The 69,937-nt window shown below is 52.3% G+C and overlaps 2 protein-coding genes across 5 annotated transcripts in view; one reads left to right on the top strand and one right to left on the bottom strand.

Moving 5' to 3' along the window:
- Positions 1-26,955, top strand: part of NECAB2 (N-terminal EF-hand calcium binding protein 2) — a 33,882-nt gene extending 6,927 nt beyond the window's left edge. For 2 of the 4 annotated variants that reach the window (XM_032156320.2, XM_058440272.1), the window contains exons 3-13: positions 2,352-2,460; positions 4,720-4,745; positions 4,911-5,008; positions 14,629-14,765; positions 18,374-18,492; positions 18,684-18,763; positions 21,337-21,390; positions 22,325-22,437; positions 24,821-24,898; positions 25,917-26,008; positions 26,427-26,955. In XM_032156320.2, the coding sequence (XP_032012211.1) occupies positions 2,352-2,460; positions 4,720-4,745; positions 4,911-5,008; positions 14,629-14,765; positions 18,374-18,492; positions 18,684-18,763; positions 21,337-21,390; positions 22,325-22,437; positions 24,821-24,898; positions 25,917-26,008; positions 26,427-26,455 (935 nt within the window). In that variant the 3' untranslated portion in view covers positions 26,456-26,955. The remainder of the gene's footprint in view (positions 1-2,351; positions 2,461-4,719; positions 4,746-4,910; positions 5,009-14,628; positions 14,766-18,373; positions 18,493-18,683; positions 18,764-21,336; positions 21,391-22,324; positions 22,438-24,820; positions 24,899-25,916; positions 26,009-26,426) is intronic. The other 2 variants (XM_032156325.2, XM_058440273.1) reach the window with 1 other exon arrangement.
- A 6,647-nt stretch (positions 26,956-33,602) lies between these two features.
- SLC38A8 (solute carrier family 38 member 8) lies at positions 33,603-66,719 on the bottom strand. Its single transcript, XM_032156319.3, has 11 exons — positions 66,475-66,719; positions 65,953-66,143; positions 60,623-60,821; positions 57,240-57,381; positions 55,908-56,009; positions 53,504-53,561; positions 46,752-46,866; positions 40,988-41,135; positions 40,367-40,575; positions 36,954-37,005; positions 33,603-33,813 (listed from the first exon to the last, which is right to left on the bottom strand). The coding sequence occupies exons 2-11, from the start codon at positions 66,139-66,141 to the stop codon at positions 33,720-33,722; spliced, it is 1,308 nt and encodes a 435-aa protein (XP_032012210.1). The 5' UTR covers positions 66,142-66,143; positions 66,475-66,719; the 3' UTR covers positions 33,603-33,719.
- Positions 66,720-69,937: the final 3,218 nt, after the last annotated feature.

Genomic DNA, 69,937 nt, shown 5'->3' with positions numbered 1-69,937 from the left:
TCCCTGTGAGGGGGCCCAAGGTACCTGGACAGGCACGTGGGGAGATGAGGCAGCCAGAGGGAGGCTGGGATTGGGGCTCACAACCCCTGTCATGCCCATGGTGACTGCCCCTCACCCAAAGTGGGGGTGCCTGAGCCAGCACCCACCCCCTGCTGGGTAGGTGGTGATCTCGCCACAAGATCCTACCCCTGGATTAGGTTGAGAGCCTGGACTTGGCAGCCAGATGGCCTGGGTTCAAGCTTTAGCTGTAGGACCTAGGCAAGTACCCTAAGGGCTCCGTGCCTCAGTTTACCCCTCTCTAAAGTGGAAGTGATAGTACTGCCTGTGAGTGTTAGGAAGACTAAAGGAGTGAGCACGTGGAAAGAACTCCGCGTGTGGCGTGACTCCATGCTCGGATTCCAGGTTTGATCTTCAGTCTTGCTGAGGACACTCGGAAGGCGTCCTCTGTCATGGAACACAGAAAGCCACAACTTCGATTTCACTTATCTCGTGGCTGACTTTGTGGACTGTTCGTTGTTAGGTTTTGGGTCTTTGGTTTGTGCACGTGTGGTTGGATTGGGGTTTTTTTGGCCTTTCCTTTGAAAGTCAGAAATTCTTCCCACTGTAACCTTGAAATCTGAGCTGCGATGTTGGGGGCATCTTGGGATATTGGCCCTAGCCCCCCATGCACACGTGTTCATATTCTTTACCAGCCTCGATACTTTATGCTCTATGGGGTTAAAGAGAAAAGTGGTGGCATGAAACCGTGTCAAGATCTGAGGACCCCCCTCTGCTGAGCTTACGCTCTCACCCTGTGTTGAGCTCCAGCAGAGCTGCTGGGAACACAGACAGAAGCACTGGAGCCTTTAAAGTTTAAGAATGACTCATTCTCAACCCAAGTACGTCTGCCGTGTCAGGTTAGGCAGGTCGTGCGCTGCACGAGGGCACCCACCCGAGGAAGTGGAGGGTTTCAAATGCAGGCTGCAATCCATTTTCAACACATGTGCGCTGACACTAGTCTCATCCTCTCAGCAGAGAAAGGAGTGTCTTTTTCTAATCCACAGGAAGGTGCCCTGTGGACTCTCAGGGCCCTTGTCCCAAGCACCCAGCTTTGAATGCAAATCCTCTGGAAGTAGTGCCAGGGGGTTATGCAGAGAGGCTGGTGGCCAGGAACTGTCACGGGCTCCCTCTTCTCACTGACCTCCATGCCCCTCACATAGTTTCTCTTAAGGAGGAACAGATCCTTGAGGAGTGGCGGGGGCGAGTGGCTGCAGGGCAGGTGGGGGATGAGCTTGCTGGCATTTGCCCAGCAGGTCTGTTCAGGTGGAAGGAGCTGAGGGTGGAAGCTTAGGGACCGCCTCCCAGAGTCCCTGATGTTCTTCTCAAGCCACCTCCCCTGGTGGCCCAATCTGATCCAAACCCACAAGACCTTCCTGGTGGGGCCAAAAGTGTCCCCAGAGCAACTGCAAGTGAAGGGAAAAGGTGAGGCGATGGGTGGGACAGGTGACATGTCAACTGTGGAGGCCCTTCTGTGGAGATCCACCTCAGAAGCACAGCCTCTGGCCAGAGCGTTGGCACCTCCAGGCCTGGCACCTCCTTCCCACATGGCTTGGCATCTAGATGGCTGCATCTGTGGCCTGGGAGAGGAGGTAACAGTGAGAATCTCATGCCAGCCATTGGCAGGCATCTCATGCTGCCTCATGGAAGGACCTGAAGTTTGCCACATGGATGGGGTGGAGAAGAAAGGGTTGTTCTGTATTCTAAGAACAGTGCTGAGGGAGTCAGGGCTTAGGGGCTGGGACTGGGGTTGGGAATGTGGGGAGACCACTTGGCGTTTGGAAGCTATAGAGTGGTGGCTCATCCAGCTGCTGGGCTTTGGATCCACTTCATGCCGATGGTGTGACATGGGACACGTTGCCCACACTGGGTTATCTTAAATAGCACCTGCCTCCAGCTGGCCGTGTAAATTGAATGAGAGAAAATTCACTGGCAGGGGGGCAGATACTCTATATTTTTTGAATACATGGAAAATGTGGAGTGCACAGTGAGCCCAAGAAAGCTAGCTATTGCATTACTGTTGTTCTGAGGATTATCTGTAAGCAGGCATTGGCCTGGGAATTAGCTGGATGAGGCAGTGATTCTCTGTGTACTGGAGTTGACTGGTTAGTGTGGGAATTAGCTGGGTGGGTAGGGATTATCTAAAATGGAATTTGTCTTTTAGTTTGGGGATTAGCTGGGAGGATGGGGATTATCTGAGCTGGAGTTGCTCCGTCACTCAGGGCATTGCCTGGATTTGGGGGCCATGCATGCACTGGCCCCACCAGCCTTATCTCTGCAGACACCAGCTCCTTTCCCTGCTTCCTTCCTTGCAGATGATGGGAAGCTGTCCTTGGAGGAATTCCAGCTCTTCTTTGCAGATGGCGTCCTCAATGAAAAAGAACTGGAGGATCTCTTTCACACGATTGATTCTGACAACACCAAGTGAGCCTCAGTCCTGGTTGGCAGAGCGGGGGCATGTGTGGGCCATGGTGGAGGCATCTTTTCATCTAGTCTCCAATCCTAGTCCCCTGTAAGGGGCAGGAGAACTGAAAATCCCCACATTTGCTAAGCCAAAAGTCAGCTCTTCACTGTCTGGGGTGATTGGGGCATGTGCAGATTCATATTGTGTTGGCTACTATCGAAAGTGTCTCTTCGGAGTGCACATGGCCAACTAAGGAGAGACTCCCGGTTCTGCACAGTGGACATGGGATTATGAAAATGGGAAGGTGGCAATGGCTTCATCCTTCTCCCATCTTCAGCCAGCAGCCAGTTCTCACCCCAGCCCCAATGCCTGTGCATCCTCCTAGTCCCAACATTAACTGTGAGGTTGAACCTCACCCTAACACTGACTCCTGTGTTAAACCAAACACGAATCCTAACTCAACACTACATCTACCATTATACCTTATTAAACCTTTTCTCCAGCCCAGTCATAACACTAACCTGCATCTGAGGATCAGCCAAAAAGTCTGGCTCCACCCATCTCTAAATCAAGTGGAAAATGCAGATTCTACTCAGACTTACCCTTGATCCTTCCCAGCTTCACCTCCAATCTTGGCCTTTTCTTGGGATTCCCCAGACAGGATGAGGTCTGATCCCTCTCCTCAACCCCACCTTCAGGAGGGGTCAGAGCCCCTCCTGGTCCCCTTTCTCAGGCCTACTCCTGTGATGAGGAACCAAGTGTCTGGAGTGCTGCTTAGGGCACATTTGGTAAGTTGAGGTTCTGAGACGGGCTGGAGATGGTCTGGACAAGGAGCTACCACCAAACCAGTGTGAAGGGGTAGAGTCCAATGGTGGCTTGGACCAGAGGCTGGGGCTGAGAGTGTCCTGGGAGGCGCTGGCTGGGGACGGGGTATGTTAAGTGGAGCAGGCACCATCCTGTGGGAAAGGCCACTTTAGAGAAATGGCTTCAGGCTGCAGACTGCAGAATGGAGAACTCTCTCTGGGGCCAGATAGATTTCTGCGCTGTTACTGCAGCTTCCTGGGGTGCTTTGAAGGCAGGTGCCCATTGATTTAGACCTTCTCTTTCAGGGCCTTTGGTGTTAGGGCCAGCGGGGTAGAGGAGGGGGCGGAGGCGGAGGGAGGAGGAGGCACTGGTTTGAGAGTGGAGCTGTGAGAGCACGTGTGGGTGGGTGGGGGTGCAGGGAGGACTCGAGGTTATGGAAGGTCAAAGCCCTATAAAGACCCTTAGGTTTAATCTCCCCAACATTCCCTAAGGTCTGAGCTGCGAACGTTGGCTCCTTGGGATGCTAAATAGACTTTTGTGCCCAAAACAGTGTACAAACAATCAAAAAGATCTGTGAAACATGAATTAAAGCAGAATGACAGGGTCGCTTTCTGCAGGACTTGCCAGAACTCAGAATATGAGATGGAGGTTGGAGGCACCTCCTGACAGAGCATGCAAAGCCTCCGAGTGCAGATTCACTGGGCCACAGAAGCCTTCTGTCCAGATGTGCCTTGCTGAGCCTGGGCTCAGCTGGGCACAATGAGGGACCTAGGCCCGGAAAGGGCCACCACCGTCCTGGCTCCCTTGCACATTGACTTGGCAGTAGCTCCTTATCCAGACCATCTCTAGCCAGTCCCAGAGGGCCCCAGCTTATTAAATCTGCCCCTAAGCTGCAGAACCACCATAGTTCCCAGCACTGCACCCCGATCTTGGGGCCAGTGTATGTTCCTTCACTGCAGTAGGGGATAGGCTCATGCTCAGCCCGCTACCCCAAGAAAGGACAGGACCCTTCTCCAGGCTGCAGGAATGGGGATGTGGGACCCAGGGGCTGGGACCAGAACAAGAAGGGGTCTGCCACACCCCCAAGAACTCCTGGACCCGGCAGGTAGGGTCACCTGGGGGTGGGTCAGTGGGTCAGGTGAGAGGTTTGTTGACAGCCCGTCACAGCAATGGGTCTCCTCCTTCTGTCCTTTTACCCCTTTCCTGGCCCCTGGCTTGGCCCTCCCCTTGGTGTCATTTATTCATGATGGGGTCAGCGAACTCAGAGAAAACAGAAGAAGGGTGGGTGGTGTGGGGGGTCAGACAGACATGGGCCTTCAGGGGCAGGGGTGTCACCTACCTGCTGCACCCTCTTCTGTAAGGCGGGGCTTGTGGGGCCAGCACACAGGCTGCAAAGAGCAGGCAGGATGTGTGTTTCGCAGGCTGTGCAGGGTCAGGCCTGCTAACCCCCTCTCTGTCTCTGTCTGTCTCTGCAGCCATGTGGACACCAAGGAGCTGTGTGGTAGGTGCCTGGCTATGCTGGGACCAAGATGGGGATGCCGGGATGGGGCTGGATGAGAAGGGCCTGAGGCAGGGGAGGCTGGGGTTAGCGGAGGTGGGAGATGCAGGAGTGCTGAGTGGGAGGGGCAGGACCTGTGACTCCTGACCTTTGCCTTTCCTTCCCCAGATTACTTTGTGGACCACATGGGTGACTATGAGGACGTCCTGGCCTCCCTGGAGACCTTGAATCACTCTGTCCTGAAGGCCATGGGCTATACCAAGAAGGTCAGTGGGTGTAGGTGGCCCCCTGGGGTCCAGGGCTCCAGTGCTGCTTCAGTTCCGCCATTGCCTAAGGATGCCTGGATTTTTGAAGACAGGCGCCAGGGAGGCCTATTTCAGGGGTGGGCTTTGCCTGGGCCTCTTTCAAGCAGCTGCGATAAACTGGGAAGGGGATGGAATGGCTTGGTGAATGGCTCTGGTTGGGAGCAGGAGGCATTTTCCTGGAGTCAGGTCTGCTCCTGGGCTGGGGTCTTAGAAAGGGTGACCGCAATCACCCTGTACCCTTAGGGGTACCCAGACAGGTGTCGTACCCTCCAGGGCGGGCTTACAAGACTGGAAGCGGGGGCGGGGTGGGGCGGGGGGTGGTGGTTCATGCATCTGAACCCAGCCCCATATCAGGTTGTCAATGCTCAGCACCTGGTTTAATCCTCACGGCAACCCTATGGGTGGTTGCTATCACCTCCAGTATCTCACAGCTATGGAAACAGAGGCTCACAAAGGTGAACTCAACAGAGTCACAGCCAGACAGCCATAGCTGCTGGCTGGGATGAGTGGGGAAACTGAGTCAGGGACCTGGCAAGAGGCATGGGAGTGCAGCATGAGACTCCAGGCACACCCAGGAGGCAACTGGAGAGTCAGTCAACCAGGAGCAGAGAGCAGCCATTGGGCACACCGGTCCAGGCCCACGGTGAGGGGTCTGGGAGTGTACAAGGGTGAGGGACACACAGGTGCTTGAGGCAGCAGCCAGCAGCACCCTGAGCTGTGGGAGCCCAGAAAAGCCCAGTCCTGTCTGCCGGTTGAGGCCGGGGAACTTAGCTGATAAAGCCAGCCAAACCTGACTGAAGGATCTGAGCTGGTCATTTCCCTTTCTGTGCCTGTTTCTCCATCTGTGAAATGGAGACATCCACCTTATGCATTATGAAGTCCTTCAGAGATTGAGCGAAGTAAGGCCTCTGAGCTATTGAGCGTGCAGGACCAAGCATGGAGCAAAGACATCTGCTGCTTTGTATCAGTACGCTCCTACTGTATGCTCAGCCACATGTTAAAGCCCATTCTGTGCAATTTCCCTATGCTTCTCAGTTAGTGACCGCCATGTATTAGAGAGTCTCTGTTTTGCCATATATCTAAAAATAGTTGGGCCTCATTCTGGACCTCCACGATTCCACATTTCCATTTCTGTCCCAGTATCATGCTGTTTTGAGTCTTGCTGTTTTAGAGTATATTTTAATACCTTGTAAGACCTGCTCCCTTCAAGTATTAATCTTTGTAGAATATCGTTTGATATCCCAAAGTATCAAGGTACAGGCGGTGGATTGGAAGGTAGCGTGGAAAGATCCCAGGCTTCCGAGTCACCCAGACAACGGTGGCAACCCCACCTCTGCTCCAAACAGGTTGTGTGAGGTCACCATATGCTCACAGGTGACCCTGGGAAATGGAAACCGCCTCCTTGAGCCTTGGTTTTCTCACCTTAGAAGGGGCCCATGTCCTCGCCCTGCTGTGAGGCATTCATAACATCCATGGTTTCGTCTTGGTCTTTAGTCAGACTTTTCAGGAACATAACAGAGTTCTCCATCAGTGTCTACTGATACCAGTTAGACTGGTTTTAAAGATCTTGCTGTTGGAAGTCATATGGGTATGATGTCAGGGGTGGTCTTTGGTGGTTTTTTTGGCAGTCGTGGTGATGATAGGTTGTTGCATCCGTGATTGGCATTTCTTTTTTTTCTTTTCTTTTTCCTTTTTTTTTTTTTTTTTTTTTTGCTTTTTTTTTTTTTTTTTTTTTGAGACAGAGTCTCACTCTGTTGTCCAGGCTGGAGTGCAGTGATACAATGTTGGCTCACTGCAACCTCTGCCTCCTGGGTTTGAGTGATTCTCCTGCCTCCCGAGTAGCTGGGACTACAGGCGCCCGCCACCACTCCTGGGTAATTTTTCTATTTTTAGTAGAGACGAGGTTTCACCGTGTTGGCCAGGCTGGTCTCAAACTCCTGACCTCAGGTGATCCGCCTGCCTCGGCCTCCAAAGTGCTGGGATTACAGGTGTGATGTGATTGGCATTTCTTTTGCTTGCCTATTTCCTAACTGGTTTTTGTTTGTAGAAATGCAGCTTGTCGGTGGTTGTTTTAATGCTTTTCTCGTATGTGCTGTTTGCTTTTGTCAAGCCATAGCATCAGTTATTAAGAGTGCCTTTGTCTCCGCATTCTAACACGTGCCCCTCTCACTTCCCTGTGTATCCTGTGGCATTTCCTTCATGTTCTAAAACATTGTGGTGGGGCACGCCCAGGCATGCTTGTTTGGCTCCTGATTTTCGAGTGCATCTCTAGTACTTCTCTGCTGATTATCATATTAATACCAGCTCTTATTTTAGAATCCTCGTCAGCAGGTTGGAGAAATATTTTTGCATTCTCTTTGTTCCATTTTGTCTTAGGAGGGTGGTAGTGAATTTTTTCAAATGCCTTTTGGTATTTTTAAATGATCATATGATTTTTTTTCCCCTAAGCTATTGATGGGGTGGATGCTATTTTTAGATTGCCTCAAACTGAACAATCCTTCGCTCCCTGTGATAAACCGTAATTGGTGTATTATTCTTTTATCACATTACTGAGTCCTTGTCATGAGCCAAGAATTTTGTCTCTGTCTCTATTGGGAATGGAGATCGGATGATAGCTTGGGAATGATTTTGTGAGGTGGTTTTGAATGTGTTCTGTGTATGAATCAGCTTCTCTAACATAGAATCATTTTTCTACAGAAAAATAGAATTTATCCATAACTCTTGGGTCTCGGTGTTAAACAGGGGAGGGGATTATTTTCATAGTTATTTTAAGGTCATCCCTACTTTTAGTCAACTTTTTCACTTGTCCATTGTGAAAAATAATTTTCTTTTTTTTTTTTTTTTTTTTTTTTTTTTTTTTTTTTTTTGTCGCCCAGGCTGGAGTGCAGTGGCACAATCCCGGCTCACTGCAAGCTCCGCCTCCTGGCTTGAGGCCATTCTCCTGCCTCAGCCTCCTGAGGAGCTGGGACTACAGGTGCCCGTCATCATGACTGGCTAATTTTTTGTATTTTTAGTAGAGACGGGGTTTCACCGTGTTGTCAGGATGGTCTCCATCTCCTGACCTCGTGATCCGCCCGCCTCGGCCTCCCAAAGTGCTGGGATTACAGGAATGAGCCACCGCGCCCGGCCGAATATTTTTAAAGAAAACTGCCCTGGGCATAGTCATTTTTACAATCAGTCATACATGGAATGTTTTATGATTATTTTTAAAAATCTAAAACATTGTTTGACACAAGCAGGCACTGAATGCAGATTAAGTTCAATAAAAGATCTGCTGCCACTCACGGTGGCTCACGCCTGTAATTCCAGCGCTTTGGGAGGCCGAGGCAGGAGGATCGCTTGAGCCCAGAAGTTCAAGACCACCCTGGGCAACATAGTGGGACCCCGTTTCTACCAAAAACAAAACAAAACAAAATTAGCCGAGCATGGTGGGATGTGCCTGTAGTTCCCACCTCCTTGGAAGGCTGAGGTGGGAGGATCTCTGGAGCCTTGGAGGTGGAGGCTGCAATGAGGCACAGCATGCCGCTGCACCCCAGCTTGGGCGACAAGAGAAACCCTGTCTCTCAAAAATAAAAAAATAAAATGTGCTGCTATAGCTCACATCTTAAGTTTCTCCTATTTTTCTACATTTTAAAACCTTCTATTTGACAGTTTTGCCTGTTTTAACTAGCTGTTTCAAATAAGAAGCTCCTGGCACATTTATTTAAATTTCATGACATGTTTTCTCATTTATTTATAGCTCCTATCATTATTATTTCCTCCCTCTTGTAACTTTAGGTTTGTTGTTTTTGCTGTTCTTTTTCATATGTGAAATGGAATGGTTACTTTGTTTGATAATGTTGAAATTTTTTAAATTTACTTTTGATAGGGGCTGGGTGCAGTGGGTCATGCCTGTTATCCCAGCACTTTGGGAGGCCAGGGCGGGCAGATCACCTGAGGTCAGGAGTTCAAGACCAGCATGGCCAACAGGGTGAAACCCTGTCTGTACTAAAAATACAAAAATTAGCCCGGCGTGGTGGCAGGTGCCTGTAATCCCAGCTACTTGGGAGGCTGAGGCAGGAGAATCACTTGAACCTGGGAGGTGGAGGTTGCAGTGAGTGGAGACTGCGCCATTGCACTCCAGCCTGGACAACAGGAGCAAATCTCTGTCTCAAAAAAAAAAAAATTACTGCCAGGTGTGGTGGTTCACGCCTGTAATCCCAGCACTTTGGGAGGCCGAGGCAGGTGGATCACGAAGTCAGGAGTTCAAGACCAGCCTGGCCAACATGGTGAAACCCCGTCTCTGCTAAAAATACAAAAATTAGCTGGGTGTGGTGGCAGGTGCGTGTAATGCCAGCTACTTGGGAGACTGAGGCAGGAGAATCACTTGAACCCGGTAGGTGGAGGTTGCAATGAGCCAAGACTGCCCCACTGCACTCCAGCCTGGGCAACAAGAGTGAGTCTCCATCTCAGAGAAAAAAAAAAAATTACTGTTGATGTTCCCATAGCAATCACAGATGTTAATGTGTAGTATTTTCATCCTCTCTGTTCTTTGAGCAGCCTGTTATGTTGTCATTTATTTTTCAGTTCATTGTATTAAGATAAAACTGAATGACCAGAAAGGTTGCTACTCTATTTTTTAATGTACTGAGATTTTTCCATTATATTTGTGTTTGTTTTTATAACTACCTCATGAATGCTTAAGATGATGTGGATTGTGCTTGCAGAATTATCAGATTTGAAAACAGCTATCCTTTCTTTGTTATGAAATATGTGCTGCTAAGAGGCACTTTTTTAAAGGTAAAATTATGTCTCTTCTGCAAGTATTAAAATGCACACATCAAATTTTTTTTTTTTTTTTTTGGGCGGGGGGATACAGAGCTTCTCTCTCGTTGCCCAGGCTGGAGTGCAATGGCATGATCTCAGCTTAGTGCAGCCTCTGCTTCCCAGGTTAAAGTGATTCTTCAGCATCAGCCTCCCGAGTAGCTGGGATTACAGTCATGCACCACCACGCCCGGCTAATTTTTGTGTTTTTAGTAGAGACGGGTTTTCACCCTGTTGGCCAGGCTGGTCTTGAACTCCTGACCTCAGGTGTTCCACCCGCCTCGGTCTCCCAAAGTGCTGGGCTTACAGGCGTAAGCCACTGCGCCCAGCCCAAAGATTTTCTTTAACTCAATATGAGAATCAGTAAGATGTTGGAACTGGCTCAAAGGAGAATTGAAAGAACTTGTGCATTTTTACATAGGTAAATAGCAATTCTGAAATCAACTGGTGAATAAATGCATGAATGGTCACTATCCCAGGGCAACAACTAATTGCCCTGTGGAGAGTGCCAGACAAAATTCCTGTGCATTTCTGTGGAAGAGATAAAGACGGGGTCTTGTTGTGTTGCCAAGGCTGGAGTACAGTGGCACAGTCATTACTCACTGCAGCCTCAACCTCCCAGACCCAAGCGATCTTCCCACCTCAGCCTTCCAAGTAGCTGGGAACACAGGTGGGTGCCACTACCCTCCGGCTAATTTTTTTTTTTTTTTTTTTTTGGTAGAGACAGGGTTTCCCTATGTTGCTTAGACTGGTCGCAAACTCCTGGGCTCACGCAATCGTCTCCCACCTTGGCCTGTTTAAGTGCTGGAATTACAGGCATAAGCCACCGTGCCCAGCCAGAAGAGAACTCTGAATTATTATAAATGGTCCACATCCACAGAGTTTTAAAAGTTGCCCCAGGGAGGGTAGGAGTGGGGTTAGGGTTGAAACATTACCTCATAGGTACAGTGTTCAATATGTGGGTGATGGGTACACTAGAAACTCAACCCCCCCCATGACATACCCGTGTAACAAACCGGCACAAGTACCCTCTGAATCTGAAATAAAAATAATAAAACATATAAAACCCAACTTTCTGTCGTCTGCTTCCCTCCTTTAACAAGTTCTCAGATCCATCTTTCAAATAAATCAATGTTGGAAAACAAAACAAAGTAGCTCATGAATAAGGAAAGACTTAGAGAAACTAGAAAAAATAGTAAACTTAGAAAAACAAGAAACCCAAGAGTCGTTTGTGCCCAGTTCAAACACGTTGACTATTCTTTCTAACAGTGCCCTTTGCGTCCTTATTTATTATTATCTAATGTATCTGTTCTGTGGGACCGTGGTTAGCTAATTTCTCGTACTAAATTGTGTTTTGTTATTAAATCTTTGTGTTTCTAATGGTTTTCCTTTCTATATTTTTAGCCATGTTGTTTGATGCATATAGACTTTGGTTACAGTATTTTTGTTATATAATGGTACGTACTTGATATGCAAGATTTAGGGAGTAAAGTATAAATAAAATTCAAATCACTTCTAATTCCCACTATCCCTGACCACTGGTAACATTTTAGATTATTACCTTTAGCCTTTTTTATGTGTATTTCTTAAATTTATAATCTGTCTACAAAAATCTATTTCCTGCTCTTTTTACCTAATATTTTAACATGTTCCCTATGTTATTAAAACACTTCAAAAGCATCATTCGAAATATTTTAATGTACTTATTTTTCCTCTTTTGTTAGGTATATTAGATTATTTCCAAGTGTTTGCATTATGAGTAATATGTAATACCTTGTGGCGAACATAGTTGTCCCTATTTTGCACTATTTCTTGAGGATACTTTATCAGAGTTGGGGAATTACTGAGTTAAAGAATCTGAGCAGTGTATGGCCCTTGATATATAGCAAAATGGCTATATAAGATGGCTGTAAGCATCGAAGTCCCCGTAGCTATATCACTGTGTCAGTACATAAAGATTTAATAATGGCACGTCTTTGTTATAACTTCATGCCTTTTATCATTATATTCGTACCTTTCTTGGGCAGTACTGTCTCATTTAAATTCTAACTTGATAGTGACACTGCACCTTATCCTATTCATTCAATCACAGTTGGTTACTGAATCTTTACACAGGCTTTTCTTGATAAGTCCTTTGTGCCATTTTGGTTTAGGTGCACTTCTGATGGACCTTGTTTAATCAGATCTAGGACTGTGTCTTTTTTTTTTTTTTTCCCAGACAGAGTCTCACTGTCGCCCAGGCTGGGCTGCAGTGGCGTGATCTCGGCTCACTGCAGGCTCCACCCACCGGGGTTCCCTCTGTTCTCCTGCCTCAGCCTCCCGAGTAGCTGGGACTACAGGCGCCCGCCACCTCACCCGGCTAATTTTTTTGTATTTTTAGTAGAGATGGGGTTTCACCGTGTTAGCCAGGATGGTCTCGATCTCCTGACCTCGTGATCCGCCTGCCTTGGCCTCCCGAAGTGCTGGGATTACAGGCGTGAGCCACTGCACCTGGCCGGACTGTGTCTTCATATAAGGGAATTCGGGCTGCCTTTTTTATTATGATTGCTTTATTCGGTCTGACTGTTGTGTTTTATTCCTCCCTTTTTTTATGCTTTCTTCATCTCTTTTACATTTTACCTTTTGGTGGTCTACCCTGTTTCTATCATGGATTATGATTTGGAATGTAGAATTCCTCGTTTTCACTTTAGTAGTTACTTTAAAAACATACATTATTATTAAGATTCTTAATCCTATTTTTATACTTAGCTAATAAACACTTTCTCTTCCCTTTGGGAATAAAAACAATTTGTAAGATTTTAGGCTTTTTTTTCCCTATGCTTTATTGACTGAATGCAGTATATTGAAATTAAACCATTAGTGGTTCATGTTTTTATTTCCTAATTTCTGTAACCTGAATGTTTAATTTGAGTGATCGCTGTTATTTCTTTTCACAACTTCCTCATATGAAGAACTCTCTCTAATTCAAGCCCAGATGACTTAGGACAAATTCTTAAGCATTGTTTGCAGACAAGGTGCTCATTTGGTAAAATTGCAGAAATTCGCAGGTTTCTGGAGATCTCCCAGTTGTTCTGCAAATGAGTAACTTGTCCCCTGGATGCAGAATTTCTCCACCTGAGCCTTTCCCTGTGGAGTCTGTGGAGCTGGTCTCTTGTCTGAGGCAAGCTCAGTCTCCCCACCATTATGTAATATACTCATGTAACAAATAGGCACGTGTATCCCCGTGTCAAATCTGGGATTGTATCTTTAGGTGTGGGAATTGTCGTGGAAGAGAAATCAGGAAAAGCTTCATTTTTTACTCCCTGGAAAATAACTTGTCGTCTTTGGAATTCAGCTAACCAGTAACACTTCCTGATCCCTGACCACATCTTCAGTCAGTGGTCCGGGTGCTTTTAACACACTTCAGCCCATTTTTCTGCTCATCACTTCTAGCAGCCTTTTTGTGTTTAAATATTTTAGCAAGTTATGTCTTCATGTCCATTTTTGGCCATTTGCGTGTCTGGAGTCTGTTGATCACTGGATCGTGTGTGGTTTTGGTCATTGCCATTTATCCGGCTGCAGGAACCTGCCAGGCTATGAGAACCTGACATCCTTTTGGCCATGTACTCTGTCAGGGTCTGTCCCCAGCAGGCTCTGGTCTGGCCGTCGGCTCGGGGTGGATCGCCCACCTCCACCATGCCTTAGCTGTCTTCTCGTGTGCCCCTCCTCCTCCTCTGTTTCTCAGTCTGTCAGCTGTGCTTCCCATTGTGCAATTATTGCTAATTAATTCCCAGTCAGAGTGATGGATGGTGTAATTGCTTTCTTTGAGAGCCCTGTTTTTTCCTTGCCTTGCCAGGGACTGGGCAGAATTCCAAGGTGCCTGGGGCAGGTGGCTCGGGAAGGCGCAGGGCAGGGTTTGGGAGACCCAGGACCCCCCAGCACAGCATCATTTTCATCACCTCGTCCCTGAGCGACGTGGATAAGCCTTCTCCCTTCTGCTGTAAAGTCTTTGCAGCCCAAAGCATCTCCACTGTATCCAAAAGCCTTGAGAAATGTCGTTGCAGAATCTCAGGACAGAGGTGGAAATTCTGTTCCACACCACAGAGCAAAACTTGGAGAAAACTCTCTTTTCCGTCTTTTCCCCGGAGCTCCGCTGAGACTCCTCTCTGATTCCCCCCAGGCTCCTCTCTGGCCGCCTCCTTTTCATTACTAAGTCCCGGGCACTTTCCTCCTTTGAGCTGCTTTTGATTCCGTTTTGTCGTTTTCCTTAGTAGCAGCCTGGAGATCCAGGAGCCCTAGGAATCCTCCTTGGAGGAGGAAGGAGGGAGGGAAGGTCGTGGATTCTTCTTGCCTGATCATTATCCTTGTCACAGCAACAACAAAACCACCAGTCACTATCACTGCCACCATCACCGTCATCCATATTGTAGCACCTACTGTTGATTGAGTCTTTGCTGTGTGGCAGGAGGCCCTGTGCAGAGCATTTTATACACATGTTGCCGTTTAATCTTTACTACAACCTTGTAAGATAGATACTTCAGTGACCCCATGATACTCAGGGAGGTCACAGAGCTAGTAAGTGGTGAAGCCAGGGTTCAAATTTGGTCTCTAAACCTCTAGCCTCTGCATTGGAAACGCTACAGCCTCTAAGAGTGGACCCCAGGAGGCCGTGGGGTCCTCCCTTCCCTTTGCAAAGCAAATTCACCAGCACCAGCTTTCCCCCGACTCCTGTGCTAGACCCCACCTCCAGTTTCCCTCCCACCCCTTTCCCCTCAGTGCCTCTTCTCTTCCCTCCACAGGTATATGAGGGCGGGAGCAATGTGGACCAGTTTGTGACCCGCTTCCTCCTGAAGGAGACGGCCAATCAGATCCAGTCGCTGCTGAGCTCAGTGGAGAGTGCGGTGGAGGCCATCGAGGAACAGACCAGCCAGCTCCGGTGAGTCTCTGAGACAAGTGCAGGGTCCCACGGGGGTATGCCGTGCATGCGCACGTGCCCACCTGCTGCTCGGTGGGGGTGTCTGTATACCTAAGAGCTGGGTGACCTTGGGCAGGTTGCCACAGCTCTCTGTGCCTTTGGTGCTCCATTATGTAATATAGGCACAATTATATACCTAAAACCTCAGCCACTGCAAGGATTGAATGAGATAGTAAATGCTCAGGAGAATGCCTGGTGTACATATTTATTAATACAGTGAAGACACCATTTCCCAGACTCTAATTTGTTTTGTCGCATCCACATACTACTTATTGTTTATGCAGAACTATTTTGGCCCACGTTTTATTTTTATTTTTGTTTATTTTAGACAATAAGTTTCGCTCTGTCTCCCAGGAGTGCAGTGGCGTGATCTTGGCTCACTACAACCTCTCCCTCCCTGGGTTCAAGCAATTCTCATGCCTCAGCCTCCTGAGTAGCTGGGACTGCAGGTGTGTAACACCATGCCTGGCTGATTTTTGTATTTTTAGTAGAGACGGGGTTTTGTCATGTTGGCCAGGCTGGTCTTGAACTCCTGGCCTCACGTGATCCACCTGCCTTAGCCTCCCAAAGTGCTGGGATTACAGGTGTGAGCCACCGCAGCTAGCCTATTTTCTCTTTCTCTCTCTCTCTTTCTCTCTCTCTCTCTCATTCATTCTTTTTTCTTTTTCTGTTTTCTTTTCTCTTTTCTTTTCTTTTTTTTTTGAGACCGAGTCTTGCTCTGTCACCCAGGCTGGAGTGCAGTGGCGAGATCTCAGCTCACTGCAACCTCCGCCTCCCAGGTTCAAGCGATTCTCCTGCCTCAGCCTCCCTAGTAGCTGGGATTACAGGTGCCCGCCACCACACGCCCAGCTAAGTTTTGTATTTTCAGTAGAGATGGTGTTTCACCATGTTGGCCAGGCTGGTCTTGAGGGTGATCCACCCGCCTAGGCCTCCAAGTGCTGGGATAGCAGGCTTGAGCCATGGAGCCCGGCCTTATTTTATTTTTTCAACCCAGGATCTCGCTGTGTCCCCCAGGCTGGAGTACAGTGGCACCACTGTGGCTGACTGCAGTCTCCAACTCAGGTTCAAGCAACTCTCCCACCTCAGCCTCCCAAGGAGCTGGGACTACAGGCACGTAGTCCCACCATACCCAGCATTTTTTTTTTTTTTTAGAGATGAGGTCTCGCCATGTTGGCCAGGCTGTTCTCAAACTCCTGGTCTCAGCAATCCTGCTGTCTCAGTCTCCCAAAGCGCTGGGATTACAGGCAGGAGCCACCGCACCCCAGCCCACTTTTGAAAATTAGAAAGCAGTTTAGGAAATGGCATATGGTTATAACTGTGCTCTGGGTATCACATGCCGTAAGTGAAGTAACTGTAAAAATAAGCACCTGTCATTGCTCAGGATCCAGCTTGAATCCTGAGGCTTGCCACCTCTCTGTTAAAAAGAGACTGGGAAACCAGAGAGGTGTTGAAGACAGTAGTAGCAAGTTGAGACTTTCTCAGGAGGACTGAAAGAGACATGAAAGCAGAGTGGCTTTCTCACAATATTTGGTCTTGTGTTGGGCCTTGTTTGTGTGCTTGGAACCATGGGAATGCATCTGAGCTCCCCTCCTAGGCAGTGGATGCCGTTTTAGGGCTGTGACCTGATATTTAGAGAGGAGCGGCGTTCTCCTGGCTCAGCAGTCTCAGCCCCCTGGGGACCACGAGCACCGCCCGCCACCTCCATTTGCTGTTTCAAGTTGAGACAAACCCCTCTTTGCTCAGTTCTTTCCGGAACAGCTGATGTGCTTGACACAGAAGAAAAAGAGAAAATGCAAACAGATGAGGGAAGCAGCCAGGTGTTGGCACCCAAGCTCGATTGAGCCCTCAATTTTCCAGGCAGAGAGGTACCTGAGGACCAGGATGTTGGTTTGCTGGGGGACTGGGGTTTGATTGTGTGTTTCTTTCTGGTTGAAGAGCTGGTCCTGATCAGATATGGCTGTGAAGGTCACTCTGAGACACTGTTTCCCGATGAGTTTGATCTGAGCATTTGCTGCTGAATCACCTGGGAAAATTAAAATACACATTCCCCGGCTCCTGGCCATACTCACTGGCTAGAATCCCTGGACCGGAGCCCAGAACTCTGCACATGTGGTCAGTCTTGTGATTCTTGGGTGCCCTAGAATTAGCAGCCATTGCTGTGAAAAAAGCTGACACTGAGATTTCCTTTGGTTTTCCTGTTACTATCTTGATGAAAAACTTGCTGTTTTTCCCCTGCTGCAGAACAGGTACTACGGCTGCACGGTTTTCAGGGCTGACTTCCCGCACTGGGCCAGCTCCATCACGCGTCAGTAGTTATGCCCACCTGCCCCCATGGTGGGACCTTACTTGGGGGTGTTGTCAGACGGGACAGCTTGTCGTGATACCTGTGTTCCACACATGCCCCTCCCTCGAACTTCCCCAAATCTCAGCTAGTTTGGCTCTAGGCTGTGGGTCCCTGAGGACTATCCTGTTTCCCTTCCCCAGGACAGTCTCCCAGGATGTCACCTGTAGCAGAGGCTACTGGCTCAGACCCCACCACCCAGGAGCCCTGAGCAACCCGTCATGGTCTGAGGGACACATTTAATTTCCTGCTGGTTTATAGAGGAGCCATGATTGACACCATGAAGACTCTGCCAGCCTCTCCCCTCCCAAGGCGGGAGTCGAGCTTGCTCCCTCCACACGGGGGAGAGCCTGGCTGAGTGTTCAAGGTTCACAAGAGAAAATTCCAGAATGCACCAAGACTGTGACGCACAGAGACCAAGGGGGGTGTTGGGGTCGTGCACAGGGCACTCTGTGTGTCTTTTGCGGGGAGTGTTTGTGTTTATGTGTGTCTGCCGGGAGCTTTTCAGCATCCTTTTCCATGGGAGGGTTTGGTCATTCACTGAGCATTTTTTGAGTCCCTGCTATGTGCTGGGCACAGTGCAAGGTGAGCAGTGTGTGTGTGCCTGTGGCTAGCTGTGCCTGTCAGGGCACGCAGGGGTGTGTATGCACGTGAGAATGCACAGGAGAGGGGTGTCCAGCCCCAGGAGATGGGGCCAGGCCCAGGTCAGGATCACAGTTTCTGTCCTGTTACATCCCGACTGTCAGTATCTCTTTAGGTCTCGCTTTTATGTGTATGTGTTGGAGGCGGGTCTTGAAACCAGGTTCCCCACCCCAGAGGGCACCAAACATTAAATGGGCTTATCATGAGGGAGGGAGGGGGACTTGGTCACTCCACAGCTTGGGCTCTACAGGTGCCCCAAAGCTTTGACCTGTTAGGGTAGGGGTGGGTACCTGGCTCAGCCTCACCCGGGAACTGAATCTCTTGGGGAAAAGGCCTGGGCCGTGGGGTTTTGGAATGGAGCTGAATTGAAATCCCAGCTCTGCCCACCTAGCTGCGTGGCCCTGGCTGAGTCACCTGCTTTAAGAACCTCATTTCTTCCTCTGTCACAACAAAGGCCATGATGCAAGTTCTGTGCATGTGTGTGTCCACTGTCGGTGCTTAAAAATGCCTGTTGAAGCTGCTAGAAGTGGTAAGGGCCCTGAAGCCACCGTCCTCGTGTGTGTTTGTGTTCCCATTCAAACTGCAGACTGAACCACAGCAAACCCACCCACGACGTGGCACAGACCTGGTATGGAAGCCCCACTCCCTCCTCTGCCCCCAACCACAAGCTCCTGGCTATGGAACAAGGCAAGAGCCTTCCATCTGGTGAGAGAAAGCGGGGGCCCTGGTGGGGGTACCGGCCGGGGGACCCGAGGAGTTCTGAGAGTCCTCTGACAGGGACTGGGGAGATGAGGAGCAAGTTAGATGCCCCTGGAGGGGCTGGGTGTTTCCAGCTTCCCCCCAAAGCCTTCGCCCTGCCCACCACTGAAGTCTGTATTTCTCTTTTTCTACCGCAGCCACTGAGGATGCAAAGGAAGAGGGTCTGGAAGCCCAGATCAGCCGCTTGGCAGAGCTGATTGGGAGGCTGGAGAGCAAAGTAAGCCCTGGCCAGAACCCCGCCTCTGCTCCTTCCAACCCCTGAGGGAGTGCAGAGTTAGGCCTGGAAAGTCTGGGCTGCAGAGGAGACAGGGAACCACGAAAAAGACATCCCCCAGGTGGGGCGTGGAGCTGCCGAGGACGAAGCTAAGGATCAAATTCCCGGGGATGCTCGTGTTGTTCCGGCCCAAGCGGGGACACCTGGGGAGAGAGAGTGTTGGAGGGTCGGGCACACCTGCAGGCAGCAGGAGCAGCTCCAGGAATAGAGGGTGGTCAGCAGGGTCCTGTGTTGCAAGGCCCTAGCTTCAAGGAGACTTTGCTCTGAAGTGGCTAGAGCAGGTATTGGCCAAAAGGCAGCCCCAGGACGAGAGAGAGACGTGATGATTCGGGAGTGTTTTGAAACAAGGAAGGAAGTGACCAGCAGTAGCAAATGTATTAGGTGTGATATGGGACGTCCACAGGTCATAGAAAATGGCACAGCCCTTACAGAAAACATTTTCAGAGAATGTTTCATGACTCGGGATGGAGTGCTCACAATATGACCATCTGGTGGAAAGAAAAGTTTGTCTTAGGCCCTACAGACAGATGGGCTGTGGTATCAGTCAGAATTCTGGTTGTGCCACTTCATAGCTGTGTGACCCTGGGCAGGGACTTGTCCTCTCTTAGGCTCAGATTCCTCCTCTGATAAGAAAATGACCTGGGGCATGGGACCCCTCCCTCATAGGGGTGTCGTTAGGATGAACCAAAATGTTGTCTGAGTGGTTTAGCACAGGGCCCGGTGCTGTAGGTTGCATTTAATATTAGCAATGTTAGCAATTCTTATGAGGCATTCTGTTACCCACACCTACCCACATGCACGCACCACACCCGTATACCCACATCAGCCAAGGTAACTGAGCTCTCAGAACCCTGGGATTGAGGTGGTTTTATGTTTCTCCTACTTTTGTGTATTTTTTTTACACCCTTTGTGTAAAGGGTATTGCTACTTTTAGTTTGGGGGTTCTGAGGAATTCATGGGGGCAGGAACAAGGGGCTCCCCACACCGAGGGAGACAGGCTGATGTGGAACGAAGTCCGAGGGAGGAAGCTCAAACTTCCCTCCTGCAGGGATGAGGCTGAGGTGGAGTTACCCCCTTTCTGAAGCCGGCTGCGGGAGCGGCTCGGAGGGGACCCCGTGGCCCGGTTGTCATAACAACTCAGCAGGCGCCTCGGGAGGGACACTCTTTGAAGCTTATTTTTAGAGCACCGTCGCCCTAACAACCAGGCTGGCTGGTAACCACGGAGTACCTGGGCGTCCTGGAGACGGGGTGGGACCAGGTCCTCCTTCCTAGCCTCTAATTGGCCCGGGCGGTCAGTAGGGGCCAATGCGGGCCTGGCTTCAGGCCCCGCCCTTCATCTGCCAACCTGAGCTGCCTCTGGGCTGGAAGGATGGAGGCCCTAGGGGCAGCTGGCTGGGAGAAGAATGGGGCAGACACGGGGGCCATAGTGCCTCTCCTCATCCTCCTATGGCTCTTCCAGCCCCAGCCCTGCAGGACCCCTCACGTATGCTTGTAAAACCATGGAAGCAGATTTGTTCCTGCCAGGTACACCTTCACCGCTTACCAAGGCGTGTTCATGCTGTGTGCCCCCAGAAGGCAGTGCCGTTGCCAGGATCAGCTACTACAGAGCCCAGTGCAAAATGAGCATGCAAGGTCCCTTGCTCATTTAGAACGTCACGGTGGTGACTGCACAGACTCATCCACCTGCTGCTGTTTTCGTTATTAGCCGGTGTGCTTTATTTGTGCCCTGTGTGACTCCCATAGATGGTCTGTCTTCATTGAGGATGGACTGAGGTAGCCACAGAGGTGGTGGTTAGTGGGGTGCCCAAGCTAAAGGAAGCAGCAGCATGAGCCTGTGCATCAGGTAGAGACACTGGGTTCAGACCCACGCTTTGACGCTTACATGGCTTTCGTGCCTTCAGAGCCAGGGTTCTCTGCCCTGACACAGTGACTGTTGATCATCTGTGAGGGCTTGGCCCTGTGTAGGCACCAGGCGTGGGTGAACAAGGCAGCTGTGCTTCCTGGAGACTGAAACTTACAGTGGGGCAGCACCTTCCCTGGGGAGTCTGGAAGACTGCGTGTTTGTAAACCATCTAGCTCAGAGCCTGGGGAAGGCCAGAGAGAACAGGTCACCGCATTAGATCCCTGAGGTGCTGGGGGTTATGATTTGGGGTGAATTGTAAGTTACAGGGAATCTAAGGGCTGTTGCTCGTCATTGTGGCAAACCCCAGCATCTTGGACTCAGGCCTCTGGAGTCCCCACTGCTGCTTCTCCCAAGGCATCCTCACCCCAGCAGCATGTTCTAGGTCCCCCTTAGGCCCTCTGCAGTGGATCACCTGGGCCTCTCTGCCTCCCATTGTCCGCAGAGGCCCGGACCAGAGGGAGTCTCTGCCACTTCCTAGGGTTGGTCTCCCAGTCCTGTGCAACAGGGCCCGGTCCCTGGGAGCTCCCAACAGCCCTAGGGCTCCCGGAGCGCCTGGCCCCCGGGGCGGAGTGGGGCTCTGGGTCTAGCATCAGTGTGTGCTGGATTGTTTCAGGCACTGTGGTTCGACCTGCAGCAGCGCCTGTCAGATGAAGATGGCACCAACATGGTGAGGCCCCTTCCCCCCTCTCTCCTGAGAGCACATCCCTGCCCATGCCAGGACTGCCAAGATCCAAGTGGCTCAATGCCCCTGACCCCCCTCTCCCTGCCTGGGGCCAGCATGAGGGGAGATGTAGCCTCAGCACTTGGCCCCCGGACCCTGCCCTGGCCCAGGAGCCACCGCACTGATCTGACTCCGCTACTATTTCTTGAGGCTCTGCGGGCCTTTTTTTTTTTTTTTTTTTTTTTGAGACTGAGTCTTGCTCTGTCACCCAGGCTGGAGTGCAGTGGTGCGATGTCGGCTCACTGCAACCTCTGCCTCCTGGGTTCAAGCGATTTTCCTGCCTCAGCCTCCTGAGTAGCTGGGATTACAGGTGCGTGCCACCACACCTGGCTAATTGTTTTGGTATTTTTAGTAGAGACCAACAGGGTTTCATCATGTTGGCCAGGGTGGTCTCGAACTCCTGACCTCATGATCTGCCTGCCTTGGCCTCCTAAAGTGCTGAGATTACAGGCGTGAGCCACCGCACCTAGCCCAGAGGCTCCTGGACTTTGATCCGAAAACAGTTTGGCGTAGAGCAAAGTGGTCAGCCAGACAGTGATGTGAAAAGGCCGAGTCCATCAACTATGAGTTTCTCTTGTCAGAGGATGTGCTGCGTTTCGGGCCCTGGAGGCTGTGCAGGTGGCTGTGGACATGGATGGGGCCTCTGTAAAGAACCTCGTCTGTTTTCCCCATTTATGGGGGCTACTTCTGCACTGGGCTCTTGAGGTTCTAGTCCTTTCTTAGCCCATTTGTAGTCCATTCTTACACATTCATGGGTAGGAATGAAAAGTCGGGGAGGGTTTATTTTGACCAAGGAAGGGAGGTCATGGGGGCCGGATGGGGTCTTTAGGGAGAAGGCCTGGCATGGAGCCCCACATTGACTCCTGCTGTGGCCCGGCAGCACCTGCAGCTGGTCCGGCAGGAGATGGCCGTGTGCCCCGAGCAACTGAGCGAGTTTCTGGACTCTCTGCGCCAGTATCTGCGGGGGACCACTGGAGTGAGGAACTGCTTCCAGTGAGTGAGCTGCTGAGGCGTGGGTGGGACGGTGGCAGGGAGCTCTGCCTGGCAGTGGAGGAACAGGGCAGGGCTAGGCCTACCCCTAAGTACAAATTGCACCCCAGGGACACAAATACGTGGGTGTATAAGAACTGGGTTCCAGGTCTCCACTGAGGTTCCTCCCAGCCATGCAAATGTGGCAGGCGCCTTCATCTCCCTGGCATCAGCTTACTCATCTGTAAAGGGGGGCCACCCACAAGACTCCTTGCTGGGGTGATCATGAGTGCATATACAATCAAGTGTGTGAATCTCACGTGTGAAGGGCTCCAGCTGGGCCTGGTGTGCCCCGTGTGCTCAGTCACCCTCAGCTGTTGCTCTCACAGGGATTGCTGCACACTTAACACCAGGCCCAGAATGTAGCATGTGCTCAGTTAACCACCGAGGAAGAAAAGGAGAGTCGGTGAGGCTGAAGGGAAATGCCCAAGCGAGGTGGTCACCATTCTCCTCCTCCTCCCCATGATGTGCCGAGATGTCCAGGGCGGGGCAAGTGGCCTTACCTTCAAATTCCCATTCATACCCCCAGGCTGATGTAGCTCCTTGGTAAAGCTCAGCCATGTGGCCATGGCCAGAGTAGAGGGGTCTGTAGAAGACAACAGCCCTTTGTTCTTGCTGGTAGTGGCCCCCTGCCCCCCATTTCTACACCAAGGCTGTGCCCAACTCCCTCCCTTTCCAGGGCTTTCTTCAACCTCCAGAGCACACATTCACCCCGTTGCCTGGGGGCACAGCGGTGAATCAGGCGGGCCAGGTCCTGCACAGGGTCTTCGGGAGGGGTCTTCCTGGGCCCCCTGTGCACTGAGGCGTGAGTGACAGCAGCCTGACCTGTAGCACGGGGGAGGAGCAGCCTGGGCAGGAGTGCAGCTGTTGCCGAGACCCGGGGTGGCCACAAGGGGCCATGCTTGAGTAAGTAGCCAGGATGGTGGCAGGACTCACTCCCCTCCAGGACAGACTACACAGGAGCCAGACTTCATCTTTTTCAATTACCTGAATAAGTGGGAGGCCCCAGCGTGAAGCAGGGCCACCGCATTGCACTGTGGAGAGGAGACAAGGTGGACGTAGGGGCTCCGGTTTGTTGAATTGGAGATGGCAAGCCTGGAGAGCCAGGTGCGATTTCACTTGCCAGGCACGGTGCACCTAAAGCTGGCCGGAGGTGTGTCTGCCCCTAGATGGAATCCAGCCTGGCCCCCTCCTGCCAGGATGAGCACTGTTGCCCTTCACCCCCAGCTCTTGGCTCCCCTTTATGGTCACTTGGGGCTTCCTCATAGTAGTGCACTTGCAGAGAGGGGCCCGGAGTGGCATAGACTCTCTGTGCCTTTAAAATGAGGGGAGTGCTGTCCCCTGGGTCCCATAGAATAACTAGGGAGTTGTCTGCAGCCCTTTCCTCTGTGGTCCAACACCCCCTCCCCTCAGCCTCCTTCGGTCAGGTCAGGTACAGTGCAGTGGGGTTGTTGCAAGGATTAAATGAGAGGACAAGTAGGAGGAAGATGCTTTGATTTTTAAAGAAAAGGTTTTATTGTATTTTGAGACCAAATCTTGCTTTATTGCCCAGGCAGGAGTGTGAGTGGAAGCTCAGCGCACTGCAACCTCTCCCCAGAGGGTTTAAGTGAGTCTCATGCCTCAGCCTCCTGCATTGCTGGGATTACAGGCATGTGCCACCAGGCCCAGCAAGTTTTCGTACTTATTTTTTTTTTAAGAGACAGGATTTCCCCATGTTGGCTAGGCTGGTCTTGAACTCCTGGCCTCAAGTAATCCACCTGCCTCGACCCCCGCAAGACTTCCCAAAGTTCTGGGATTACAGGTGTGAACCATCACCTTCAGCGAACTGGTTTTGTTTTGTTTAAATAAATGTTCACATTTCAACATGACATTTCAGCTGGGCACAGTGGCTGAAGTTTGCAATCCTGGCACTTTTGGAAGCCAAGGTGCAAAGACTGCCTGAGCCCAGGAGTTCAAGACCAGCGTGGGGAACATAGCAAGACCCCATCTCTACTAGGACATTTTTTGAATTAGGCCAAGTGGTGCACACCTCTAGTCCCAGCTACTTGGAAGGCTGAAGTGATTGTGCCACTGCACTCCAGCCTGGGCAACAGAGTGAGACCCCGTCTCAAAAGAAAAACTACATTGCATTGATTCTATTTAACAGATAGCTTTTGGCCACTATAAGAAGCCAGGCCTTATTCCCTGTGCTGGGGTCACCCTGTCGAGTCTCGATGGAGGTCAAGACAGGAAGAAACGTTGAAGGCAGCCCTTGTGTTAGTGGTGGGCCTCAGGCCACCCTAGGGGAGCAGCACTGAGGTGGCCTCAGTTGAGCTCCAGCCTCCCCCCTGCCCATCTCCTGTTGCAGCATCACTGCCCTGAGGCTCTCCGACGGCTTCACCTTTGTCATCTATGAGTTCTGGGAGACAGAGGAGGCGTGGAAGAGGTGAGATGCTGGGGCCCCACAGCAGGTGAGGGGGACAGAGGGAGGTGCCCGGGCTGTCTTCCTACAGCCAGACCTCCTTGGAGGGGAGGGTAATGCTGAGTCCAGTAGGCAGATGCCTGAGGCATGTACCTCCCGGCATGCTTGCCTCAGTAAACCCCAGTGGAGTAGTGAGACCCCCCACCCCACTCAGCGGGGCTCTCCTGCTGTCCCCAGGGTTGCTTCTGTGCCCCTAGAGCACCTTGTCCTCCTGGAACACCCCTGGGGGCCGAGGCACGGCCTTCTTTCCCACCCTGTAGAGTTGAGGGCCTGACCTAGAAGGTAACTCAGACCCCATGTGATCAATTGTTCCAGCGACTAACCTCCCCTCCAGCTGAGTGCCTGGTACGAGGGACGGAGACGGGGTTAGGGTGTCATCAGCTCTGGCGGGCTTTAGGCCTTTGTCGTCTGCTGAGAGCACATCTGAGACAGGTTCCTCCACACTCTGGGTGGAGACTATTTCTGATGCGCCAGACCCCACAGGCAGGAAGCGGGGCCTAGGGGTAGCCCATGCCCCCATATCCTGCTTGGTAAACATGGTTTGCTGACAAACTCAGGACCCCGGTGGGAACAGGGGCTGTCATGAGAAGTGACGGTGTCTCCTCCCTGTCCGTACTTCAATGACTCATAAAACGAGGGCTAAAACCCTTCCCAGCTTCCGTGTTATCATGGGTCACAGGCAGAAGATGGCCCCACTCCTCCTCCTAGGATAAAGGGGGAGGTAGAGGCTCTGTGCACTGAGTAGGGGGATCCCACTGCCCATATATGGCTCACAGGGAAAAGAGAAGCTCACTGCCCACCCCCGAGATCCCCAGAGTCAGCCTCCCTGGGTACCCCTCACCTTTCCACAAACGCTCTGAGTCCAAAGACCCTCCCTGTGCTTATTGATAAGCTCCCCATTTTGGGCAGAACTAGGATTAATAGGGGATCCACACGTGGAGCTGCACTCCTGCCGCCCCTGACTAATGCCCCTGCGTCACAGGCACCTGCAGAGCCCCGTGTGTAAGGCGTTCCGGCACGTCAAGGTGGACACGCTGAGCCAGCCTGAGGCCCTCTCCAGGATCTCGGTGCCAGGTAGGGGGCGAAGGCCTGGAACCGCATTGGCCACCTGCCTAGAGAGAAGGGCAACAGCCTAGAGGCTGCCCCGTAGCTCCCGGGGACTTGCCTGCTTGCTGTGACCCCACTGTAAGCTCCTGACACCAGTGCCAGGTGTGCAGAGAGGGTCCTAGAGGAGAGGACCAGCCCTGAGGTGGCCCCACATACAGGTATGCTGGCCAGAGCCTGCACCAGAGCACCCCCTCCATGGCCCCCTACTTCCAGCCAGACTGAATTTCCCTTCCCAGGTGTGGGGTTTGCACCTGGGTGACCAGCAAGGACCTGTGTGTCACACAAGGACTCAAAGCCATCCCCCCACCTGCCCTTCAAGACCACCACCAGCTACAAGGCTGCCCACGTTCCTACTCCTTCCCCTCTAACGTGTCTCTCCTTCTAGCTGCTTGGTGCATGGTGGGACGGGACTGACAGCCTCCCAGCGGCCCGTGGATGAGCCCACCAGCCCCTTCTGCTTGTGAAGGAAATCCCCTGTTTTCTAGAAACTTTGGTGCAGAAGCTTCTTTTCAATCCATCCTCCACAAGAAGGTGTGTCCCTGCTGTGAAGTGAAGGAGGCCTCCCCTGCCCCGACCTGAGAAGGCAGAGCAGTGTCTGTGCTGCCAGGTCCTGGTGAAGCCCAAGGTTGTGGGTGAAGGGGGTGGCTTCCTGCAGCCAGCACCCCCACCTCCTGGTCCCTCCCCCACCCCTCCCACGGCCACGCATGACCCACACTCACCACGCCCTGCCCTCTTCAGTGACATTCTTCTACTTGGTAGGAGTCATGACCCTGTAGTGCCCAAACTAGCCAGGCAGCCGCCCAGGTGCCAAATAAACCCTGGGTGGGAAGGGCTGTGTGCTCTGTGTCTGTTTCCTGGTTGACAACAGCAGGGGGCCAGGGAACCTCCAAGTGCTCCCAGCCTCAGTTTTCTGAACCATAAAATGGAGGTGGTCGCTCTCTGCGGTATTTGGTAACTAGGCTCATGCCTGTGCAGGAGCTCAGCATCACACGCCTTCAAAGGACTGGACACAACTGTCAAAGTCACAGAAAGGGTGGATGACAGACAAAATCCAGCAAAGAAAGAGGCTCCCGGAGTAGGGGCCAGGCACGGGGCCGCCAGTAAAAGCACACAGCACTGATCCCTCCCAACTTCAATGCGGATAGGGCATCACCAATCAGGGATGCAGTCCCGAGTCTTACTGGGGTTCGGTGACGCATACACGGCTGACACCTCATGGTTCAACACCCCACCATAAATCACATGGTTGGCACAGAGCATGCAGTGTGGCCCAACAGTCTCACCAGGCAGGACACTCCAGGGACTGGTGAATCCTTCCCGGCACATCTGTGCATTAGCCATTCAACACAGCAGGAGACCCCGACTATGAAACGGAAATCATGTCTTAAGTCTTATTCTGGAAGCTTTATAACTTCTTCCTATTAGTCCTGGTTAGCAGGAAAGAAGTCACTCACAGCCCAGTGCAGTGACTCAACCTGTCAGCCCAGCACTTTGGGAGGCCGAGGCTGGTGGAACACCTGAGGTCAAGAGTTTGAAACCATCCTAGCCAACACAGTGAAACCTCGTCTCTACTAAAAATATAAAAATAAGCCGGGGATGATGGTACACGCCTGTAATCCCAGCCACTTGGGAGGCTGAGGCACGAGAATTGCTTGAACCCAGGAGGTGGAGATTGCAGTGAGCCGAGATCACACAACTGTACCCTAGGCAACAGAGTGAGACTGTCTTAAAAAAAAAAAGCAAATCACGCACAAAAGTTCAAAGGACAAAGAGAATGGTGGGTCTCGCTCCTAAAACAGGGCAGAACCAAGACTATGGGCCGGGGCACAGGTGGGAGCCCTGGGGGGAAGGGGCAGGACCCGGAATGGGCACCTTTCTACCTCCTGCACAGAGCCTGCAGGGCTGGCCAGCGCCACATGTGGTTATTCACACTGTCGCCACCCAGCGAGGTCCCTGCCCACACTGTCCAGCCCTCTGTGGTTGCCGGGAGCTTTGAAACCCCTGCTTCCAGGCAGGTCCCTCCCCCTTGGGTCCTGCCACCTCCTTGCGGGGTGTGATGCCCGCTGCTGCAAAACCAGCAAAACACGCCATGAGCTTATAGGAAACGAAAAGGGGGTTCAAGAACCATCTGTTATGTCTCCAAGCTGAATGCCCCTATACCACCCTGTCAGGGCCTGTTTTCTCACCTGTAAAGTGGGGAAAAGACCCCTCCCTTGAAGGATCAGGGGCTTCACTGCCTGGTGCACGAGAATGTCACTTACAGGCTCCTGCTGCCCCACCCACAAGGCTGGTATATTCCAACCAGCTCAGCTATTTTAAGAACAACATTCTCAGGGGCTAAGGCTTTCTGGGGTACAACTGAGGAACCGCCTTTAGCCAAGCCTTTTCCCCTCCCACATGTCACATCTGCCCAGCCCTCCATGGGGGGTGGTGTCGCTGTTGATTGCAGCCCATGTGCACTGAAAGGCTTCGGGGGGCCCCCTCAGAACCTGACTGGCCCATCTCCCTCCATGCTCCCTATGCTGTCCTGCTCTTGGCAGGTGAGGAGATGGAGACAGAGAGGGCAAGCAACTCACCAGAGGTCACACAGCAAGTAAGTGACTCAAGTCAGATCCAAACCCAGAGTTCTGGGCCTAACCCCTGCGCCACACAGCATCCACCCACGAGGAACAACAGCCTCAGATTAACCCATTAAGATCAGAATCAGGTTCCTCCAAATGCGAATTGCGAAGTACTGTATCCCATAGAAGTACCGTATCCCAGCAATTCCACTTCTAGGGATATACTCTACCTGAAACAGAAAAAGGCATCCAAACACTCACTTGGCCCACGTACTCCTAACAGCAGTATACACAATAGCCACAAGGTAGAAACTATCCAAATATTCATCAGCCGATGAAGGCATGAACAAATGCGGTCTCTCCAAACAGCTTATCATTCAGTCATCAACAGGAGTGAAGGACTGGGCCGTCGGTGACTCGAACACCCCACACTGAGTGAAGGCAGGCAGACACAACAGATGGCGTCTAATATTCCATTTACGTGAGACGTCCAGAATAAGCAAATCCACGTAGACAGAAAGCACAGAGTGGCTGCCTCTAGGATGGTGAAGAGGAAAAGGGGAGGGACGGATCATGGGCAGGGGGCTTTCCTCGGGATGGAATGCTCTAGAACTAGAGGGAAGTGATGGTGACGTAGCATTGCAAATATACTAAAGGCCACTGAATCCTATGCTTTAAGATGGCTAGTTTTACGTTATGTGAGTTGCATTTCAATGTTTAAGAATCTCAAATCACTCTCAAAAACAGTTCACCATCTGTACTTAGCCAGTAGAGCTGCATACTCACCAGGCCCGGTTCAAAACCTGCCACTTGTCCCTGGGAGGCATCTGTGGGTGGACAACTCCTCCTGAGGCGCTTGGGGCCAGCAGTGCCCTGGGCTGGGCCTCTGAGCCAAGGGAAAGAGGTCTCCCCTGCAGCCTACCATGCTCAGAGCAGGAGCACAAGGCATTTGCACTATGAAGCATCACCGGGCCATGTTCAAAGCTGTTACTTCTGACTCTCCACTGACACACAGCTGTCACCCTTGGCCAGGTGCTCCAACAGGACACGCTCTGTGTCGAAGGCTTTGCAAGGACCTCAGCTCAGACTCACAGCCATCCTGGGAGGGAGGGGCTGTCCACAGCTTCCTTTTGGAAAAGGACAAAAAGGTCAGAACTGGAAAGCTGGAAAACACCCAGAGGAAGGGTGCTGAGGCCGAGGAGAGCACTGGCAGGGATTTCCTGCAGTCACCACCCTAGGAACAGGCTTTGCCGAGGCCACACAGCTGCTAAGTGGCAGGCAGAGTCAAATCATCTGCCAGCCCCGGAGCCCGTGTGCTGGAAGCCCTACACACTGTCACCTGGCCCCTGAGGACATCTGGCTGGAAGGTGACATCCCAGCTTCTACCACTGTGATTGCATGAGCTGTGTCCTTGCATTATAATTTGCAGACAGTCATGGGAGGATCACATCGACCTGTCATAGAATCGAGATAGAAGCCTTTGTCCTGAGTAGTGATATTCAGTCACCCCTCAAAGAGCCCCACCATCACCTCTTAGCACTGAGTGCCAGTGCACTTGCCTCCTGAGGTGCTTTCCTGCTTTGGGATGAGTCCTCACCTCCTCATACTTCCCTTTTCCCCTTGGCTCCCAGGAAAATCAGGTACCCCTTGCCAATCACGACCTTGGTCTTCTGGGAATAAAGCTGCATTGCTTGGGTCTCCGTTGTGTGTGAGGTATCCCATCAGCTACTCTGGATCCATCATCGTCTTTCATCCTCACAAGAGACAGTAAGCCTGCTCCATTTTGCTGGTAGGGAAACTGATTCTGCAAAGAGGTTCACACACTTCCCAAGGCTTTGAGATAGCAAAGGGCAGACCCAGCGTTCAAAACCAACGGTCCAACTCCAAAGCCACTTCACACACAGCCTTCTTTGATGGCATGACCCTCACCCCGCCACTTTGCTGTCTCAGGACTCTCCATAAATAGTACTGGCATAGCCCCAGACTTCCTGGCCAGGGTCACAGAGCCCTTTAGGAAGCAGGCAGGTATAAATAAGAAATGAATGACAACTATTCAGCCTCACCTCTCACTCTAGGGTGATAAATTCTCCATTACAGCAATCTGGGCTCAGTGCAGTGGCTCACGCCTGTAATTACAACACTTTGGGAGGCCGAGGTGGGAGGATTGCTTGAGGCCAGGAGTTCGTGACCAGGCTGGGCAAACATAGTAAGACCCTGACTCAAAAAAAAAAAAAATACACAAAAATTAGCTGGGCATGGTGGTGCATGCTTGTGGTCCCAGCTACTCAGGAGGCTGAGGCAGGAGAATTACTTGAGCCTGGGAGTTGGAGGCTGCAGTGAGCAGTGATGGTGCCCCTGCAATGTAGCCTCAGTAACACAGTGAGACCCTCTCCCCCACCCCCCCCCCCCAAAAAAAAAAGAGGCCCGACATACTGGCTTACACCTGTAATCCCAGTGCTTTGGGAGGCTGAGGTAGGTGGATCACCTGAAGTCAGGAGCTCAAGACCAGCCTGGCCAACATGGCAAAACCCCATCTCTACTAAAAATACAAAAATTAGCCAGGCGTGGTGGCAGGTGTCTGTAATCCCAGGCTGAGTCAGGAGAATTGCTTGAATCCAGGAGGGGGAGGTTTCAGTGAGCTGAGATCGTGCCACTGCACTCCAGCCTGGAGACAGAGTGAGACTCCATCAAAAAATAAAAAATAAAAAAAAAATAGAGCAATCTGCCCACACGTGTCCCAATTCCCAAGGCCTGGGAAGATGCTGTGGCCCTTGAACATAGGCTGTGACAGGTCATGGTGGGGTTGGTCAGACACTGAAGAAGAGTCCTGGGTACCTTCCCAATACCCCCACAGGGTCAGAGTCTACACCTGCAGCCACACTTCTCCCATCCCCCAGCAGCCAGGCTACCGGAGCCCCAGGGCCAGGCACCTATTCCCACCTCCAGCCCCCCCACTCTGGTGTCTCCTCAGCGTGGCATGCAGAGTGGGAAGGAAAAGAATTTAACCCCAAATGAATTCTGATCTGATCTCTCTACCTTCAGGACACGCAGCCTGGATTTTTCCAAGCCTCAGTTGCCTAACCTGTAAAATGGGCACGTCTAGAAACATTATGGGCAGACACAAAGGCCCACATACATGTCAGGCTGTTCAGAGGGCGTGCCCGTAACGGGCAAACCCAGAGACTGGGCGCAGCTGCACAGTTGCTGGGAGCCAAGGGAGGAAGAAATGGGGGGTGACTGCTAATGGGCACTGAGTTTCTTCTGGGGGTGACGAAAACGGACTACAATTAGCGGGGCAGCTGCACAGCTCTGTGAGTGCACTAAAAACCACTAGATTGTACACTTTAAAGAAGTGAATCTTTATGGTATACACCTTATATCTCAATTTTGAAAATTTATGCATGTGGACAAACTGAAATAAATGTGGACCTGTCACCGCCATCCTTGCACGGTCACGTGCATTACACCACGTGACAGCAGGAAGAGCCTGGCCTACTGCCTACCCTGAGGAAGGCATCCTCAAATGTCAATCCCACCTTCCCCTGACTCGGGCACTGCTGGCTTCTAGGAGATGTCCCAAGGCAGAGAAGCGTGGCTTGCACTGAATCTAGCAACCGGGGCCTGTGCAGGGTCAATGCCAGGTAGGACGCAAAGGAGCAGCTGGGTCCCTGTCTGCCTCTCCATATCCTGCCTTCCTCTCCTTTTTTTTTTTTTTTTTTTTTGTTATTGTTGTTGAGATGGAATATTGCTCTGTCACCCAGGCTGGAGGGTAGTGGCACAATCTTGGCTTGCTGCAACCTCCACCTCTCAGGTTCAAATGATTCTCCTGCCTCAGCCTCCCGAGTAGCTGAGATTACAGGTGCCCCCCACTATGCCCGGCTAATCTTTTTGTATTTTCAGTAGAGACGGGGTTTCACCGTGCTGGCCAGGCTGATTCTCAAGCTCCTGACCTCAAGTGATCTGCCCGTGTCAGCCTCCCAAAGTGCTGGGATTACAGGTGTGACCCACTGCACCAAGCTACCTCCTTTTCTTTACCCAGGCCCTGGAAGCAAACCTCGTCTCCTCTCACTCGCTGCTGCTAGTGTGACCCCTTATCCCAGAACTGGGGAGGCCACCAGGGAGAACTACAGAGCCAACAGTTCACTTGGCTTCCAGGCTCTTTGGGTCCAGCTGGCGGGAGGGAAAGCACAGTTTCCTTGGAGTCATCCACCCTCCGTGGGGCATGGGCCAAGTGCATGGCGGTGTGGCCTGTTCCAGGCATACATCTCCTTGAGCCTCTCCCAGCCAAGGGCAGGATTCAGGCATTTCCTGCGCCCTGGCCCAAGGACTGCTTGAGTCCATCACCATCGCCAGCCATGCCTCCTCCCACTCCCTTCTGGGCTTCCCACCCCTCTGCAGTATCCTTGCCTGACACCCTTGGTCCTGACACTCCAAAGCCAGTCATCTGGGCCTCAGCCCTAGCTCCCTTTTATGGATTGAATCTTGTCTCCCAGAAACATCAGTTGAGGTTGAACCCCCGGAACCTGTGAACATAACCTTATTTGGAAATTGCATCTTTGTGGGTCCTAATTAATACAAGATGCAGTCAACTTCAGATGAGATCATACTACACACGGGGGTGGGGGGAGCTCACTTAATGATGGGTATCTTTTTAAGAGAGAGATTCGGACACAGAGGTTACACAGGGAAGAGTCACATGAAGAAAAGAGCAGACACTGGAGTGAGGCAGCCACAAGCCAAGGGGTGCCGGCCACCCCTAGAACTGGGAAGAGACAGGAGGGAGCCTCCCCTAGAGCCCACAGAGGGAGCATGGCCCTAATGACACGTGATTTCAGACTCCTGGCCTTCAGAGATGAGATGCAATAAGCATCTGTTGTTTTAAGCCACCAGAGTGCAGTTATGGTCATTTATCCCACAGCCATAAGAACTTTCTTCACCTTGGTACCAAAAACCCTTCGAACCAGCAGAGCCCAACGAGCAGCCCAAGGAGGCAGAAGGCATCAGTCTCTCCAGCATCTTTATGATGAAAAGAAATGACATCGGTCTCCTGGCTGCACACGGCAGCCACGTAGGGTCAGTCCCCGGAGGGCCCCTTCCTGCCCGGTGCTGGCTGCCCATCAGAACATCTCCCAGACTGCTGCCACCGTGCTCTGCCCAAAGATGAAGGTGCCAACCACCACAGAGACCACTCCCCAGACCTCCAGGCAGCACCTGCGAAGCCAATAAACCCAAGTCATATCTTTTCTGGAGTTTTGCACAAATAAGCCACACACACATAAAAAATTCACTACGTACAGCCCAGTATGGAGTCATCAATTTGGAAAAAAGAAAAATTCAAAATATTCCCAGTCACCTGTAGAGATAGGCTTCCAAGATAATGGGAAGCAAAGTACCTAGGCAATTTTTTTTTTTTTTTTTTTTTTTTTTTTTTTGAGGTGGAGTCTCATTCTGTTGCCTAGGCTGGAATGCAGTGGCACGATCTCGGCTCACTGCAACCTCCACCTCCCGGGTTCAAGCAATTCTCCTGCCTCAGCCTCCCAAGTAAGTGGGACTATAGGCGCGCACGATGACACCAGGCCAATTTTTGTATTTTTAGTAGAGATGGACTTTCACCATGTTTGCTAGGCTGGTCTTGAACAGCTGACCTCAAGTGATTCGCCCTCCTCAGCTTCCCAAAGTACTGGGATTACAAACGCGAGCCACCATTCCTGGCCCCAGGCAATTTTTAAAAGCCCTCCGATCCCACCTGTTATTTCATAATCTCATTTCTCCCCATTATTTTATCAAATAAAAAGACACAGGGGCCGGGCATGGTGGTGCATGCCTATAATCCCAGCACTTTGGGAGGCTGAGGCGAGCGGATTCACCTGAGGTCATGAGTTCAAGACCAGCCTGGCCAACATGGTGAAACCCCATCTCTATTAAAAATAAAAATAAAAAATTAGCCAGGCATGATGGCAGGCACCCGTATTTCCCAGCTACGTGGGAGGCTGAGGCAGGAGAATTGCTTGAACCCGGGAGATGGAGGTTGCAGTGAGCCAAGATTGCACCACTGCACTCCAGCCTGGAGGACAGAGCAAGACTCCATCTCAAAAAAAGAAAAAGACACGGAGAGAGGGGAGACACTACTTTGAGAAGTCCCCCCACCCTCTCTTTCTGCTCCTCAGCCTCTGATGAAACCCCACGAAAGTGAAGGAGAAGACGCAAGCTCTAGCTCACACACCATCTCAGAGGGGTAGGGGAGGAGGACGCAGGAGGCAGAGGTGGCTGGGACTGGAAGCCACCGAGGCCACACTTGTGAGCTTCGTAATGTAACCAGAGATGGGGTAGATGGGGTAGACAAGGAGGTCAGAGCGATAACAAGATTTTCACAAAATGGCAGGGCCACCAGAGATATTTCTGGCCCCATTAACAAAGGCCAGAAGGCTGGGTTGTCATGGAAGGAACATTTCTAACCGAGCAGCATCTCAGCACGGCTGTTCAGCGCCATAAACATCCATTCATCTGTCCGGGCACTGTGAGGCTAATGTGTTTGTGGGCTGCGGCACTCCTGGAGCAGCGCTGATGTATTAGAAGGACCTAAAGCAGTTTTAGCAATAAAAATATCTTGAAAGCTCATCAGTAAAAACTGTTGTGAGCTCAGATCAAGGGACAAAACAAAAAGCATAAAGACTCCAAAGAGCGCCCCAGGGAATGAGCAGCTTAGTGGGTTACCAGACACTGGGAGGCTGGTTCTAAACCCAAGGCAGGTTTAGAAACATCCAGAAACACTGCTCTCAATCCAGAAGAAATCGGGCCAGGCCTGCTCCTTTGCAAAAACCAAGCTTGGGCTCAATAGGGCTAGAGGGACGGGGGCTATAGGGGAACAGACCTACAGCTGGGACCCAAATTCACAGTTGCTGCCACTTAACATTATCTGTGGTAGGGTGAAGGGTGGTCCCCAAAATTCATGTCTACCTGGAACCTGTGCTTGCTAGCTTATCTAGAAACTGCATTTTGCAAAAGTAATTACGTAACAGATCTTGAGAGAAGATGCAACCTAGATTTACGGTGGACCCTAAATCTGATGGTAAGTATCCTTATAAAAGAAAGGCAGCCAGGTGTGATGGTGGGCATCTGTGATCCCAGCTACTCAGGAGGCTGAAGCACGACGATTGCTTGAGCCCAGGAGGTTGAGGCTGTAGTGAGCCACAATTATGCCACTGCACTCCAGCCTGAGCAACAGAGCAAGACTGTCTCAAAAAATAAAATAAATAAAAGCAGAGGGATATTTGAGACACAGAGACACAGGGAGAAAGCTAGATAAAGGCAGAGGCAGAGACCGGAGTGATGTAGCCACAAGCCAAGGAGCACCTGGGGCCACCAGAAGCTGAGGAGCCTTCAGAGTCCAGCCTTGCCAGCACCTGGATTTCACACTCCTGCCTCCAGAACTAAGAAAAAAATTCATTACTGTTGCTTTAAGCCTCCCCACCATGCCCCAACTTATGGTAATTTGTTACAATAACCCCATAAAACTAATACATCATCTCTTTACCTGTCTCAGCCTCAGTTTCCACATCTATGGAATGCGAGGGAGTCACCCAGACCCTCAGACTACCCAGGGGCGGCTGAGGAAGAGCACATCATTCATGTGTACATCGTCCTCTTCCGTGAGTCAGACTCAGCTGCTCAGTGGCAAAGTACCAGAGGCTCAGCTGTGTCTGATCCACAGGTCCGCTCAGGGATAAATATTTGTCAAATAAAGGAAAGATCCAAATTATCTGGTCTCAAGAGCATTGTATGCCAGGTGGGTGGGTTAGCATGGGGCCTGGGTTGCATCCTAGCTCTGCCCTCACTAGCCTCCTGGCCCGTCTCCTCATCTGTAGGATGAAGACATCCGGGTATGGTGAGGAGGTGAACATGTACAAGGACCTAGCACAGTGCCTAGCAGAGGAGCCCCGGAACAGCGACCCACTGTGATGATGGAACATGTTGTTCTGGTGTCAGGCTGGCCATGGGGCCTTTCTAACCCAGCCTGCACCCTGATCCTGCCCTGGTCCGAGCCAGGTAGCAAAGGAGGGTACAGATGCACCACTGGGTGCTTCCAGAGGCTGGAATCTACCTGAAATCCCAACCACAGACCCGCAGAGTGGACGGGAAGGCCCTTGCAGGACCCAGCGTCACTAGCCTGGGCTCCTGTCCTGGCTCAGATGCCCTCATACTGGGTAGACAGAGACTCTCTTCCTGTGGCTTGCAGGTTTCTCATCTGCAAGATGCAGAGGATTGCAAGTAGGATCTCCTGGGTCCCCTGAAGCATTCTTACTCCGATCCGGGGCACGCCCAGGTTGCCACCTCATCTTAGAGACACTTACTTGACTCTTGGTCCTATAGGCTCGACCCCCATTGCGCAGACGAGGCACAAACCTGCAAAAAAGACAAGGTCACCCGCAGTTCTTCGTTATCAAGCCCAAAGCAACAAAGAGGTCCTGGGAGAAGCCCTCAGGGACCCAGGAGGCCAGCAAGGCCTCTGCCCACAGGTGCCCCTGGCTCTGGCCCCCTGGAGAGGCAACGCAGTGGAGCTGGAAGGACGGGGCTGGAGTCCCAGCTCAACATGCCCTAGTGACTTAGCCAAAAGTCTGGCAGCAACCGGCTTCCCAGAGCCTCATCTTTCCGGCAACCTTGACAACATGCCCTCCACAGCAGGGTCTGTGAGGAAATGGTGACAATCCATGCCTGACACCCGGGAAGTGCTCGGTAACTGGCAGCTACCATTATTTTGTTTTGTTTTGTTTTGAGATGGAGTCTCACTCTGCCGCCAGGCTGGAGTGCAGTGGCATCATCTCGGCTCACTGCAACCTCCACCTCCTGGGTTCAAGTGATTCTCGTGCCTCAGCCTCCCGAGTAGCTGGGACTACAGGTGCGTGCCACCACGCCCAGCTCATTTTTGTGTTTTTAGTAGAGACAGGGTTTCACCATGTCGGCCAGGATGGTCTTGACCTCTTGACCTCGTGATCCACCTGCCTTGGCCTCCCAAAGTGCTGGGATTACAGGCATGAGCCACCGCACCCAGCCTCTTTTTTCTTTTTTTTTTTTAAATAGGTCTGCTAGGATTCAGGGCCATGTAGCTTGGCCTAAAGTTCCCAAAAGATCCTCTCTCAACTCAAACCTGTCCTGGGCAGTCCTTCCCACCAAAGGAAATAGCCAGTGCTACAACTGGCCACCTGGTCACAGAATCAGAATTTAATCCAGCAGCCCAGACCAGGGAGTGTGACGGACGAGCCACATGGCCACACCCTCACCTCTGAGAAGCTCCACCCAGAGCCTGAGTGACGAGCCGTGTGGCCACACCCTCAGCACTGAAAGCCCAGCCCACAGCCTGAGGGAAGGGCTGTGGGACCACACTCTCATCTCTGAAAGGCCCGCCCAGAGCTAAGGGAGGAGCTGCATGGCCACACCTCTCACCTCTAAAACCTGAGCCTGAGGGAGGAGCTATGTGGCCACACCCCGCACTTCTGAACGCCCAGCCCAGAGCCTGAAGGAGGAGCCGTGTGGCCACACCCCTCACCTCCAAAAGCCTCGCCCAGAGCCAAGCGAGGAGCTGCGTGGCCACACCCTCACCTCTGAAAACCCGGCCCAGAACTGAGGGAGGAGTCGTGTGGCCACACCCCCATCAATGAAAGCTCTGCCCAGAGCATGCAGGAATAGCCGTGTGGCCACACCCCTCACCTCTGAAAGCCCTGCCCAGAGTCGAGGGAGGAGCTGTGTAGCCACACCCTCAACTGTGAAAGCTCTACCCTAAGCCCGAGGGAGAAGCCACATGGCCACACCCCTCACCTCTCTGAAAGTTCCACCCAGAACCTGAGGGAGGAGCCACATGGCCACACCCCTCACCTCTGAGAGCTCCGCGCAGAGCCGGGAGCAGAGTGGGTGGCTGTTCTCCTCCCCTCCCTTCACTTCACTTCCCTAGTCTTTACCCCTTAATCCCAGCAGACCCCAATTTACAGGAGCTAGGGCAGGTACCGTTAGATTCTCAAGGGACTACATCAAAGACAACCACCTGCTAAGAACCCACTTTTTGTATTCCACACATCAGCTGGCCTCATTGATAACCAACATTTCTCTGTGGCCCTCAGTTCTTCCATACACCCCACCTCCACGCTATTGACAAAGTTGTCACCACCCACTTACCTGGGACCCTGAACAATGTTTCATTTCGTTTCATTCCCCCATTCGAGTTTTGGAAGACCTCTAAGAGCCTCTCCCGTGGTTTCTGTAAGTTTCACCAATGGGCATCTACTTCTTGTCTGTTTGACATAAGGGCTGCATCAGGGTGTTGGGGATACCTGGCTAAGGGTCCCCAAGCTCGATGTCTGCTTGACATGGTTCCTCTGAAGGCTGAATCACAGGGTCCACTCACAGAACACGCACTGACGGAGTCTCAACTGTGCACTCAGCACTTGCTGTGCGTGGGGCCCTGGAAAACACCCCCTACTGTGGATGTGGGGTCTCTGTTCTGGGCTCCAGTGGGCCACTACAGTGTACCCTTTTCCTCTGGAAGAAGCATCCCTCCCGCCCCCACCTTGCTGGCTTCCTCTTCCCAGACAATGCTTGGGCTGTTTGGTAAGGTTTCCTAAGAAACCATCCTTCGCAGAAACGGTGTTTGCCTCCAGAGCCTGGAGGCAGGAGGGGAAGGAGACATTCATGGGGTGCCTTGAGTCACGTGACTTTCACATATACGATTTTCTTTTTTAATAAAACAAAATCCTTTAGCAGGAGGCACCAGTGGTAGCATGGACAGAGCTGTATGATTGACCCTCAGCCCTGCTGCACACTAGCTATGGCCCCTGGGGGTGTTCAGGGCCTCGGTCTTCCCATCTACGGAGTGGGATAATAAAGGTTTCTCCGTCAAGAATGGCCATCGGGAGCTGTATTAGTCTGCTCTCATGCTGCTAATAAAGACCTACCAGGGACTAGGTAATGGTTTGTTTTGTTTTGTTTTGTTTGAGATGGAGTTTCACTCTTGTTGCCCAGGCTGGTGTGCAGTGGCGCGATCTTGGCCCACTGCAACCTCCGCCTCCTGGGTTCAAGTGATTCTCCTGCCTAAGCCTCCTGAGTAGCTGGGATTACAGGCATACGCCACCACGGATGGCTAACTTTGTATTTTTAGTAGGCTGGTCTCGAACTCCCGACCTCAGGTGATCCGCCTGCCTCAGCTTCCCAAAGTGCTGGGATTACACGCGTGAGCCACTGTGCCTGACCAGAGGCAAGGTAATTTATAAAGAAAAGAGATTTAATGGACTCACAGTTCCACAAGGCTGGGGAGGCCTCACAATCATGGCGCAAGGCGATAAGGAACAAAGTCACGTCTTACGTGGTGGCAGGCAAGAGAGCATGTGCAGGGGAAGTCCCATTTATAAAACCATCAGATCTCATGAGACTTATTCACTACCAGGAGAACAGTATGCGTGGAACCACCCCCATGATTCAACCATCTCCACCTTGCCCTGCCCTTCACAGACGGGGATTATTACAGTTCAAGGTGAGATTTGGGTGTGAACACAACCAAACTGTATCAGGAGCTAATGAGATGTTTAGTGAGTGAAGGAAGGCATGTAAAGCCCAAGCCCTGTGCCTAGCTCAATAAACAGGGCAGCTACATGGGGTCTTAATCCTACCCATATGTCACTCCCACCTTCCAGAACCTTGACCTCCAAAACTAGTAGTCCCCACAGAGATGAGCAGGGAAGAACAAGTGGGCAGAAAGCCTGGAAAGCAGGGGCCTCACCTGGGAAGATGAAGATGAAGAAGGAACTGATGCCTCCGATGATGCTGACAATCTCACTCAGGTCGGGCATAAACAGCGCCATGGCGAGCGTCACAGTGACCCACAGGACGGTCAGCGGCATCCGGATCCACAGCCCTGAGGGGTCGGCCAGGGCGCTGGGCCCCCACCCCCGCAAACAGCTCCTCCTCCAGAAGTCCTGCAGCACCGACCTGGAGGCCACACCCAACACAGACACATGGGCATCCCAGGGGCGCCAGCCTCCACCTGCCAGCTGCTCCCCAGACCTCCAGGAGTCCCCCCACACCTGCCAGGGCTCATGTTCCACACTCAGGTGTTTATTCCCCAGGAGACCTTGCCAACCCTCAGGGGTTCTGCCACCATCAGGCAGCCCATGGGGCAGGGGATGAAGCATGTGATTCGAGTTCCAGTCCTGGCTGTGGACACACACTCACGGGGTGACTTTGGGCAGTCTACCTAAATCCTCTGTCCCTGTTTCCTCCTCTCTACAATTGGAGACAATGGTAGTCCCACAGCAGTGTAGCCCACACGTGGCACATGCTCAATCACAGCACATGTCAGCAGACCATGCTTAACGGTACCCCCCACTGAGCCAGGCCTCACCTCCCCAGGAAGAGCACGATAGGGTAGACAGTTACGATGGAGACAGCAAAAAGGACCCGGCCCACAATGATGACCATGTCATTGCCTGGGTAGGACATCAAGACGTCAGCAGAAACTTCTGTCCCAAAGGTCAGGAAGCCATAAACCCCTGAAGGTGGGAAAGGGCGAAAGTCAGAGTGGATTAGGAAAATGCTGCCCCTTTCCCCACCAACAGATGAATAGCGCCTGGCTTTACCACCTAGGATTTTCCTTAGGAGCTGACAGAAAGTTCTGGAAGGGATAGCCCAAAGCTTTCCTGTCCTAAGCCTACACATGACTCTGCTCCGCGGATTCAAAACTCCTGCAGACAATTCCGCCACTTATCCTTCTTTCAAATCGCTCACAGAGCTGGTGCACAGAGCTTACCCATAGCGCGTGTGTTGACTAGAAGCACAGAGCACTTTGAAAAATACAAACACACCTCCCATGCCCTGTCCATCTCACTCCTACGACATCTAAAGAAAGCAGCTAGCTGTGCACACATTTCCAAATGGGGAAAACCAAGAGCCAGGGCGTCAACGAATGCCTAGAATCACACAGCTAGTTTTCGTGGACTGAGGACGAGAGCGCCAGACCCTTTGCCCCAACAGAGTGACACCGCTTCTGTCACCCTGGGTTGCCTGCCCTGTCCTGAGAGATCTGTCTCTAAGAGCCTTGTCCCTTTCAGCTTCTCTGCAAGCCCTTTCTGAGACGTCCCACGGCCCTGGCAGCAGGAACATGTGGAGGTGACGCTGAATCACTGAGTCACACCCTCTGACCCAGGGGCTACTGACTGATGGGACCTCCTCTGCTGGGGAAGGAGTCACCCAGTAAGTTTCCTCAGTAATCACAGTATCTTAGTCCATTTTCTGTTGCTTAAAACAGAATACCTGAAACTGGGCCTCTCATAAAGAAAAGAAACTTACTTCCTACAGTTATGAAGGCTGAGAAGTCCGAGATTGAGTGCCCACACTGGTGAGGGCCTTCTTGCCAATGGGGACTGTCTTCAGAGGTGGCACAGGGCATTGCATAGCAAGGAGGGTGAGCTCTGACTCAGCCCTCATTCCCCCCCACTTTTTTTTTTTTTTTTTTTTTGACACAGAGTCTCTGTCACCCAGGCTGGAACGCAGTGCCGCGATCTCGGCTCACTGCAAGCTCCGCCTCCTGTGTTCACACCATTCTCCTGCCTCAGCCTCCTGAGTAGCTGGGACCACAGACGCCCACCACATTTTTGTATTTTTAGTAAAGACAGGGTTTCACCGTGTTAGCCAGCATGGTCTCAATCTCCTGACCTCGTGATCCACCCGCCTTGGCCTCCCAAAGTGCTGGGATTACAGGCATGAGCCACCACGCCTGGCCTGGCCCATTCCCTCTTCTTATAAAGCCACCAGTGCCATGCCCATAACCCGTTAATCCATTAAGCCCCTGCTCCATGCCTGCCTCTTACGTGGGCTGTAAGGCTGGACCTAGAAACTAAAATCGACACCAGACAATCACATCAGCAGGAGAAAAGCCTACAGATCTTATTAATTTTCCTTCTCAATGGGATCTTAACACAGTGATGTCTTAAGCAGCAGCAGCCAAAATGAGATGCTTTTATCCTTTTTAGACAAAGAATAAATCTGACAAGGAATGACAAGACAAAGGGGATTTGGTGGGGGCAGTGAATTTCTAGGGGAGTCACTAGAAGACATATGGGGTGGGTATAAAACTAGCGGAAGCTAAGGCTAGTTCAGCAAGTGGATTCATTCAGGTCCACTGCAGCCAGAAATCCTGCTTCCAGAGATGAGGACTATTTTCTCACCCTGGTATGGGGAGGGGGCCCCTCCCAGAGAAATTTTTATGGCTTGATGCCTGCAGAAAGAGTCAACTCAGCTAGCCCTTTCTGAAACTACAATTTCTCCAATTATTTATTTATTTATTTATTTATTTATTTATTTATTTATTTATTTATTTTTCAGACGGAGTCTGTCACCCAGGCTGCATTGCAGTGGCACAATCTCGACTCCCTACAACCTCCACCTCCCAGGTTCAAGTGATTACCTTGCCTCAGCCTCCTGAGTAGCCTGGATTACAGGCAAGTGTCACCACGCTCAACTAAATTTTTGTATTTTTAGTAGAAACGGGTTTGCACTGTGTTAGCCAGGATGGTCTCGATCTCCTGACCTCATGATCCGCCTGCCTCAGCCTACCACAGTGCTGGGATTACAAGCATGAGCCACCACACCAGGCCTCCAATATTTTTAACCCGAAATAATCAATGTACCAATTTGGCATAATGGCAGATGGTACGTCCTTCAACCCTTCACCACAAATGGATCAATCTGTTCATGAGAGCACTGCCCTCGACAGCTTCTTAAAAGCCTCACCTCTCAATACTGCCATACTGGCAATTTAATTTCAACATGAGTTTTGGAGGGGACAAAGAATCAAACCACAGCATTCTGCCCCTGGTCCCCAAAACTCATATCCTTCTCACAGATAAATACTCCATGGTTATTCCAACCCCATGGCTCCAAAGTCTTCATTTTCTCCAGCACCAACTCAGAGGTCCAAAGTCCAGAGTGTGGTCCGTGAGCTTGTGAAATCAAAAGCAATCTACTTCCAGGACACAACGGCAGCGCAGGCAAAAGAAACATTCTCACCCCAGAAAAGAGACTAAGGCCAAAGAAATGCAGTAAAGCCTCTAAGCAAGTCTGAAACCCAGCAGAGCAGACACTCAAGCTTCAAGCTGGAGGATCATCTGTTTTGACACAATGTGCCACCCCCTGGACACACTGAGGCAACCGCACTCCTACAGCTTTGCTGGGTACAGCCCACGTGTCTGTTCACAGGAGTTGGCACCTCATGCTTGAAGCTTTTGCAGGCAGGTGTTGCACATTGCTGGTAACTTCGCAGTTTGTAGTCCCCGTGACAGTCCCACTCTCATGACTCCACTAGGCATTGCCCTGGCAGAGACTCTCTGCAGTAGCTCCAACCCTGCATTTCCACTTGGCATTGCACCGATGGGGGCTCTCTAGATTGGCTCTACCGCTGTGACAAGTCTCTGCCTGGACCCCTATGGTTTCCACAACATCCTTTTTTTTTTTTTTTTTTTTTTGAGACAGGGTCTTGCCCTGTCACCCAGGCTGGAGGGAGGTGGCACAATCACAGCTCATTCCAGCCTTGACCTCCAGGGCTCAAGTGATCCTCCCTCCTCAGCCTCCTGAGCAGCTGGAACTACAGGCTCACACCCCCATGTTCTGCTAATTTAAAAAATGTTTTTGTAGAGACAGGGTCTCACTACATTGGCCAGGCTGGTCTCGAACTCCTGGCCTCAAGCAGTCCTTTCACCTCAGCCTCCCAAGATGCTGGGATTACACGCATGAGCCACCACACCTGGCCTGAACAACATGTTTTGAAATCTGCGTGGAGGCTGCCAAGCTTCTGTAGCTCTCACTATCTGCCACCCTGAAGAATTAGCGCCACACGGATCCTGCCAAGGTTTACCACTTATACCTTCTGGGACTGCAGCATGAGCCAGATCAGGGGCCACTTGAGCCAAGGCTGGTGCAGCGAGGAACTCTGTGCCAGGGTCCAGGGAGCAGAGACATGAAGGCACGTAGGATAGCCTGTGGAGGCACCCTGGGTCTGTCCCCAAAACCATCCTGCCCGTGAGGCCTCTGAGCCTGTGATGTGAGGGACAGCCTCTAAGATCTCTGAAATGCCTTCAGGGTCTTTCTTCCATTCTCTAGATAATCCTTTCTCTCCGTACTAATCTCCTTAGCAAAAGGTCACAGGGCCACAACCTTGGTTTCCTATCCAGAACACGTGCTGCACTCTACACGGCCAGGCTGAAAGAGTTCCAGATCTTGCTGCTTTGCTTCTCTTTTGATGATCAGTTCCATCTTCAAGTCATTTTTTGCCTGTTCCACCATAATGTGAGCAGCTAAGAGTAGCCATGCAGCATCCTGAATGCTCTGCTACTTGGGTATGTCTTCTGCCATATACACTAGTTCATCCTTTTTTCCGGGGAAAGGCAGAGGGTGGGCAGACAGAGTCTCATTCTTGTTGCCCAGGCTGGATGCAATGGCGCGATCTCGGCTCACTGCAACCTCCGCCTCCCAGGTTCAAGTGATTCTCCTGCTTCAACCTCCCGAGTAGCTGGGATGACAGGTGCCCACCACCACGCCCAGCTAATTTTTGGTATTTTTAATAGAAATGGGGTTTTACCATGTTGCACAGCCTGGTCTCAAAATCCTGACATCAAGTGATCCACCCGCCTCAGCCTCCCAAAGAGCTGCGATGACAGGAGTGAGCCACGTCACCTGGCCAGTTCATCCCTTTCAAGTTCAGCTTTCCACAAAGCCCTCAGGCATGGACACAGTTCAGCCAAATTATTTGCCAATTTCTAACAGGTTTGTCCTTTACTCCAGCTTCCAAAACCTTGTTCCTCAGTTCCGTCTGAAACCTCCTCAGAATAGCCTTTACTATCCATATTTCCATGACTAAGTACAGTATCTAAGAAGTTCCAAATGTTCCCTAGTCTTGTCTCTAAGCCCTCACCAGAATCTAGGCTTTTTTCTAGCCTGCTCCTCTGAATTCTTCCACCCTGCACTCATTGCCCAGCTCCAAAGCTGCTTGCATGTTCCACGTAGTCAATCATCAACACCCCACTCTCGATACCAATTTTCTGTCTTCGTTTATTTTTTGTTGGTTACAACAGAATGCCTTAAACTGAGTAATTTATAAAGAAAGAAAATTTATTTTTTTACTGTTATGGAGATTGACAAGTCCAGGATCGAGGCTACATCTGATGAGAGCCTTCTTGCTGGGGGGGGACTTTGCAGAGCCCTGAAGTGGCACGCTGGGTGTCACATGGCAAGGGGGCTGAGCGTGTGAGCTCGGCTCTCTCTTCTTCTTCTTCTTCTTCTTCTTATAAAGCCACCAGCCCCACTCCCATGATAACCTACTAATCCATTAATCCATGAATAGATTAATCCGTTCATGAGGGCAGAGGCCTCATGCCCCAATCCCCGCTTGAAGGCCCCACCTCTCAATGCTACCACATCAGGGATTAAATTTCAACATGAGTTTTAAAGAGGATAAATATTCAAACCATAGCACACAGGCGTCCAAGGCTGTGTCACAGATTCACTGCAGCCCAAGAACTTCCTAGATTGGAGGATACATTGGTGAATGAAAAAAAGACTGAAGTCAAGTGGCCAACCAGAAGCCAGCCGTGCCAGGGACCTGGGTCTGTGCTTCCAATACGCTGTATGATCCTGGGCATCACAGCCGCTCTCTGAGCCAAACTTTCATCACCTTTAAAGACCCTCTGCCTCCCACACACAGTTTGTGAGCACCTGAGTCCACTGCACCCACAAACGTTTTATAAACCACTAGCCAGATGTTACAGTGTAATGACCGACAGCAGTCAATAGGCTTTGAACAGCAGGCAGCAGGGCTGGGGTGTGGTGTGTAAGAGCAGGGGCTTTGGAGAAGGCTAGACTGGAGTTCAGGTCTCAGCGTTGCACATCTAGCTGTGAAACCCTGAACATGTTCTGGAGACCATCTGAGCCTCAGCTTCCTCATCTATGAAATGAGGCCTTTTCCTATGGACACTAAGGATTAAATAAGTCAAGAGGCTCAAAACCTCGAGTATTGAGCCCAGCACGTGGTAAACTCTCTACAGAGATACTTGCTGTTACTCTTGTTTCTACTGTCAATCCCCACCCTCTGCAGGGGTGCCTGGGAAGGGCCTTACCCGTCAGGGAATAGATGAGGCAGCAGGCCAGCAACGACAGCACAGAGACCAGGGCCCAGTGGGAGAGGCTCCGTTTGCGCATGCTGCAGTAGATGGAGACGGCAGCTTCGTGACACTGCAAGACAGAGGGCGGCTCAGCAGGACGCTGGCTTCCCCTGGAACGGGCGATGCGAAAAAGCACTCATATCCAAAAGGTGGGAAATGCGGGATCTGATGAAGTTTCTCTTCAAATAGCCTGATCAATCCTTTATTCTTTAATTCACAATACACCCCCCAACCCCTTTTTCATGTTTCCTTTCTGCCTTTGTTACATGCCCAAACACACCACAGTACCAGGCATTATCAACACCAGCTCACGTTCCTTTCCTTATTTTAAAAAAAACCTAGCTCTCTAGCTCATTACAAACACCCCCTTCCTCTTTCCCCTCTCTCCCTTACCTGCCCACCTTATCTTAAAAAAGTTCAAATATTCAACCGAGACTAGTTTAGATTGTGCGGCCCAACCCCAGCCAATGGGAAAAGGGTAGAGGGGCAGGGCTTGCATCAGGAATAAAGGCTCTTGTACCCCTTTCTTCAGGTGTGCTCTGACCAAGAAAAAGCACCCCTCTACACAAAAGTAAAATTACTTTGCTAAGAATCCTTTGAATGTTCAATTTTCTTAAGATTTTGAGTGTTATTCCCAACAGAACCCACATGCCCACCAACAGCAGAGGGGGTAAGTAAATGGCAGGATGCTAACACACAAAACATGACGTGGCTCTGACAAAGAACCATGCACCTCAACACAGAAGAATCTCAGAACACTGACCACCACAAGAAGCCAGATAGGGGCCAGGCACAGTGGCTCACACCTGTCATCCCAGCACTTTGGGAGGCCGAAGGGGGCAAATCACTTGAGGTCAGGAGTTCGAGACCAGCCTGACCGACATGGCAAAACTCCATCTCTACTTACAATACAAAAATTAGCCAGGCATGGTGACAAGCACCTGTAATCCCAGCTACTCAGGAGGCTGAGGTAGGTGAATCATTGGAATCTGGGAGGTGGAGGGTGCAGTGAGCCAAGATGGTGCCACTGCACTCCAGCCAGAAAAACAGACTGAGACTCTGTCTCAACAGAAAAGCCGGACAGCAGAGAACATTTCTGTTAATGGATGCGAAGTCCAAGTTACAAGATGAACGATTCTACACCAGGGTTTCTCAGCCTTGGCACGATTGAAGTCTGGTGTGGGTTAACTCCTGGCAGCTGCCCTGTGTGTTTGGGGTGGGGATGTTGTGCAGTGTCCCTGGCCGGGACCTACTAGATGCCAGTAGCAGCCCCTCTCCCCCAAGTTGTGACAACCCAAAATGTCTCCAGACATGGTCAAATGTTCCCTGGGGGTATGAACAACCCATGTGAACCGCCCTCTGTGGTACTAGAAGGCAGGATGGTGGTTTGGGTAGGGTGGGTGCTAGTGACCAAAAGAGGTCATGAAGGGGTTCCTGGGGGCTTGACCGTGTCACGTGGGTGCACGCATACTTAGAGTCTACATACTGTATATGTGCCATGCCATATCGGGATAAGAATTTTTTTTGGTAGAGATGGGTTCTTACTACGTTGTCAAGGCTGGTCTTAAACTCCTGAACTCAAGCAACCCTCCTGCCCTGGCCTCCCTAAGGGCTGAGATTACAGGTGCGAACCACCATGCCCAAGTGGGACAAGAATTTTAAATGCAGGAAGAAGTGGTGGCTCACACCTGTAATCCCAGCACTTTGGCATGCCGAGGTGGGTGGATCCCCTGAGGTCTGGAGTTTGAGACCAGCCTGGCCAACATGGTGCAACCCCACCTCTACTAAAAGTATAAAAATCAGTCAGGTGTGGTGGCACACGCCTGTAATCCCAGCTGCTTGGGAGGCTAAGGCAGGAGAGTCGCTCGAGCCTAGGAGGCAGAGTCTCACTCTGTCACCAAGAATGGAGTGAAGTGGCACGATCTTGGCTCACCGCAACCTCCGCCTGTCAGGCTCAAGCGACTCTCCTGCCTCAGCCTCCTGAGGAGCTGGGATTACAGGCAAGCCAAGCTAATTTTTTGTATTTTTGGTAGAGACAGGGTTTCACCATGTTGTCCAGGCTGGTCTCATACTCCTGACCTCAAGTTGATCCTCCCACCTCGGCCTCCCAAAGTGCTGGAATTACAGGCGTGAGCCACCAAGACCACAGGAAGAATTTTTTTTAATGCACATCACACAGTCAACACCAAAAGCCCATGAATCACATGGATTCATTTCCCTGAGTGGGTGGTGGACACTGGTGATTCATGAATAGTCAAGGGAACACTGATGTACAGCCAGGGCTGGGTGGGGAGGCTCCGCTCTGTCCGGACACACCGGGTGGGGAGGCTCCGCTCTGTCCGGACACACCGGGCAGGGAGGCGCTGCTCTGTCTGCACACACTGGGTGGAGAGGTGCTGCTCCGTCCAGACACACTGGTGGGTTCGGGATCCTTCCCAGGCTCCCGGGGCTGGTTGCCACCATCACACCCACTCACTCCTGGTCGAAACCAAACGTGCCAAGGCCTCGCTCCTGCTCACCCTACGCAGGGAGCTCAGATCAGCTGGGTCTCCCCTCCCTGCCTCAGGGCCTTTGCCTGTGCTGGTCCCTCTGGCTGGATTTTCTCCTAGTCCAGCCAGCTTCTCCGCACCCTCTTGGGGAGCCCTCTGGAGTGGGCTGGTTTCCTCTCTCACACAGCCCGTGTCCTCAACATGAGCAGGCTTTTCGGTTCGTCTGCTCAGCATCTCTCAAGCACACAACGACCGCATCTGCCTGGCTCAGGGCCCTGAGCCTGAGCCAGGATCGGAGCCTGCACCCACCTAAATGAACACTCCAGGGTTTACCCACCTACCCATCCCAGGAACCCACCCAGCAGCCACCAGGCCTCCCTCTACCCAGCCCCGCTCTGTCACTCACGAGTCCTACTCGGGGCAAGTGAGCCAAGCCAAGGAAACAAGCCCAGCACAGCTGTCCTCCCACCCCCAGGACACATTCTGGAGATGTAGGAGGGCACAGTGGCCTCCTCTCTCCGGCTTCTAGCCCCAGCTGAGCACACCCCTTCTGCTGACGCACTGACCTCAGGCACCGCGCACCCCTGCTTTCTGCCCCCAGCTTTCCTGACCTACAGGACGGCTCAGCCAGCAGGGGGTACTGAGCACCTCTGGGATTCTGTGGATCAACCCCTCTGCCTCCTGCACCCCCACAGCACTTGTGGGGCTCACCCCGCACACTCAGGTCAGCCCTGTGGTCCTGGAGCCCCAGTGCCCACAACGGGAACCTCCGTGACGCCCCTTTCCTGTTCCGAAAGGAGCACCAGCACGTCAGCCCCATCGCAGGCTCTGCCTTCGGGGCACTGCAGGTACCCCGAGGTGGCGGGGGTCCCCGAACCGCAGCTCTGCATATAGTGGCACAGCTGAGTCCAATATAAGGGAGAAGACAGTCAGTAGTGCCAGACACGCTGGTGGGCAGGAGGGTGCCTCCTTTTCTCCCTGTTCGACTCCCAACTTGGGTTTCTACTGGTGTTTTTTTTCTTTTTGAGACGGAGTCTTGCTCTGTAGCCCAGGCTACAGTACAGTCACATGATCTTGGCTCACTGCAACCTCTGCATCCCGGGTTCAAAGGATTCTGATTCAGCCTCCCAAGTAGCTGGGATTACAGGCTTGTGCCACCATGCCTGGCTAATTTTTGTATTTTTAGTAGAGACGGGGTTTTACCCTGTTGGCCAGGCTGGTCTTCAACTCCTGACCTCAAGTGATCTGCCTCGGCCTCTTAAAGTCCCGGGATTACAGGCATGAGCCACTGCGCCCGGCATCTACTGGTTTTGTAAGGGGAAGCAGAGCAGGCCTGCTGAGGGTGGGCAGTACCCAGGAGGTGGTGGCAGCGTGCAGACACTCGTTGCGTGGTGACAGAAGGAGACGGGAAAACGACACAGTGGCCAAAAAGCGGACCCCACCCAGATGTCCATCAAAGGACACAGGGACAAAGCGCAGCTTATCCACACAATGGAATATTATTTGACCACAGACAGCGTGGCTACAACATGGATGAATCTCACCAACACGGCGGGGGAGGGAAGCCTGTCGTAAAAGGCCACAATGGGATTCCCTTCCTAGGAGATGGCCATCATAGGCAAATCCAGAGACAGGAAGTACAAGAGCTGTGGGCAGGGGTAGAGAATGGAGACTGACTGACGGCGATGGGTTTCTTCTAGGGGCAACAGAAAGGCTCTCAATTGACTGTGGTGATGGTTACACAGCTCTGAATGGACTAAAATCCATTGCATTGTACACTTCAGAAGGGTGAACGGCGTGATATATGCATTCTATCTCAATAAAGATGTTTTTTAAAACCACAAAAACCAGCCAGACACAGTGGCTCACGCCTGTAATCCCAGCACTTTGGGAGGCTGAGGTGGGCAGATCAAAACGTCAAGAGATTGAGACCAGCCTGGCCAACATGGTGAAATGCCGTCTCTACTAAAAATACAAAAATTAGCTGGGCATGGTGGCAGGTGCCTGTAATCCCAGCTACTCGAGAGGCTGAGGCAGGAGAATCCTTGAACCCAGGAGGCAGAGGTTGCAGTCAGCCAAGATCACACCACTGTACTCCAGCCTGGGCGACAGAGGGAGAGTCTGTCACAAAAGAAAAAAAAAAAAAAACACTACAAGTCCCGGCGTAGCCGCATTGGCTGGGAGTGGACAACCCCTCTGTTCCTGTGTTCCTGAGGCCCCTCTCACTGACTGGACAGGCCTGGGGCGGGGGTGCCCCATTGCCAAGTGTGTTTGGGCGGGGATGCTGTGTTTGAGTCACCTCAGAGTTCCTGATGACAGCATGTGACCGTCCCCTTCCCTGCAGCCCTCTCCAGCCTCACCCCCTTTTCCCAGCACCTTCACCTACATTTTTTCTCCCCCGCTTCAGATCCTGGCAGCCCCCACCTCTAGCCTGAGCCCCTACTCCCACTCCTTCAATTCCTGTCCTTCCCAGCTCTTCATCTCGGCATCCCGTGTCCCTGGAAACGCAGCCCAGGCCTCGTTGCTAGGAGAACCAGGTGAGGGCTGGAAGCAAAGGTGAGGGGCACCCCTTGCAAGCATCAGCCAGGCAGCCCCGGCATGGGTCTGCTGCACCATATGGCGCTTGGGCACAGAGAGGGGTTGTTAAACTCAGTCCACACAAGCAGTTGACAGCAAAATCAGCTCTTTAGATCTTTCAAAATATTGGGCGTGCAAGAAGCAATGTGAGAAATCCACGGAAGGGGCTTGCTGAGGCTCTGAAGCAGCATGCCGACTTATTACAAGGAAGAGAAATGGAAATGTTTCAGTATTTTTTTTTTTTTTTTTTTTTCCTGAAAAGGGTTCTCAAAGAAAAAGGCAAGATGAAGAACAGAAGCAGAGCTCACTGATAGTCAAGGGAAGAGATGAGCTCAATGGCCACCAAGCTGAGATCCAGTGGTAAACCCCGGAAGCATCTCCCTGTGGACTTGATTTTTACTTTGGAATGGTTTTGTTGGTGCTGCTGGTAGGCAGTGGATATGTGGTTGTTTTTAGGATATTGAGGCAAATCTTCCCTAAAATAAGCAATGTGGCCACGCACAGCGGCTCACGCCTATAATCCTAGCACTCCGGGAGGCTGAGGCGGGGGGATCGCTTGAGGTCAGGAGTTCAAGACCAGCCTGGCCAACATAGTGAAACCCCCTCTGTACTAAAAATACCAAAAAAAATTAGCCAGGCATGGTGGCACATGCCTGTAGTCCCAGCTACTCAGGAGGCTGAGGCAGAAGAATTGCTGGAACCCGGGAGGCGGAGGTTGCAGTGAGCTGAGATCCACTGCACTCCAGCCTGGGCAACAAGAATGAGACTCCAACTCAAAAGGCAATGGAAGAGCAGTGTCTGCTTCCACCTGCTAGGAAGACTGGGAGAACCCATGACAGCCCAGAAGCAGAGGACTGAGCCCAGGCCCGCCACCTTCCCCCCAGCACTGTACCACAGAGCCCTCTGCAGGTCTCTCTCCAGCTGTGCCTGGGGCCCACTCACATCAGTGGCCCACCTGTGCTGTCCTCTCTACCTGGGGTGCACTCCCAGTCACCCGGCTGCTGGCCATACATCCTTCAAGATCCCTTTCAAACCCCACCACCTTAAGGAGACCCCTTTGACTCTGCCCCTCTGCCACGATTCTACACATATAGCCCCGTCCTCCCTCCCATGACATTCCATTAAAAATTCTGTATTTCTGTCCCCTTCTCCTCTCTAATCGGCTACCTGTACACCTTCCAGCTCCTCTACCCTGTACCCCTCAGAAGGCAGGATCTTTCCTGCCCAAGGCCCACAGTCCACCTGGGTAAAAGTGTCCTGCCAGAGTTAAGTGGGTACCTTAGGCCTCCAGGCCTCAGGTCTGACTGGAGTCCTGTGGGGGTTCTGCAGAGGAAGGAACAGGTCTCCGGTCCCCACACTCTACCCGAGACCCAACAAACATGGTGCTGCTTTTGGCCATCTGTGGGGGCTGGATTCCCAAGTTCCAGGCAATTCCTACCTCCCTGAGCCCACACACCAACCCACCCTCATGGTCTCAAAAGACAGCCTGGGGACCACAGATGGGCGGCAGAAAGCCCACTGTATCCTAGGAGAAGTCCTCAAACACCTCCCTGACAGAGAAACCAAGGTTTCCCAAGGGAGCAGAGAGTCACCCACAGCCTCTGCAAATGCCAAAGTCTTCAACACAGATGCTAAAATTACCTGAAACCCGAAGCAGATGGTGGGGAAGACACTGAACACAGAGGTCCAGGAGGTAGGGCTGTAAACAGACAAGAACAGGAGTTTATTAGAGAAGGGTCACACCCGGAACAACCTGCAGCTGCAAGTGTGAATTTTAAAGGATGCTGGGAAAATGTAACAGTGCATGGCTGCAAGATGTATTTTTAATGACTGTCCGTGATCAGGCTTTTGGAAATGGAAAAGGATGCTGGCTAAATGCTGCACTTTCTAAATACATCTTTGCTGACATTTGGTAACATGACATTTTCCATGTGGGCAGAATTTGGGCAGGGAAACCGCAATGGGAAGTCCCAACTTCCCCATTGGAGGCTGCTGGCTCCCAGTGTGGTTTGGTAATTGGCGGGGGCAGGGGCACCCACAGCATCCACCCACTGATCCCAAATAGCACAAGGATGGTTTGAGCTCTGTCCAAGCCACCTAGGAAGACAGAAGTGTGCACGGGGAGAACCTCCAGGTCCAGCCTCTTGGGATCCCCGCCTGGTTCTCAGCATCCACAGGCTTTGCGGGTGTAATTATTGAAAGTAAGAGGAGGTCATGGTGGATTACAGTGAGCCTGAATCCAATGCCTGCTGCCCTTATTGGAAGGGAAAACAGACAGACAGAACACGGTGTGAGGATGAAAGCCAAGACCCAGTGATCCATCTATCAGCCATGGAACACAGATCGCCACGGCCCCCAGAAGTGGGAAGAAGCAGGAAAAACCCGCCCCTGGAGCCTTCGGAGGGAGCATGGCATGATCACACTTTGATTCTGGACTTCTAGGCACCAGAAGTGAGAGAAATTTCTGTTAAGCCACCGAGTATGTGGTCACTTGTCACAGCAGCCCTCGGACACTCGTATCCTAACTCATCACCTCCTGTTTTTATCAGGGCCTCCTCATCCCCTCGACCTGCCCGTGCTAGAGTACCACCGGCTCAGTGTACAGATCTCAGCACTCATAGCCTTGAACGCCGTCTCTGGGCCAACGTCAGCCACGTTTCTCCTGCCAGCCCGGACTTCTCCCCCTGAACTTCAGACACACCGACCTGCCCAGCTGCTTGACTTCCCTCTTAGACGTCTCCAGGTCGGCTCCACCTTGACTGTTCCAGCCTGAGCTGCTCCGAGGGACCCGGCCCTTCTCAGGCCTCTCTAATCCAGGAAACAGCATCTCCAGCCTTCCCATTGTTCAAGCTGAGAGCTCCAAGTTACCTTGACTTTCTTCTCTTACTCACCTTCCAACCCACTAGCAGCACTGGCCACAGAATTCACAGGGCCAGGTGCAAGAGGAACATGTGGGCACCCTTGTTGGACAATGATTAAGGATTTTAAGACAGCGACATCAGAAGGTTACACTGAGCATGGGGCCTGGGTGACTGTAGGGGTCCCACACCCACGAGCCAGCCCTGCCACTAGGAAATCCGATCTCAAGCATATCCAGTCTGACTATTCCTCATTGCCTCCCCTGAAGCCACCAGGTCTGCGACGTGGGATCTAGGCAGAAGCCTCCCACTTTGTCTCTGTTGCTACCCCTGGGTCCCAAGGACCACAGAACAGCCAGGATGAGCCTTTTTATTTATTTTTGACACAGAGTCTTGCTGTGTTGCCCAGGCTGGAGTGCAGTGGTATGATCTCAGCTCACTGAAACCTCTGCCTCCCGGTTCAAGCAATTCTCCTGCCTCAGCCTCCTGAATAGCTGGGATTACAGGTGCCCACCGCCACACCTGGCTAAATTTTGTATTTTTAAGTAGAGACAGGCTTTCACCATGTTGGCAAGGTTGGTTTTGAACTCCTGACCTCAAGTGATCCACCTGCCTTAGCCTCCCAAAGTGCTGGGATTACAAGTATGAGCCACTACACCCTACCTAGAGTGACCCTTTTTAAAAACATCGTGTCATATCCCTGCTGTACTCAAAACGCTGCCAAGTCTCCCAACTCATCCAGAGCAAAACCAAACTCCTCGCCGTGGCTCTGAGTCTCTATACGACATCCCCGCCCATGCTCTCTGCCCTTGCTCCGGCTGGCTTGGCCACGCCGGCCTCCTCACAGTTCCCCTGCCCCGATACATGCAGCTGGCTGCCTGCCAGGTTCCGTACCTCCACGCTGTGGGGACAAGTCTGCAACAGCCTATGACCCCTAGGCCACCACAGCCTTTGGTGCTTTTGGGTCCCTTGGCCTGTCCCGGTCATCACTAGCCACGGCCAGGTCCCTGCAGCAGCAGGAGAGTGGCGCTCCCGTGCCTTCACCGCATCAGAGACGGAAAGAACTGCAAGGAAGGAGCCCAGGCTCTGCAGAGAGCACGAGAGGCTCCTCCTCCAACACTCCCCTCGCAGACTCCCCTGCGGTGCCTCCTCCCGGAGGCTGCCGGAAGCTGTTCCCTCAGACTTACCTCAGTGAAGGACGGGACTCACGCACGAGACCCTGGGGCCAGAGGTAGTACTGCACGGTGATGACCAGGGCCAGGTAACAGGCAGCCAGAGTGCCTAGGATGCTAACACACAGTGACTGTGTGAGGGGCTGCGCAGTGGGTGACACGTGGTTGATGCACGGGGGACAGTAGTGGGATGTGAATCCCAGCTCCGCCCTTGACAATGAGGTGCTGGCCAAGCTGTCCACCTCCGCCTCACCATCCTCATCTATACAGGGGGCATGTGGGGCAAGGCTGCTCTGGGGTCAAGGGGTCAGATGTACAGAGCTGTTTTTTTGTTGTTGTTGTTGTTGTTTTTTTTTGAGACGGAGTCTCGCTCTATCGCCCAGGCTGGAGTGCAGTGGAGCAATCTCAGCTCACTGCAAACTTTGCCTCCCGGGTTCAAGCAATTCTCCTGCCTCAGCCTCCTGAGTAGCTGGGATTACAGGTGTCCGCCACCACGCCTGGCTAATTTTTGTACTTTTAGTAGAGATGGCGTTTCACCATGTTGGTCAGGCTGGTTTCGAACTACTGACCTCGTGATCTGCCTGCCTTGGCCTCCCAAAGTGCTGGAATTACAGCTGTGACGCCCAGCCCAAATGTGTAGAATTCTTAATGGCACCCGGTGCCCTTGGGGATGGCAGCTGTAACATTGTTTCCTTCCCATCAGCAAAAGTTAATCAGCCACTCAACCTGACGCCTAAGGCAGGACGCCAGCAGGCTTGCTCACGCTTGAGAGGGGACAAGCCCCGCCCCCGGCTTGGTCTGAGTGGCACAAGAGCCTTGCAGGGCAGAGGCCTGGGGGAAGCTCTGGTTTGCTGCCTGCTGTTTCTATACAATGTCTATTGTTCATACACAACAGGCAAAAGGCAGGCAGCAGAGGGAGATGCATACTGTTGCCAAGCTTTATTTCTTCAAAAGTATACAGACCCTTAGCCACAAAAAAACAACCTCTGTGTGTGTGCACAGCACGGGCAGGGGAGCGTGCGGGGGTGGGGGTGCATATGTGGGTGGGGGTGCATGTGTGGGTGTGGGTAGGTGTGTGTTGTGGGGAGGCGCCTCTCTCTGCAGCCATGTGCAAAAAATCCAACAATGAAATAAACCGAGTAGCACTGACGTTGTTACAGGTCATTTTCTTCTTCAGGCTCGCCTGTGTTTTGTATCATGCATACATTTTACTTGCATAATTTTTTTTTCCCCTTCTCCAAATGTGAAGGCCAATCCCCCAGCTCCTCCAACCCAGGTGTACAAAAACCCTGACACAAACACTCAGCAAGGTGGGGGCCCCCACTGGGCAGCATCCCCAGCCCTTACCTTGTGTATTTCTGGAAGGCGATCTCCCGCGGGGCAGACAGGGGCAGGATGACCAGCACGGAGAGCAGGGGCAGGGTGAAGCGCTGGTCTGCGTACCACAGCTGCGGGGCGGACGGGTTGCCAGACAGGAGAGTGTCACACACTGCCAGAGACACGGGGAGAGCTGAGCCACAGACTACAAATACGGTGGGTTCTCGGCTCCCCTCTCGCCCCTCAACCCTGGCTGGGGTTGGACATCCGCCCTCAGTCAGCCCCAGGAGCCCAGGGATCGGATGACAAGTGAGATGGAGACAGGTCACATGCCCCACGCAGGAACAAACTCTGACACATGGATTCATTCAACAGACATTCGCTGGGCTCCTTCCCCAAGCCCAGCACTGCTCTAAGGCCCAAGATGCGGTGATGACCAGACAAGCCATCTGCCCTCGTGCCCCTTACATTCTGGTGGAAGACTTTTGGTTTCGCTCAGGAACTCATTGTATCTGGGGTCAAATGGGGGCCTGAAGTCGACTTTTCGCCACTGTGCAGTCAGCAACAGGCTGCTGTGCATCAGCGTTGTGGGTCGTCATGGTTGCAGCAGAACACATGACCCCAAATGCAGTGGCTTAGAATCACTTTGTTACAAGTCATGGATTGTAGGTAGACAGTTAGTCCAGGGCTGGTCCGGCCAATCCTCCTCCATATAAGATTGGCTGAGGTTGCTAGGGGGTCTCTGGCTGGCAGTGGGGCTGGTCTGGAGTGCCCTTGATGGCTCCCCCCAACACCTAGTGCCTGGTGGGCACACCTGGGCCTTCCCTGCACTCTGGGAGTCTCTCCACATGGGCCTTCTAGCAGGCGCCTCCAACTTCTTCCATGGCAGCTGGGGGATCCCAGAGACTGAGGGAGAAGCTGCCTGTCCTCTTAAAGGCCAGACCCAGAATGGGCACAGTGTCCCATTTACCACACACTGCTGGACAAAGCCATCCAGGCACACCTAATTCAAAGGCAAGGGACACAAGCCCCACTAACCTCTCCATGGAAAGAGCACCAAAGAATGTAGGGCCATTTTTATTGTGCCACAGTGGGATGAATGATTTGGAACCCAAGTAAGAGGCAAAACATATGGGGGAGGGGAAAGCAGGGAAGAGTGGGAGGGTGGCTGGAGGTAGGAGCCACTGGGAACCACCTGGGCAGGTGAGGTGGCCCCTGCGACCACTGGAGGTGGGAGGCTGTGGAGCTTCAGCTATCTTCACTCCTTCAGGGGTTCGTTGGCACTGAGGTGTCTTAAATGCTTCTTTGTTCTCACTCAACAAGGGGAGCCATGTGAAAAAATGAATGCATGTGAGAATAGCTCAAGTGTACGAAATGATGAAGGGGAAGTTCCACAAGCAGGTGGTCACAGCAGCATCCACGTGGAAGGGCCAGATATGCCAAGGGACTGCACACGCCCCAGGACTGCACGGAGATCGTGAGGGGGTTTTAGACCTCCAGGCGGTGTGGGAGGGCGCAGGCCCTTTGTCTGCATCTGGACCTCCCACAGCCAGGATCCTCGAGGCCAACAGCAGGACTGTACCAGCTCCTTCCTAAATCCAGCGTTCCGGGGTGCTTGAGATCTTTGGCACCAAAGACATGGCCATTTGTACCTCGTGCCATGACTCCCCCAAGCACTCCAACCTCTATCCAGCTCCCCCTCTCAGAAGCTTCGCCTTCCCTGCAGAGAGGCATTCCCAAATATCTAACCAGATATGCACAAGAACGCTCTCTCCACCACAGTCAATCCACCCACACCTGGGTGGCCCATATCCTCATCCGTCCTCTGACTAGTCAGGGGGCTTTGCTCCCAGTGAGGCTCAGAATCCTTCTTAACACAGCAACACTACCAGTTCACTGGAGTTGAAACTGCAGACGAACTCTACTAGCCGCTGGTGGCCGGGGAGCAGGGGGAGGCAGACGTTTTTGTGCCCACTTACCCATTAAGAGGTTCAGATACGCCAATCTCACTTCTTTTTGGTATAAGATAGTGTTTACCAAGACACAGCAGCCTTCAATCTCAATACTCCCCAGTCAGGGGCCTTTTGCTTCATGGGTCAACAGACACACAGAACACACACATGGCAAAATGGTAGACTAAATTTCACCCTATCAACAATCACATTCCAATTAAAAGTCTAAACATTCCAATAGGAAGTCTGAGACTGTCAAGTTGGGTAAAAAAGCAAGACCCGACCATATGCTGCCTACAAGAAATGCATTTTAAAATCCCAAGCCATTCTCAGGCTGGTGTTGCAAAAAGGACATATAAACACATTAAAAAAAAAAAAAAACCCCAAGTCACAGTTAGATTCCAAGTAAAAGAATGATAAGAGAACTTCTATACAAACACTAGTCTTAAGGACGCTAGAGTGGCTCTATTAATGGTACAGAAGACAAATTAATGCCAGAGATAAAGAATATTTCATAATAAAAGGATACACCTAGAGTTTCAAAGACCACGAAGCATGAAGCGTGACAGAATAGGCTAATCTGCAATCGCAGCTGGCGATTTTAACATCCTTTAACATCCTTCTCTTAGGAATGGAATAACTGGGCCTAAATATTAATATGGTTGCAATGACGATCTGAACACAGCTGTTGACCGCCTTGACCTAACGAACATTGCCAGCACACTGTACCCAGCAACTGCAGAGTACACATTCTCTGCAGAGCACACAAAATGTTCTCCAAGACAGGCCATGTGCTGGACTACAGAGCAGGCCTCAGTGGATCTCAAAAGACAGAAATGATACAGATTCCCTGACCATGATGCAAATTAAGGTCGAAACCATGAAAGAATCTAAAGAACTCCCCAATAATTGGCAATTAAACACAATTCTAAACATCTCACGAGTCAAAGAAACCACAGTGAAAATGGGCAAATATTTTAAATTTTCCATTCATGAGAAATGAGTCAAATGAAAATGAAAACAGGACATGCGAAAATTGTTAAGATGCAGCTAAAGCAGTGCTCAGAGGGAAAGTCTTAGTCAGGAACTAGAGGCCAAGGTTGCATGAGGGCTCAGAGCCATAGCCATTCCAAAGCTTAAGGTGTTACTGGTTCTCTCTCAGAAGGAGCTGCTTGCTGCTGGGTCCATTTCCTCATCTGTGAAATGAGTTATCTCCACTGGACATCCTAATTGCAGCCACCACCTCTCTCATGCACTTGTGTGCCCATGACTCTCACCCCACTGGTGACTATCCATTCTGAGCCTCCCTTCCCCACCATGTTAGGAACAAGAGTGTGATTTCAGCCTCTGCTGTCCCTCAGGGCCAAGGCCAAGGCCCCACGTCCTGCTCAACTGGCAAGTCCAAGAGATCATTAGAGGTCCAGCACCCTGGGCCATCCCGAGTCCCACGGAGGTACTTACGCTTCTCCAGCTGGTCCCCGATCACCCTGAGGAAGGCCACGGAGATCATGAGCAGGTTGACGAGGAAGCAGGCCTCACACAGCTTCCCGATGGCGGGGCCACACAGCCCCCTGACCACACCCTGGTAGGTGGCCTGGCCACTGACAGCAGCAGCATAGCCCAGGATGACCAGCCCGCTGATCAAGAAGACCAAGGAGACCTGCGGGGCAGGAGCAGGACCTGGAACTGGGTTGTGCCCACAGCCCACTCACCCCCAGCCAGCCACCCCTCGCGCACATTCTCCACATGGCTTCTTGTCCACAGAGGCCAGGGCTGCCACCAGCATGGGGTTGGCAGTCTACCAGCTCTGTCCCTGCACACACCCCCACCCCACCCCACCTATCCCGAAATCGGAGCTGCAGTGCAGGCGGACTCTGGCAGCCTCACTGGCTCCAGGCAGTGAACCTGGGAATCTGACACCATCCTGCCCCAGTGGGATAAATGACACATCAGAAACCCAGAGTTTAAGCTACTCTCCTGAAATCTCCTGGGCTGTGGGTGGAGAGGCAGTAGGTGTGGTGGCTTGGAACCCGAGGTGGAGCGGGCACAGCCGGGATCAGGTTCTAACCACCGCTCACCTGCTGTGTGACATGAGGCAGGATGGCAACCTCTGCTTTTCCATCTGTGAAATGGGGGCAGCACTGCCCCCCTTGCAGGGATGCTATGACACCTAAGGACTGAACAAGGCCTGTGACATACTCGTCTCAGCACGTGAGTGCTCAAGAAATGGTGTTCTGGCTTGGCACAGCGGCTCATGCCTGTAATTCCAGCACTTTCCGAGACTGAGGTGGGTGGTTCACCTGAGGTCAGGAGTTTGAGACCATCTTGGCCAACATGGAGAAACCCTGTCCCTACTAAAAATATAAAAATTAGCCAAGCATGGTGGCAAGTGCCTGTAGTCCCAGCTACTCATGAGGCTGAGGCAGCAGAATCTCTTGAACCTGGGAGGCAGAGGTTGCAGTGAGCCAAAATTACGCCACTGTACTCCAGCCTGGGGGATAGAGAAAGACTGCCTCCAAAAAAAAAAAAAAAACAGAAAGAAAAGAAAAGGAAAAAAAAAAAAAAAAAAAAAGAAATTGGTTTCCTTTCTTTTTGACTTTATTTTTTTTTTTTTTTTTGGAGACAGAGTCTAGCTCTGTCACCCACGCTGGAGTGCCACGGCATGACCTCGGCTCACCGCAACCTCCACCTGCCAGGTTCAAACAATTCTCCTGCCTCAACCTTCTGAGTAGCTGGGACTACAGGCACACACCACCACACTCAGCTAATTGTTTTCTGTATTTTTGAATCTTTTTCCAAAATGTATTATAAAAAATTTTCAGGCCAGGTGCTATGGCTCACGCCTGTAATCCCAGCACTTCGGGAGGCCAAGGTGGGTGGATCACCTGAGGTGGGAAGTTTGAGACCAGGCTGGCCAACATGGTGAAACCCCGTCTCTACTAAAAATACAAAAATTAGCCAGGCGTGGCGGCGGGTGCCTGTAATTCCAGCTACTTGGGAAGCAGAGGCAGGAGAATCACTTGAACCCAAGAGGCAGAAGTTGCAGTAAGCCGAGATCGCGCCACTGCACTGCAGCCTAGGCCCCCAGAGGGAGACTCATCTCAAAAAAAAAAAAAAAAAAAAAAAATTCAGATGTACAGGAAAGTTGCAAGAATGTTACAGTGAACACCCCTGTGGGCAGCCACCTGACTCCCCCATGACAGGTTGCTGTACTCGCTTTGACTTCCGTACCCTTCCACCCATGCCTCTGTGCGGCCTTCCATCCATCTTAATGGATTAGCATTTTGAAGCAAGTTGCAGATCCTAGTGTATATCCCCTGGAATACTCTGGTGTGCCTACCATGCATTAGAGCTTGATATTTGTTCGTTCACAGGCCTTTTCCCTTGCGGGGCGAATATTTACATATAAAATGCTCAAAGTCTTAACTATATTGCTGTAAGATGTACAATGCACATGTGCCAGCCACACCGCTACCCACAGGCGGAACATCGCCACACCCTGGACGGTCCCACGGGTCCCACTTCTGTCTCCTTCCCATCCCCAGAAGAAACCACTGGTCTAGTATTTTCCACCTTTATGTAATTCCTGGCTCCTCCCACTCCACCAAGCATGTGTGATCGATCCGTATCGTGTGCACAGGCAGCTTCTGTTTTTTGCTAACAGGCCATTGTCTGAATAGATCACAATTAGCTGAGCATGGTGGTGGAGCATTCCACATCTAACGCCTAGAGCCTGTGAATGTGACTTATTGGAAACAGTTTTTGCAGATGTCCACAAGCAAAACCTAATTAAGTGAAAAAGGGTTTTGCCTACATCATTAAGGATCCTGAGGTGAGGTCATCTTGGATCCGGTGGGCCCTCAACCCAATGAGGTGTGTCCTTGTAGAGACAGAAGGGAAGGAGGCAGAGATTGGAGTCCTGAGGCCATAAAACCAAGGAGCACCTGGAGCCACCAGGAACTCCAAGAGCCTTTGGAGGGAGCGAAGCCCTGCTGACACCTTCATGTCAGACTCCTGACCTCCAGAACTGTGAGACGACACATTTCCAGGGTTTTACGCCCTCCGTTTTGTGGTAATATGTTATAGCAGCCCCAGGAAACAGACATGTGCAATTGTAAAATATTGACGGATTTCTCCAATGCCCTCTCACCCAGGCTCTAAGCTCCGTGAAGACTGGGCGGTATCCTTTTTTTCTATTTTGCCCCAGAGAAGGACCTGAGAAATGCAGACACTCAGAAAACATCTGTGATTGAAAGACAGGGAGGCTGGGTGTGGGGGCTCACGCCTGTAATCCCAGCACTTTGGGAGGCCAAGACGGGTGGATTACCTGAGGTCAGGAGATCAAGACCATTCTGGCCAACACAATGAAACTCTATCTCTACTAAAAACACAAAAAACTAGCCGGGTGTGATAGCACATGCCTGTAGTCCCAGCTACTTGGAAGGGAGGCTGGGCAGGAGAATCGCTTGAACCCAGGAGGTGGAGGTTGCAGTGAGCCGAGATCACGCAATTCCACTCCAGCCTGGGCAACAGAGTGAGAGCCTCACAAAACAAACAAACAAACAAACAAACAAACGAAAAGGGCACGGGAAGGTGTGGGGGCAAGGAAGCCTCATCGGTGAGCCATCCCTGGAGGACAGGGTCACCACAAGAGGGACTGAGCCTCCGGGCAGCAGAACTGCAAGGACCCCCGGCCACCATGCCAGACCCAGCCATTCCACACCTCCCAAGAGGGGGTTTGCCCGTTTTCATCAAATGTCTCCTATCCAAGTACTAATCACGTCCGACCCTGCTTAGCTCCCGAGATCAGATGAGATCAGGTGCGTTCAGGGTGGTAGAGCCCTAGACTGTTTTCATCAAATGTCACTAAACCGCCAACCCTAACGAGTCAGGCTTCCAACCTCTGCCCACTGATTTCACATTTAAACGCTCCCCATGCAGAAGCCTCCCCAGCTAAGTGGAGGATAGCAGCCTCCCCCAAATCTTCCGTCATTCACAGTGACAACACCCCAGCCCCACCTCCATCTCCCCTGCAGCCCTGGAGGCTAAAGGAACAACTTGGGGTGGCGCGCCAGGAGCTTGTCAAGAGCCAGACTGGCTCCTCTGCTCTGTCATGAGTTTCCTTTTATTCATGTCCGGGTTCCCTTCTCCTCGTCTGTTGAGCGAAGGGATCTGGAAGTCATCCTAAGCAAAACAAAATAGCTGTTTCCCCAGAAGCAACTCACAAATGTGGTCTCAGGCCCACCCAGCCCTGCAGGGCCAGCATCTGCATTTCAGCAAGATCTGCATGAAATGCTTGCACGGTGCTCGTGGAACAGGGATTCCCCCCTCTCTGGCTCATGGCCATTCCTGCTGCCCCAGGATTGGCCACAACCCTACCCCCAAGCCCCACCTGCCCTCTGTGGCTTGAGATGGGGCTCCTCCCTCACTGCTGTAACGGCAGCCTTCCTGACGCACTAGTCTAAACACAAGCATGCCGCCCCCTCACACGCACCTCAGGAAGCTCTTACCATTTCCAGTTGGGCTCAGCGCAAAGGTCACCTCCTCTGAGAGGCTTCCGACCACGCCGTGTCATATCAACCCCCCATCCCCAGAGACACATGACCCTCCCAGCATGATCCACCATCTGAAGCTCATGACATGCATCTTGTCTGACTTCCCATTAGAACAAAGCTCCATGAGGACAGGGACCGCACTGCCTCGTCCATCCTAGGCCAGGCCCGGGGCAGGAGCTCGGCCAACGCCAGGGGTGGCATGGGTTACACCCGACACTGCAGTTTCCAAACAGACCCAAAGAGCCTCAGGGCACACAAACGGTTGGAACCCAGCCATTACCCACCAGCTGCTATAAAATGTGTGAGATAAAGCCAGCCAAAGAGCTTACCACAAAATGTAGCAATTCATTCCATCAGCCAGGGGAAGAGGATCTTAGAAAATAAAGCTGTGCTCATGAGTGCTTCTCCCGCAGCAAAGAGAAGAGCGCAGCGTCCGCGCTTCCCCAGAAGGGCATCCCGGCTCTGCACCAGGCAGGCAGGAGAGCAGAACAACCACACCAAGCAAGGCCAGCCCGGCTCTGCGTGCGGGGTGTGGGGGTGTCACACCAGTTTTAGGCTCCATCTGCACACAGGAGTCCAGCTTTGTTTTTGTGTGTTTGAGACAGAGTCTCACTCAGTCGCCCAGGCTGGTGTGCAGTGGCACAATCTCAGCTCACTGCAACCTCCGCCTCCCAGGTTCAAGTGATTCTCCTGACTCCGCCTCCTGAGTAACTTGGATTACAGGCACCTGCTACCACGCCCGGCTAAGTTTTGTATTTTCAGTAGAGACAGGGTTTCACCATATTGGCCAGGCTGGTCTCGAACTCCTGATCTCAGGTGATCCGTCCACCTTGGCCTCCCAAAGGGCTGCGATTATAGGCGCGAGCCACCGCGCCCGGCCCAGCTTTAGGTTTTGAGCTGAGACCAGCAGGCAAGAAAGAGCAGCTGGCCAGGCAGGGCGCCCAGAAAGGCTCCTTCCCAGGTGAAATGCCCCCTTCACAGACGGAGCTGCAATGCCTCTAGCTCCATCCCGGGAGCTGTGGATCAGACGTCACCAGTGCCCACAGGGGATATTCTCGTCCCAGGGCTACAGTGGGATTATCTTCTTCCCTCATTAGCTGAGCGGGATAGAAAATAAAACCCCGAAGCTATAGCTTACAGGACATGCGACGCCACAGAAGCAATACGGAGAACCCCACCCAGAAAAGCCAAAGTCACCTCGTACCCGTCCCCAGGACTCACTTCCCGGGGACTTACCAGCTCCACCAGGAAGGCAGGGACCACTCCGCCCGCTTTGGAGAAGGCCCAGGGGAAGTTGAGCAGGCCAGCTCCCAGCGCGGACTTCATGAGGATGAAGACAGCGCCCATCGAGGACAGAGTGGCAGCAGCTGTGGCAGGGTGAGGCTTTTCTGGAAGGCCTCTGCTTCCTGGGGTCTGTCCCTCCATGGCTAGAGGCGGCAGAGGGGTGGAGAGAAAGCAGAGTCTTCACACTTTCTTCCCTCCCTAAGTTCCTTGGCATCAGCTCCCCCTTTCCAAAGAGTGCTGCATGCATCTTCCCACGACTTCTAGTCCCCCTTCATCTCCCATTCCCTACCCACATTATTCTCACTCCTGCTCTCCCACTAGACCCCAAGGCAACCTCACCCCTTCCCCCTCCCTCTCTCTTCCCCCAAACCCCCAACCTTCTTCATTCCCATCAATCCTCTCTCTCCCCATTCCCATCCACCTCCTTTGCTTCCAGCCAAACTTCTGTACAGAACCCCAGTCCCTGAGGCTTACCACCAAATCCAACTTTTAAGGTGCCGGACGGTCTTCGGCTGTTGGCGATGGGGCTCGGGCTCACTCCAGGTGGCTCAGTTGCATTTCTTGGGGCCAGAGGGGTGGGAGAAGGAAAATTCTAGCTTGGCCAGGGGTGGTTGAGTCATTAATTAAAGGAGCCCTAGCGATTATGTGTCAGGGTCAGGCCCCTCTACACCTAAGAGGACAGCAACAAGTGGTCAGGGCCATGGGTCCCAAGAATTTGCAGCTTTTGAGACTTCTGACCTGAGCAAGGAAGGCTTAAGACTCCCGCCTCTCCCCAGCCCCCTGCATGCCCGGCTCTGGGGGTGGAGCTTTCTCAGCTGCTCTGGAGGGTGACAGGGAGCTCGGCTGGGAGCAACATGGGGCAGGGGAGCAGGCACCATGATCTCATGGCAGGTTCTACAGCACCTCCATCCTCAGATGCCTCTCCAAGGCCCCCAGCCCAAGCGAGGGGGCTTTTTGAAAAGTGCACTGCGCCCAGCCTCCTCGTCTGCAGAACAGGCTCCACCGTCTGCTGGTGCTCCCCCAAGGTGGTTTCCTTTACCTCCTTCGCCCAACTCCAGCAGGTGCGCCTCAGAGCTAATCCCATGCACACGAGTCACCTGCGGGCCTTGTTGAAAGCTTGGGGGAGGCGGCGGCTGCTGGTCCCTAGGCCACGCTTGATCTCTCCAAACTGATACGTGGTCAGCTAAGGGGACAGAATATCGGAGACGGCCCCATTCCGGAAAATGCTGGCACATGCAGGTCAGATCTGGAATTTGACTGTTTATTCCTGGAACCCTAGCTCCCTCTCACCCGCATTCTCAAACTCCACTTTGCTTCAGAATCCACCAGAGGGTTTGTTCAAACACAGACCACCAGACCCCAGCCCATGTTTCTGACTGAGTGTCTCCGGGGCGGGGTCTGGGCACCCGCCTTTCTAACCGGTTCCCAGGTGACTCCAATGCTGCTGGGTCGGCCCCTCGCTGAGAAGCACTGCTTTCACTTAAATATCCTCAATGCCCAGAACCCCTCCCCCCGTTGCATCTAATCAGTCCTTATCTGTCCAACACCAGATCAGCCCCAAAGCCTTCTTTTCGATGTGGTTTCTAACAGTCTCAACCCCCGATTCCTGCTACCTCCTGATGAGCAGGCAGGTTCCAAACTCTGTGGCTCACACAGTGACTGCTCCATAAACGCCCAACCAGCAGAGTCAGTGGCTGGCTTCTCAGCAGGGGCAAGTGAAAGGGAGCCGGGATTGCAGTCCCGGAGCTCCAGGCTGGACAATGAAGCGAATGGCATTCACGCCACTGCTGCATAAATGTGCTGCTGAGAACCCAGCCTGGATAAGTTCACGCAAATTCCCGGCCGGGTATCCCCACTGTTCCCCCCAACTCCCACCCTGCATCAAGCAGGAACTGGGCTCAGGCAGGTGGAGCACGTGGCTCAGAGCATCACAGCTGGCAAACAACAAGGCTGCGATTCACTCTGAGTCAGGCTCCTTTCAGAGGCTGCAATGTCACACGGCCTTCTGCCCCACAAGGACTCTGACAGTGCCTGCATGAGTGAGTGTGTGAGAGAATGAATGAATGAATACACAGAGGCCACAAAAGAGAGAAAAGGGAACGTCGTTTGATTGTTCCCCTGTGTTAGGCTCCTGAGGCTGCCAACACAGACTCCGGGGCTTAGAACAACAGAAAGTTATTCTGTCACGGTCTTGGAGGTCAGAAGTTGGTCAAGGTATAAACGGGGACATGCTGCCTCTGGAGGCCATGGAGGGCGGATCCTTCCTGCCTCTTCCAGCTCCTGGGGGCTCAGGCGCTCCCTGGCTTGTGACTGCATTGCTGCCGTCTCTGCCAGCATCATCTTCCCAAGCTTTCTCCTCTGTGTCTTCTCTTTTCAGGAAGGCCCACCCAGATAATCCAAGATGATCCCATCTCGAGATCAGTAATTATATCTGCAAAGACACTTTTTCCAAATAAGGTAACAGTCAGGCTCCAGGGCGTGGCATAATTATGTCTACTGGGGGCCACCATTCAGCCCACTACACCGCTCACATCTGAGATCTGTTTGAGTTCTCATCAGTCATTCAATAAACACTGAGTGCCTACTGTGTGCAGGCACTGGAGCTCAAAGGTGAAAGAGAAGGCTCCTCCAGAGAAGGGGACGGTCCCGTGGGGAGCGCAAGAAGAGACACGCCACCCTAGCCCAATGGGAGGACTGGACTACCAGACCCAAGAATGGAGGTGAATCTGGAGGGGCTTCCTGGAGAAGGTGTGGGGGCTGAGGGGACATCTGTGCACCATTGGTGAAGGGCTGGGAGGATGTTCTGGGAAGCAGAGACTCCCAGTGGCAGGTGCATGAGCCAGTGCTCCCGGGAAGGGCCCCAGGGGACTGGGGTTCCCTGGGATAGAGACCTAGGTCAGCGCTGATCTGGGAAAAGGCTTACAAACTCTTGGGTCCCACTCACTGGAGGGTCACTAAACCATGTGGAGATGGCACTGGACACAGCAGGGAAGGAGGGGGCTTCGGGTGACACTGCAGGCAGGGCGCGTGCAGTACCCAGGGTGGCAGAGGGTGGGGACCACACGCCGTATTCACACAGCTCTCCCAGGCCTGCCAAAGAGGGCAAGTCATTCCTGCTTCCCCCCAAATCCAGCCTCCTGAGAAAGGAGATAAAGGGCCCTTCATCAGCGGCTGGGGGCTTTGTAGTCCTTAATCTCCACTCGGGGGCTGGGGGGACACTTCCCTGTCCCTGCCGGTGGGTCCCTCATTAGCGGCCCATTAACGTGCATGACTTAGAAATTGGCCATTGGGCTGTGAAATTCCAGGCAATGGGGAAAACCTCTTAATTCGGAGGGGCTTTGATATCCACTCTCTGCCGGCATCGCAGGGCTGCGTGACCTTTCCCGAGCTGTGGAGGGGCGCCCTGCTGGGCTGCATCTGCAGCCGGCGGGCAGGCGGGCAGGCGGGTGGGCGGCCACCCCTCTGCTTAGTCGGCCCAGCCCACCCAGACCTGACACTGGCTCCAGTGCGGCAGGAGCACGAGGAGGCCACACAGAGGTGCCCGTGTGGATGCTGTCAGCCGTGGCCCACACTGCACACTGCACCCTGCACAGGAGCGCCCAGCCCGGGGCGGCCTCTTTCCCCTGTGCTGCAGGGACCCACCTCACCAAGGGAGCGCCTGAGGACCCCTCCCTTCCTTCCCCAGAGTCCGTGTCAGGTCACAGGCTTAGGAACTTTCACAACAAAGTGGCCTCTGATCGTTTCCGAGATCTTTCTGCTCATGTCTGTTAGAAAATTCTGGAGAGGCCCGGTGGCTCACACAGAGGCGGGCGCATCACCTGAGATCAGGAGTTCGAGGCCAGCCCGGCCAACATGGCAAACCTCCTGTCTCTACTAAAACTACAAATATTAGCTGGGCATGGTGGCAGGCATCTGTAACCCAGCTACTCAGGAGGCT

The sequence above is a fragment of the Hylobates moloch genome, unplaced genomic scaffold (assembly GCF_009828535.3).
Source record: "Hylobates moloch isolate HMO894 unplaced genomic scaffold, HMol_V3 SCAFFOLD_6, whole genome shotgun sequence".
NCBI lineage: Eukaryota > Metazoa > Chordata > Mammalia > Primates > Hylobatidae > Hylobates > Hylobates moloch.
The sequence above is the reverse complement of the archived record's forward strand: the minus strand, read 5'-3'. Positions and strand labels throughout refer to the sequence as shown.

Coding starts and splice junctions, on each gene's coding strand:
- SLC38A8 (XM_032156319.3), bottom strand. CDS start 66,141: ATGGAGGGACAGACCCCAGGAAGCAGAGGCCTTCCAGAAAAGCCTCAC. Junction 60,822..65,952: donor CTGCCTTCCTGGTGGAGCTG/GTAAGTCCCCGG, acceptor CCTGCCCCGCAG/GTCTCCTTGGTCTTCTTGAT. Junction 53,562..55,907: donor GAGTCCCGTCCTTCACTGAG/GTAAGTCTGAGG, acceptor GTCTGTTTACAG/CCCTACCTCCTGGACCTCTG.